This window comes from Panthera tigris, chromosome A1 (assembly GCF_018350195.1).
Source record: "Panthera tigris isolate Pti1 chromosome A1, P.tigris_Pti1_mat1.1, whole genome shotgun sequence".
NCBI lineage: Eukaryota > Metazoa > Chordata > Mammalia > Carnivora > Felidae > Panthera > Panthera tigris.
In genome coordinates this window covers 236914394-236985671 of record NC_056660.1, presented here as the reverse complement: position 1 = coordinate 236985671, position 71278 = coordinate 236914394, and the positions used below count along the sequence as shown (strand labels likewise).

Sequence of the window (71278 nt, the reverse complement as noted above, 5' to 3'; positions counted from 1 at the left end):
ATTCACGGATTTTGTTTCCAGTTCAGGACAATCGGACTTTATCCTTGGCCAAAATTCTGTCAATCTTCATTTTAATAAGATGCCACCTGAGGACTTCTCTGTGAAGCCTTGTTCCGTTGAGTATGTAAGTTTTGTGGAAGTTCACTGTACAGTCGTTTAAGGTGATCATCGCTGAAACGAGGAAGAGAGCCCTGGTTGCATGTTGCAGATTAGAGCCAACGGCAGCTGCGAGGGACCCCCCGGGAAGCAGACGAGGTTCCGGAACGAGGTATGTGCCACGCAGACTCTGTGCCACCAAGGTGAGTGAAGAGTGAGCCCTCTGCATAGCCACACCTTTTATTTCTTGTCCCTGACCGTGGCTTTCCGCTGCGGCAGGAGGGATTGTCAACCAAGCCCAAACTCTGGTGGCCGCGGTCCCTCTGGAAGGCACCGGCTTGATGTCCCAGAGTGACTCCAGGGGGACATCACGCCAGCCCTCAGAGGTGTCTTCTCATGTGCGGGAGCCCCAGGCTCATCGCCAGTGCGGGGGTAACTATTGGGTTACAGAATGTGCCATGTAGAGACAGGGACATGAGTGGAAGAGAGGTCTGCTGGTGTTAAGGAAGACAAACCAATTAAACACATTGCAGGGAGGGGCGCCTGGGTGGCTCAGTCGGTTGAGCGTCCGATTTCGGCTCAGGTCATGATCCCTCGGTTTGCGAGCCCGAGCCCCGCGTCGGGCTCTGTGCTGACGGCTCGGAGCCTGCTTAGGATTCCATGTCTCCCTCTCTCTCTGCCCCTCCCCCGCTCATATTCTGCCTCTCTCTCAAAAATAAATAAACATTAAAAAAAATTTTTTAAACGCATTCCAGGGAAAATGAAAATCTTTGTTACGTTTAAGTCGTTAGACCCCTTACAGCCCTCAGATCCATTTTTACTGCATTACATAAAACGTACAGGTGATTTGTTGTATCTGTTGATGTGATTTTGGTAAATTAAAGAAAACTGTTCTAGCAACAGTTAAAAATTAACGAGTGCAATTTCAATATAAAATTTGAGATATCAAATTCTGTGCTGAGCTTCAGCTCTACCAGTATTTCAGAATATTATAAAAAATCCATGTGATATATTATAGGAAAAACAGGAAGTTGTTGGGTTTTCTGTAATTAATGTTTTTAATGCGATGAAACAGAAATAGAAATCTCTCAGTTTAGAAAATAAATAGGGGGAGACGTGGAAAACATTCGACTCCCTGCATATAGATGTAGCCACACGGAACCTTTCCTAGTAAGTTTTGGCTGCGAAGGGCTTTCCCGACACTTCTTGCAGAGTCCGCGACAGTCCGGGCGGGAAAGTCCGTGCACAGTGTGCGATTCGGACGCGGTGAGGACCAAGGGGCCGAGCCTGACCCCCGGCTCCTGCGGGAATGCCGCGGACACGCTCCCTAACACCTGCAGAGGTCCCCTCGCCTGTGAGCGGAGAGCACAACTTTCACCTCCCGTCCATGGTCCTCGACGCTCAGTTTAATTTGAACTTCCACGACGCACGCCTCCTCCGTGTGGCTCGCTGCACGCCACCGGGGCAGTTGTGATCAACGAACCACCCCGCGGTCGCCGGCATCGTGTTTTCTTTCCCACTCTGTGTCCTTCTGAGTCTTGGGTGATGGAGTCAGCTTCTGCTTCACTCTGTGGGGAACCCCGACCCTCCCGTCTTTGTCATTGTCATCATCTCCGTCGTGAGTGGACAAGGCACTGTGCTTCCTGCCCTCGGTCACTCCTGAATAGAATCTGTCACCAGAGCCTTCTTTCGCCTTGTCCCCTGAGGCCACCTTCATGAAGCAGGACCTTCTCTGCCACTTAGCCCGGGGGCAGGTGCCACACGGGTCTGTGGTCTCTTATGGCCCTGTGAGATGGTAACAAGATTTCTGGGGAAAAGTTCATTATTAATGATATTCCTATGCTAAAAGTCACTAAAAAATTTTGTGCCAAAACGGCAAACATACATATATGATGGTTTTTGTAAATATTCAGTAATTTGTTTTAAGCAGTTGCTAGTGACCTTCCAGATGAGAAACCATCTGGGCAGGAACCCACAGGGTCAGGACAGTAACAATTTGATGACGTGGGTGGGGGATATTTTTACAAATCTTCCTAGATCATATTGTTTGAGGGGAAAAAGCCGTAGGCAACTCAATTTTCATATAGCCAACCTACAGATAACTTGAATTCTGATCATTATAGGTTAAAATCCTAGAATATATATTGCGAGCAAGATCTGGACTGTTTTTAATGTTTATTTATTTATTTTGAGAGAGAGAGAAGGTGCTTTTGGAGGAGAGGCAGAGGGAGAGGGAGAGAGAGAATCCCAAGCAGGCTTCATGCTGTCAGCACAGAGCCCAATTCGGGGCTTGAACTCACCAACTATGAGATCATGACGTGAGCCCAAACCAAGAGTCGGACGCTTAACCGACCGCACCTGCCAGGCGCCCCAAGCCTGGATTTTTCTATAGGGACCGACACACAAAAACCAAGTTGTCCGTTGGTGTGACTGCAGTCTGCTCAGGACCTTGTTGGTGGGGGACGCTCGTACAGCTGAGGTGATGAAGTCATCTGGGTGAGTACGTTTTCGTCCTTGTTGCCATATAAAAACGAAGAGGGAGTGAAAAGAAGGGCTAGTATCCGTGATCGGACCCTGGGCACATCGGCCGTCTGGGTGGGGCTCCGGCTGCGCCCCTACCTTGGGCGGACCCGGGCGCGTGGCTACCTGGTTACCCCTCGTGTGGCTAACTGCCACCCAAGAGCGGAACTTACCAAGCGGCTCCGTATAAAAATGTTCCTATTATGATCCCGTGTGTCGGGATCGCCTTGCTGACGGCAGCCGGCACCCAGCCGCCGTGGCAAATGGGAGTGGCTGGCCGAGGCGGGCACCACGTACTTTTTCCTTTCCCCTTCACCTCCCCAATGTGGGCGTACACGGACTTGGCGTGGACCGTGTCGTGAGCCGCGCTTAGGGTTCTGATGTGCAACGGTCACGGGTCTTCGCCGCCAGCGAGGCGGTGCACGTGGCTGGACGGGCCACGGGGCAGACGCGCGGCCTACGCGGAGGGGCAGCGGAAGTCTGAGGACGGTGCTTTCTCTGCTGCTCCGCGTGGCAGCCCAGTCGTTCCACACAGACACCCCCACACCCCATTGACGCCATCAGTTTTCCTCGATGCTCTGAGTTTTCCTCCGCAGCCACGAACTAGGAATGTTGTGGGCTGTGTTAGTGACACCCAGCAGCGAGGCAGTGGGCACGTTTGCGACGTCCTTACCCGTGTCCTTGGGTATCTTCCCCTGAACGTACGGCACCCGGCTCTCAGCTGCTCCCGCCCTGCTGGGGGCTGGTCACCTGCCACGGTCGGTTCTGGACTCTCTCTTTTGCACCAAACCCTTGGGTGTTTTCCAGCTGTCGGTAGAGAAAAGTCCTTCTATAAAGAGGTGTTTTTATAGAAAACAACCTGGCCAATTTGTACGATTAGAGAGAGTGGTCGATGTTTTAATAAAATGATGAATGCTTTGATAAGATAATGAATATTTTAATAAAATAACAGTTTTATTGAAATTGTCAAAAACCAAACGGTGCACATTGAATAAAACAAGGCAGAAAGATGAGTTGATTAGAAACCTTTGCTCTACCGGCCTGGAAGCCCAGGGCTGTGGGAGCCACGAGCTCTGAGTTGCTCACAGACTGAGGGGCTTTTAGGGGACACATGGGGAAGTTATTTTTCCAGCTGGTTGGTTGCCTACTGGTCTTCTCTCCTCCTTGGATTGCAGTAGCTGAGTCACGGGAGCATGAAGCCCAGAGATGGCACTTGGGGACTAGCTGGTGCCCTCTGCCCATGTGTGAGAGCAGCTGTGAGAGCAGCTGTGACTTCCTGTAAGGTGAGGTTACTTCCTTCCTGCACCTGTGTTGACTGTCTCCATCTTGTCGCTGACATAAGGGACTCCATTTTAGTTTTGTTTTTATAAAATATGTACATTAATTTAAACTATTCTAACACAGCATTGTGGTTACGGATTGAAGCGTGTCCCTCACCATGAAAAAAAGAGATGTTGCTCCTTCTGTGGAAGGTTTCTGACGAGGATGGCACTTGCTCAGCGTGGAGTCGGCGAGTCGTTGTCGGTGTGGGTGTGACGGTCACTGCAGTGACTTACATGGTCATATATATGTAGGCTGCTATTAGCTCAATTGTATGACTTATGCTGTTATAACACAGTGACGTTTTCTATGAACATTTAAGTCACTGGACATTGACTCAGCCTCCAGCCCCTCTCTACCTCCACAGAGGTGGGGGTGGGGCCTGAAAGTTCAGCCCTGTAGTCCCATGGCTGGCTCTCCTGGGGACCAGCCCACATCCTGACATGGGGTCCCAAAGCCACCCCATTAACATAACAAAACACATAATTAAAAGTATATGTTCTGACCACAGTGAAATTTACCTAGAACTCAGCAACAAAAGAATGTCTAGAATATCTCCAAGTATTTGGAAATTAGATAACAAAACTCCTAGATAATCCATGGGTCAGAAAAGAAACCAATTAGAAATTAGAAGGAATTAGAAATTAACAAAAACAAAAACACAGCTTGGCACCATTTCCAAGGTGCATCTACAGCTGTGCTTACAGGAAATTTTGTAGCACTAAATTCCTAAATTGTTAGAAAAGAAGAAAAGTTCCAAATCAGTGATGCCAGGTTCCGCTTTAGAAAACAAGAGCAAATGAAACCCAAAGCAAGAGAAGAAAAGAAAGAGACACACCCCCAAGATACTGCCGTTTCTTTCCAGAGCACCACAATAAGGCGAGTCAGGTGAGTTTTTTTGTTTTCTAGTGCACATAAAAGTTGTGTTCACACTACCTTGAATCTATTAAGTGTGTAATAGCATCATGTCTAGAAAATGTACACACCCTAAATAAAAAATACTTTATTGCTAAAAAATGCTAACCATCATCCGATCTTTCAGCGAGTTGTAATCAGTGATCACAGATCACCAGGACAAATAGAAAAATAAAAAGTTTGAAATATCGAGAGAATTACAAAAATGTGACACGGAGACAGAAAGTGAGCAAATACTGTCGGAAATGATGCTGATGGACTTGGCTGATGGGGGTCACTGCAAACCTTCAGTTTGTAAAAAACACGGTCTGTGTGAAGTGCCATATGCAAAACGCAATTAAGCGGGGTGTGCCTGTAACAAGCATCAGGGCGGAAATCAACACATTGGAGAAGGCAGAAAATGTTAGAGAAAGCCATGAAACTCAAAGCTGGTTCTTTGAGAAGATCAGTAAGACTGATTAACCTCAAGTCCACTCGGGGGAAGGAGGGAGAGAGAGAAAATACAAGCACCGATATCAGAAATGATAGAAATAGCATCACGGCAGGTTTTAGTGATATTCAAATTATAACAAGGAAATAGTTTGAATAAATTTTACGCCAATAAATGTAGTGATCTTTTTAAAGTGCTAAAAATTATTTATTTGTTTATTATTTATTTATTTGTTATTTATTAAGAGAGAGCAGGCGAGTGAGTGGGGAGCAGAGAGGGAGGAGAGAGGGAATTCTGCACTGACAGTGCAGAGCCTGATGCGGGGCTTGAACTCACAAACCGTGAGATCATGACCTGAGCCGAAATCCAGAGCTGGACACTTAATGGACGGAGCCATCCGGGCACCCCTGCCAATAAATTTAAAGATGCGGCTAAAATGGACATACTCCCTGAAAGACGGCAAGACCAGAACTCACTCAAGAAGAAATAGATCTCCTGAATAGCCTTATACACATTAAATACACTGAACCTGCAGTAAAAACCTTCCCACAAAGGCTGCAGGCCCAGAGGGCGTCCCTGCTACCGAACACTCAGAGAAGCGGCCGCTGTGGCCAGCGTCACACTCCGAGCCCGAGTCCGTCCCCGTGAGGCTGGGGAGGATGTCCTTTCTGAGCGTTTCCACTCAGCCCTGTGCTGGAGGCTCCAAGCGGGAGAAGACACTGCTCAAGGAAACCACGGAAGACGTCCAGACCGGAAAGGAGCAGAATCGTCCTGATCCCCGATGGCACACCTAGGACCGCCCCCTCCGGCTGCAGAGGGTCCGGGGCACGCCGTGTGGCCCCTCGGTGTCTACACCCCCAGGTGGCTCTCGCAGTTTTCACTTGGGTGTCGTGGATTTCCTCGCGAACGGTCAAATCTCGAAATGAGAGCTGGCACTCTGCCTTTATGGCAAGTTTCCCTCTGACTCCCTCCCTGTTTCTTCCTCAGTTTGCGGCCGGGTCAGAATTCTGAGCAGAGGGCAAGCCTATCGAGAGCCTCCCCAGGCGTTCGGCCCGGGTCTGCCCGTGTCCGTCACATCTCCACTCGGTAACACGGTGTCGGTCTGTATCACCACAGGGAGGTATGCGCAGGACAGAGTCCGCGGGGAGCTGGATGCCGCCACAGCCCCACTGCGTCCCTGGCGGCCCTCATTCTGGGGCTGAGAATGCAAACCCTGGACTCTGCCCCTTCCCCCCTCCCCGGTGGGTTCTCTCGGTTTGCAGGCTCCGACTCCCCCGTGGGTTCCCCCTGCCCGAGGTGATCCGCGAGCCTCCACGCTTGAACTCACTAACACGACACCGTCTATAGCTCCCCCTCGGTGCCTGCCTTATTGCCGTGGCTGGGTCCCAGCCTTCGTGGACTCGTGGAGGGGTGGCGGCGTGGGGTCTGACGGTACAGACAACGCGCACTGGCCGCGTCGTCACTCCTCGCCGTGTCCTCTCTAGGCTTCCCGTGAGCGTGTGCGTGTCTGCACGTGTACTGAGGGTGAACGCGGTGTGTCTGTTTGATCGAGTTGGTGCCACGGCCCCGGGCTCAGTGAGTTCAGCTCCTTCCTGTGGCCCGTAGATGTTCTATTTTGTCAGCATCTGGCAATGGTTAAAACTAATTTCTATGCTCTGTTGGGCGACTGTTTTTTATCTACCGGGCCAAGCTTGCCAGATTTATATTAAAATCCTCCTTGTTTTAGATACTTGTCTGCTGATGCCTAAAGTTGTGTAAAAGGTTCCCCTAGATACTGTGGGTCTGTCCATTTCTCCTTGTATTTATAACAGCCTTTGCAATATTTCTTGGTATATATCTCTGTTCTTGCAGGAGTACAAATTCAAGGCTGGTGAGACCTTTCCCTTTATAGAATACCCATCTTTTCCCGTTGTCTGTGTCTATCGTACTTCAACTCCCCCCGATAGTCACAGAGGCCCCTCTTCTTATCTGCATGGGCCTTGTTGATTTTTCCCGTATCTTTATTTTACATTTTTTATTTTGTCTTTTAATTTTTGGAATTAAATCAGGTCGTCCTGCTGGGGCACCGCATGTCCTCTGAGGGAAGGCTGGGAGCTGGGTCACTTGGGGGTGGAGGTCGGGTTACCGCCCCTTGTTCCTGAGCACATGATGTGGGGCTCTGGGCAGCAGTGGGCGTTGGTCCCTCAGCAGTGCCAGATGCTGGCTTCCCGGCAACTCAGCAGAGACTTGGGGAGTCCAGCAGCACAGCTGTTTTTTTTTAAATGTTTTTATTTATTTTCGAGAGAGAGAGAGACAGACAGAACACCAGTGGGGAAGAGGAAGAGAGAGAGGGAGACACAAAATCCGAAGCAGGCTCCAGGTGCTGAGCTGTCAGCCCAGAGCCCGATGCAGGGCTAGAACTCACGAACCGTGAGATCATGACCTGAGCCAAAGTCAGATGCTTAATGGACTGAGCCACCCAGGTGCCCCTATCTTTTTTTTTTTTTTTTTTTTAATTGTAAAGCAGGTAACTTTTCGTCCACTTGAAATATGCGGCTGAGGACCGGGGCGTGGGGGCAAATTAGGGAAGACTGATGTTCTGACAAACCGGAGTGTTACTTAATGACTGCATGACTTTTTAAAAACCCATTTTAGGGGCGCCTGGGTGGCTCAGTCGGTTAAGCGTCCGACTTCGGCTCAGGTCATGATCTCACGGTCCGTGGGTTCAAGCCCCGCGTCGGGCTCTGTGCTGACAGCTCGGAGCCTGGAGCCTGTTTCAGATTCTGTGTCTCCCTCTCTCTGACCCTCCCCCATTCATGCTCTGTCTCTCTCTGTCTCAAAAATAAATAAACGTTAAAAAAAATCCATTTTAAAATCCATTAGAACGTCTAGAACTTGAGCAAACTTTTTGGGTTTCCAGCGGAGGAAATTTAAATATCTTCTCGGCAGAGGTTCAAGGTCTTGGACAAGTGAGTAATTTCCCAACAATAAAGAAATGCTTTGTGTGTTTTGAACATCGGTTCTCATCATTTAAGTAATGACAGGAAACTATTTTATTGCTGTAGAGCGACCGTAAGCAGGAGCCTGAAGGAACGCTCAGAACGTATTACATTATGTTAATTGTCCGCATTATCTTTTGATACTCGGCACACCAAATGGGCTAACGACTGCACTGTAAATAAATGGGCAGCGTTTAAGGCAGTATTAATTGAAACGCATTCATGCAATTACAAATCCCGCTGTCAGGCCGACGGCCTCCGATGCCCACTCTTCCTGAAAGGGTTTGTATGGCGGCGGCAGGATATCTGAGCCCTTTCCTCGCTCTTTTCTAATGAATCTGCCCACAGAAGCTGCTGTCCTCGGTGGTGCCCAGGCATCTGTCCCACTCACCAGGCACCGGATGCCGGGACACAGCGAGGGTGGCAGGTGGTCCGGCCCCGCACACCTGGGTGATCGTTGCGGGGGCCGCACACACGCACACACGGGACCCTTGCTTCTCCGTTCACCCGTCTCGTTGGCGTGGCATTTGTGTTTTCCGAAGCCGTGACCTAAAACCACTGCGCAGCTTCTCGGGGTTAGCCCCGCTCACCCAGCCCGGGGAGCGGCATCCCGGAGTGGCCAGTGGGAAGATGGTGCTTTACAATTGGGATGCGCTCTGTCAGCGCACGGTGGGCGTCTCACCGTGGCTCGTGGGCCTCTTCACCGGAGCCTGGAAGTGAGCCTGGTGCATGGTCGTCGCTGGGCTGGCCCACGAGTGGCTGAGCTGAGACCAGGAGCCCATCCCTGGAGCCCCAGCGAGCGGCCTGTGGTTCCCTCAAGTATGAGGTCTTCCCTTGTGGTCTGCCCCACGATGCGCCCCCTGCATGACCCTCTGAGAGGGGCCTGGCGGTGGAGACACTCAGAAGTGGGTGGCCCCTCGAGGCCTCCGGCTTTCTCTGAGTGCACAGGTTCGTGGGGAAACCCTGCTTCGTGGGGAGGGTGGGACACTGTTCCAGGAACGCCCATCCCTGGGCACGCACGGCTTTCTCTCAAGACAAAGGAGGCCCAAGTAACGAACGGCGGGTGCGTGTCCTGTGGGTACGCTGTTCCCACCTTGTCCTGTTGTTCAGGACTGTCCTCCCGGCCTCTGGAGCAGCGGTCCTCAAACGCCCCACGACTGCTCCGTCAGGCCTTGGCCTGACAATCTGACTTCTGGAGGCGCGGCTGGGCCCGCCGCCTGGCCTTCCTGGAGAGGCCATCTGTGTGGGTCATCGCACGGGGGGACGACACGCCGGCAGCAGAAGGACGTGCCGACCAAGGTGGGAGCACCTCCGGGGTTGGCTGCGCACCTGCGAGGGAACAAAGGGAAGGTGGTTTGATTTTCAGGGGAAGGAGTTCCACAGGGAAAACAGGGACTTATGTAGCCACAATATCAGTTCTAAAAATGCAATTTCCGGATTAATAACAAAGATGCTGTTGTAGCTTGCTGACTCCTTTAGGACGTGTGCCTGTGACCCACACAGCATATTGTGCCCCGCGGCTCCCGGCTGAGTCGTGACTCGACGCTCCTCCCCCTTGAATGCGTGATGTCGATTAAAACAAGGCGCTGCTGGTCCAGCCCCATGGAAGCGAGAAGCACCCGGCGGCCTGGCCTCTGCTTAAAGGTCAGGGCTCGAATCTTTAACACTTGTGTGTGTGTCTACACTGCTTTGTGACGGAGAAAACTCACAAAAGGATAGTTTCTTACGTGAAACCCAACACCCAAGCGATTTTGACTTATTTTTTCCTACTTAGGTAAAGTTTTTACACCCAGGGACGGTCTGGACACACAACAGAATGTATCAAACACACACACACACAAACACATTATGTACATACCTGGGTATGCTTGCACACACACTAAAATATTTATTAACACGTGAGGCAGGGCGTATGTCTTAGGGTATTTCTCCGTTTGTATCTTATCAGCTACCTTTCGGAAGACTGGGGAGAAAGAGCAGGTTAAGTTAAAGCAGAGACGATCAATTGACTAAGAAGCAATCACACTGCAGAGGCGGGAGGTAAGCCCGCAGAGTCAGGAAACGCGGGAGACGCCACACGAGTGTCTCCGCAGTGGCCCGCCCGCCGTGTGGGGCACGGGAGGAAAGCGCTGCGTTTTAAGGGTCGAAAATCAGACACGTGAGGCAAAATGAGATTTAAGACGCGGGGCCAGGCCCTTAGGAGGACGAGGCACGTATGGCTCGCCTCGGGAGAGGGCTGTTGAAATCTAAACGCAAGATCCACATTTCCAAACTGCTAAGATTTGTGTGGGGCTCCGTGGACAGAGACTGAGCCCCTATTTTTAAGAAAGGACAAAATGCGGACAAATATTCGTCCCGACCGTGGTCCGTTGTTGTGCTGGACAAGGTAGGCGTCGTTTTCTCACGTCCTGGGTCGGGTGTGGCGCACGGATCAATAAATGGCACTTGTCTGGAAACCCACATGTTGTGAATTGACCCTGATTTGCTTAAGGGAAACGCCAAACGGGTTCCGGATTTCACGGTGAACTGCAGCAAATCTCCCAAAACGCTGCTCCCCAGGCGGGTCGTTGCGTCCGGGCTCCTGTCTCCACTGGCCTGGGGCTCCGGGGGGTGGGGGGTGGGCACACAAGTGGAGAGAGCCACTGTGCTGGGGCCGGCACAGCCTCTCCGCCAGGCTCTCGGGGGCGTCCGAGAGCTGCCAGGCACGAGCAGAGAGGAGGGGGCCGTGCAGAGCGCCCGTGACACTGCATCGGCTTTCTCCCCAAGAATGATGTCATCCTGGACCCCACATGACACACGCGTCTGTCCCGTGTCCCAGACTGAGCCCCGAACACGCAAGGGGAGGGAGTTCCAATCCACGGTGGGCAGTTCTGCAGTCCTGGTCAGCGGCCACGGGCAATGGTCACGAGAGGTCACGGTGAAGGTCGTGGGCGAAGGTCAGAGGCCGCTGTCAAGGGCAGTGATTGTGGGTGATGGTCGCTGTGTTCATGGACGCCCAGCAGTGGCTCAGTCGTGCAAACATCTCAGAGGGAGCTCTGAGGGAGGACTGGGCGAGCCAAGGGGCTTGAAGGGGGCGGAGTTCAGTCAAGACGGGGCAGGAGGGACCCGTGGGCACCGGGAGCAGAGGGCAGTTCAAGGGTCAGTGAGTTACATCCAGACGAAAACCTGCACGTAGATTCAAAACTTCGTGGTTTCAGTGAAGAAGTTCAGGGACACAGACCTGGGGCTGCTTTCTGGCAGGAAGTTCCGGGAAATGGAAGGTAAATAAACCCCCACGTGTGTCAGGGAGAGCCTGACCAGGTGCAGCAGGGCCAGTGGGAGGGGCCCGCAGGGACAGGATGGGACGGGGTTGGGGGGAGTTCCTCGGGGACGGGATGGGGGGCCACAGGGACGGGACGGGGTGGGGGGAGTTCTGCGGGGATGGGATGGGGGCCACAGGGACGGGACAGGAGGGCAGGATTCCGCGGGGACGGGATCCAGAGGGCGGCCCGCGGGGGCGGGACGGGACGGGGTTGGGGGGGTTCTGCAGGGACGGGTTGGGGGGGCCGCGGGGACGGGACAGGGGGAGGGCGAGGGGACGGGACAGGGTGGGGGGAGTTCCGCGGGGACGGGATGGGGGACCACAGGGACGGGACGGGGGGGGCGGGATTCTGCGGGGACGGGATCCAGGGGGTGGCCCGCGGGGGCGGGACGGGACGGGGTTGGGGGGGGTCTGCAGGGACGGGTTGGGGGGGCCGCGGGGACCGTACGGGGTGGGGGGGGGTTCCACAGGGACGGGATGGGGGGGCCACAGGGACGGGACGGGGGGGGCGGGATTCCGCGGGGACGGGATCCAGGGGGCGGCCCGTGGGGGCGGGACGGGGCAGGGGGTTGACTGTGGGGGCGGCCTCCCTCTCCACAGGAGAAGCGCAAGTTTCAAGGCTCATCTGGTGCCCAGCTCTCTAGGAACCGTGAAAATAAAGTCAGGACGCTGAACGTAAATGCTTAACACGCCATCCTCCATCCTGTGATTTCCTTGTAAGCATGAGACCTGGCAGTCAGGGGTGGTGAGTCACCAGCCTCAGGGGAACATACCCGGGTCCCCTCCCGGAAGACCCTCGGAGCAAGACAGCCACCCCCTGCCCTTCAGGAGCCACGTCAAGAAAATCATAGGCTTATATTTCAATAGTTTGAGATATTTTGGTGAGGGATTGAATCAGAGGGTCCAACAAAAGTGCATCCTCTGTGGTTTCCCAAACTTACTCGATCTGTGCGTCCCTCCCGGCAGCCTGAGGGACAACGCCACGCGGGCAGGCGGGAGCTCCGAGGGGACGATGACACAGGGTGTGCGTGAATCGGAAGGTGGACGTTGCTGGACCAGAAATGAGACACGTGCCGGGAGGCCGGGAGCCTAAGAGGCTCCATCCGGAGGAGCAGAGATCATACTAACAGGTAAACAGCGGGACACGAATTTCTCCAAAGCAGTATTTGCGAATTCTGCGATTTACTCAGGGAGTTGTTTTACTTTGAAGATGGTGTCCAGGCGGGATCCAGGCTTCACCATTGACCTCGCGGCCCGCGGCCCAGCGGGTGTTTTCACGTCCCTGAGCCTTGACCTGCTGTGACCCGGCTGGGGCGGGGCAGCTCACCGGTGCTGGCTGTCCTCGGGGACTTTGGGTAGAAAGAAAGGAGCACACGCAGTAATGGCAGATGACGGGTCACAGAGGACCCGGGAGCCTGGGGCAGGTCCAGCTGTCCGTTCAGTGCCCTGGGTGGATGTCCCCGCAGGCCAGCCTCACACCGGGATCTAAACCCACAGGACACGTGCAGACGCTGTCCTGGCACCAGCCTCCCCAGGCCAGCCACACCCCACTGGTGCCACACTTCTGGAGGCCACGGGCTCGGCCACCAGTCATGCAACAATCACCCCTCCACACCGACAATCACTAGATGCCTGATGTCCCCTGTGCCCTGAGAGCCCAGCCTGCCCAGGCTTCACCCGCAGGGTCACTCCAGGGAGCACCAGGACAGCGGGGCTGTGAGTCTCAGCCCTCCCGTGGTCTGAAGGCTGTGGCGAGGCCGTGTGGGTGCTGCTGCCTGTGACCCCTGTGCCGCATGAGCCCTCATTCTTGGGACAGAGTGTGGATTAGGGAACGGGGTGGGCCAGCTTCTCCATGGAGAAGGGACAGCAGGACAAGAATCAAACTTGATGAGATTATTTTTCGGGAGGAAATACAAAATTTAGAAAAAACTTAAAGAGGGTTCAGAGAAGACAGCTGGGGTTGGGCCAAGAGAGGTGTGAGGTGGGCCCGGGAAGCTGGATGAGCTCGAAGGACGTGTGGGGCTGGTGGTGCCTGGGGTGGTTGCCCACGAGGGAGACGCCACGGAGAGACGAGGCCACGAGCCGTGGCGGAGCAGGGAACAGGCACCGGGACCCCAGAGGCACAGGAAAGCCAATGTGAGCAGGGCGGTGCCAGCCTGCGTCCAGAGCACGGGGTGCACACTCAGACGCACGCGGGGCACACTGGGCTCACCGTTAGTGTGCGTGCGGGCGGCCAGCGCGGCCTCACACATCCCGCCGCGCAGGCCTGTCGTGGCTCTGAGCTCTGGTCTCCACGTCGCCAGGTCGGGCAGCTGGGTGGAGGCCCGTCCTGCACGGGTGTGTCCTCTGTCCTCCTGTATGTCCGCAACCACGAGGGAACCCGGCCCCTCTGGGAGGACAGGCAGGCGGGGCGGGGGCGGGGGCGGGAGTGGAGGCCGCTGGGGACGCTGAAGAAGGCCAAGTATTTTGCGGTCGCACCTCGGGGCTCCCCGCCCCCGAGCCGTCGGCCCTGAGCTGCCTTCCCTGTGAGGACCATCACCACGGTGGCACCTCAAGTACGGCTGCCTGAGGCCCGGAGGCGCCTGGAGGCAGAGCCGGGCCGCTGTCTCCATGGCAGCGCAGCCCTGGGCGAGCACGGCGGGGGGCAGGGCCACCGTGGGCCCCTGTGGGAGGAGGGGCCGCCTCAGGGGAGGCCCGGGGGTGCGCCCCGTCCAGGGCCATGCAGCCTCTGCGCGCGTTAGCTGCTGCTGCGAATCGGCCGCCCCGGCTCGCCGTCTGGTGCGCACTTCCCGCCTCCGCGGTTGGATTTGGGGAGCCCCGGGCGGCCGACTGGGGGCTGGTCCTCTGCCCCGAGGTGTGTCCCACCCTCCCGCCTGCTCTCCTGGACTTGCTCACGGGGTGGGGAGCCTGTGACTTGCTCCTTTCTGATGGCCAACGCAGGTCACAGGGCCAGCGGGGCTCGAAAGTGGGGGGGACAAAACGCACCTTTCAGCGAGGCGGGAGCTGTGAAGTCACATGGCCCAGCACGTGGACACCAGTGGCCAGTTTGCAGCTACTCTAACCCACCTTCTGCCCCAGCCCAGTGTTCCCTTCCAGGGGGCGGTCCACGCAATGTGAAAATGGGACCACGTGGTGCAGGGGCCCCGGGTGGTGAGGCGGTGGGGGCTTTAGCCTGAGACAACCGTTTTCTGCCTGGTGCTCCAGCCCCTCCCAGCCCCTTCTGCCCCCGGGGTCACCGTACCCGAAGGGGAGGCAGAGGGAGGACCCCGCCAGGAATGGTCGCGCCTCCCACCGTCCTACGCGTGCGTGGGAGCCTCAGGACACCCGTCTCTGTGACGGCTCACACATCAGTCGGAGGAAATCTAATGGGGACACATTACTGAGGTAGAATTCACATGCAGTAAATACCCCCGTTTGGGGCTATAATTGGGTGCTGCACTCCCCGCAGAACCGCCACCAGTCAAGATGGGGAAGGGGTCTGTCCCCCCAAAGGTGCCTTGAACCCCTACCCAGCCAGCTGCACCCCTGCCCCGGGCCTCCAGCCCTGGGTCGTCACTGCGGTTCGGTTCGTGGAACTTCCGTTTTGAGAGATGTTATTGACTTGTTCTTTCCCCCATTTTCTTTAATTTGACCTTTCTCCGTTTTAGTCCCAGGTATTTGTTATTGTTGCAAAAATCTTTAAGGCAATAATGCAAGGAAAAGTCAATTTTCAGCTTTTTACTTCCAAGATAGGAATAGCACGTTGGATTCTACGGCAAGACAAACATCTCAGGAAACAGGGGTTACCACGAGGAAAGAGGGCTTTTCCCAAATTCCAGACGCCCGTCCTCACAGGGGAGAACAGACAGGCGGGCCTCGCTCGGTCCCAGGGATCATCCGCCACGGGAAGAGGTGACAGAGGCCAGGACGCTGGATAGGGCCGATGCTGGTGACAAACACTGCCCACCGCGACCGTTAGCCTCTGTCAGTGTGTGTGTGAGTGTGTGCACGCAGGTGTGTGCTTGTGTGTGAGTGCACATGCAGGCATGTGTGTGAGTGTGTGCCCCTGCAAGTGTGTGTGTGTGTGTGTGTGTGTGTGTTTCTGTATGGATATGGGGGCGAGGACCGAGGGCATGGGTGTCCTGAGCACCCTGGGTCCTGGGGACCCTATCAGGGGCTCTGGAGGGGAGGCAAGGCTCCGGGAGGAAAGAAGGAGTCACAGGGTCCTGGGTGAGCCGGGGCGGGGAGGCCACAGAACAACGTGGGCAGATGACAGAACAAGCCCGCCACATGGGCTGGGCTGACGTGGGGCACACAGGACGAGGTCATAATTACTCCCACTCAGTGGAAACCAGTGTGGCCCCAGAGAGCCGTGTGGACTGGAGCCACCCTCCAAGGTCATGAGGGCGTCCCCCGGGAACAGGCACCAGCCGGGAGGAAGTGGGGGAGGGGCACCCGGGGTGGAGCGTGTGGGCTTTGAAATAATTGGTGCGCATCGCTCTTCGGGATCCTGACCGGGGACAGTCACGGAAGGACAGACACGTGCCCACCTACACGAGGTTCCTAAAATGGTCAAAGCCACAGAGCGGTGATTTGCAGGGCAGGGCAGGGGTGAGTGGGGGGGGCGGCTGCCAGTTGGGGCCTGCGTTCCTGTTACTCAAGGAGATTCCGTTCGAGACACCGGCCATTCAAGGCTGTGTCTGTACTTAGCGATACTGCTCGTGCCCTTAGAATCTGTTCAGATGCTCGGTCTCTGGGAAGCGTTTTCACCCCAGTGAAATATATGCATATGGACCAGAGGCAGGTTCAGAATCGGCTGGATTTGCCCCAAGCTCTCCTCCTGGCGTGATGACCGAGCGTGTCCTCTCCACCAGGAGCCTGGCGCCTGGAGGGCTGGAAGGGTCTGTGCCCGTTCCGAGGGGGTGCCGGTGGGAGGTGGCACAGGGACTCCAGGGGAGCCGGCCCGGCCCCGGTCTGGTTTCGGCGGAGCAGGTGCCTTTGGTTCTGGGAGGGACCTGTTTCCCAGAACCTCAGTGACTCTCGCAGACTCCGTTGCCGAAGCACCGGGTGCCTGGAGCGCAGGAGATCCTTCCAGCTGTAGGATCGCCCTCCAAGGAGCCGAGAAGTGTGGGCACCTCGGGTACCCCGGGGCCGGGCGGCAGGGGACGGATGGCCTACAGGCTTCAGAGGAGGCAGGCGGGGGCGCGGCAGGCGGAGTGGGAGACACTCGCAGAGCAGTTTTCCCAGACACGGGAGAGAAATCTAAAATTGGAGCGTGACGGTAAGTTAGGATTCTTTCCATACGCCTCCAGCCATCCAGTGACGGCTTCCCGCGAGGACAGCCCCTCTCCTGGAGCCAGGCCTGGGATGTCTCAGGGCCAGGACCGGGGACGGGACGCACAGCCCCCGCTCGGCCCCTCGGCTTCCGGACAGCTGTCACTGCTGGACTGTGAGTTGGGTGAGGACGAGAGAGTGTCATGATTTCCCATCTCCCCGCGTGGATGGGCTGCCCTCTGGACTCCGCGTCACCACGAACGGCCGGGCTCTGTCCCGCCCGGGGTCTGCGTCTCAGGCTGGCGTCTCCCGGCTGCGTGAGGAGCACACACAGTCACAGAATGCGGGCTTCCGGGAAGGAGAAGGAGGAGCATGGGATCTTCTCCGCATGGATGGAAAAGTCCTGTGGAAAAAGTCACACAAAACTCTGTAGAGCCACCAGAGACAAAGCATGGCCTAGACCCTCGATATTCCTTTACCGTTTATTATTTTTTTTAAATTTTTTTAAAATTTTTATTTATTTTTGAGACAGAGAGACAGAGCATGAACGGGGGAGGGTCAGAGAGAGGGAGACACAGAATCTGAAACAGCTCCAGGCTCTGAGTGGTCAGCACAGAGCCTGACGCGGGGCTCGAACTCACGGACCGCGAGATCATGACCTGAGCCGAAGTCGGACGCTCAACCGACAGAGCCACCCAGGCGCCCCTTCCTTTACCGTTTAAAAAGTGTATTTTCGCGTCCTGACTGCTTCTTGACTGCCAGCCATGCCAGCACAGAATTAGGAGACCCCTGTGGAGAAATGCCAGCGAGGGCGGGCAGTCCTAGGCCCTCAAACTCATGCGTCCCTGCCTCCTTGGGAGTCGACAGCCCGTGGTGACCCGGAGTCCCACGAATGCTCTACAAACCGTTCCGAGAACGAATTCCACGTTAACACACATCTATTTCATTATTTATGTAGCAAATTATCTTCCTCCACAGCAAGCAGAGAACTTGCCCAATAGGCCACCACTGTGTCTTCCTGAATTTCTCTTTTTTTGGAGGGCAGAGGGAGTTGGGCGCACAATGGACTGAGGACCGCAGCCACCATCAGTCCTGAGGGCCCGTCTCCTTTGCATGCGACTGCCTGCCCCGTTGACCTGCTTTCGCGAGATCCTGCACTTGGCTCTGCTTTGTGCCTGCTTCCAGCCGCCCTCAGGGACCCAGGAGACCCCCCCCCTCCATTGCCCTGGGCAGGGGGCGTATTGACCACCTTCCAAGCATCAGGCAAATGATGAAAACCCAAGCCTGATGGGCCTTATGAACCTCTTGAGAGAACTTTCTGGTGCAGAATGTTTATTATTTGGGAAATGCATGTTTTTAAATTTTTTTTCAATGTTTATTTATTTTTGAGAGAGAGAGAGACAGAGCATGAGTGGGGGAGGGACATAAAAAGAGAGAGAGGGAGACAGAATCTGCAGCAGGCTCCAGGCTCTGAGCGGTCAGCACAGAGCCTGACGCGGGGCTTGAACTCATGAACTGTGATGCCAGGTCATGACCTGAGCCGAAGTCGGACGTTTAACCGACTGAGCCATGCGGGTGCCCTGGGAAAATGCATGGTCTTAAAGCTGTGTTGCTGAGTGGCAGGGAATGATGGTGGAAGTTTGCGTGTGGGTGGGAGGGAAATGCTTTGTTCTGTCTTCAGCAGCCACAGGGTGCAGCGAAGGAAACGACCCCCCCCCCCCCACCGGGGGTGCCTGGGGCTGCTGCGAGCATGGCTTGTAAGACAGATGCACTTGCCAAGGGCCCTTTCTGTGGTTCAATAACCATCTTCCTTGTTCCCATGGAAGCTAATTTACATAAAGGTGGCATCAGCTTAGACTAATGGCTTGGCCACTAGCTCACCTGCCAGCTCCAGGCTTCTTTGGAAGGATGCGAGTTTCGTCTTCAGTTTGGTTTGTGACTCAGGCTGTTGTCGTAGGAAAAAATGAAAGCCAGTAAGCCTTCCATTGTGTACATATTCTGTAATTTTATTTTATTTTTTAAATGTTTTATTTCTGAGAGAGAGAGCGTGAGTTGGGGAGGGGCAGGGAGAGAGGGGGGCAGAGGATCTGAAGCAGGCTCTGTGCTGACAGCAGTGAGCCCAGTGTGGGGCTTGAGTTCACAAACTGTGAGCTGGTGGCCTGAGCCAAAGTTGGGCACTCAACTGACTGGGCCACCCAAGTGCCCCAATATTCTGTAATTCCTTTGAAAACCTCCTCCAGCTCTATGGGCGTAGGAGTGTATGAATACATTAATACCTGGAAGGTGCCCCTCTCGTCGAAGAGTTTATTTAGGGCCCTTTTTGTGTGCATAGATTATTTCAAGAAAACCAGGATGAGTTATATTTCTAATGTTAAAATTGCAACAGAAAGTGATGTTTTCACTTCTTGAGGCCATCCTGGTACTGCTTAACGATGGTCAGCTCCAGGACATTCAACGTTATCTCCAGTTCCTAAGACAAATTCTCGACATTGGATCTGGTGACTTGGGTGGTGGACCTGGTGCAGGGGGGGTGGTTGGGACAGGCAGCCTTATCCAGCTCGACAGAGTGTTGTCAAGTGCCTGCTCTGAGCAGCTTCTTGGCCAGGTGCTGGGGATGCAGAGATCCTCATGCTTCCAGAACTAACAGTCTGCCTGGAGGAAGATGGCGGCAGGTCATCAGGAAGAGGCTGCAAGGAGCATGTGCACACCTCAGTGAGGCTGGGCGCGCACGCTCACGGGCGGCCGTGTGTCTCAGCCATCGTGTCAATGGTCATTCTGCACTCTGTCCAGTCTGCAGGTTCCCACTGCTGTTGCCACTGGGACTCCTGTTCAGGGTCTGCTTTAGCATCTCTGGAGAGGAGGGGTGGGAACGATGGGCTCTGGGACCAGGTCCTGGTGACAACGACATCATCCATCAATGATTCATTTTATGTGCACTTGGCTGGGCCATGGGCCCAGCTTTGGGTCAAACATTGTTCTGGGAACAGAATAGAGAGCCCAGAAATAAATCCACATATTTTCGCAAATCAGTTCATTTACCACCAAGGAGCCAAGAATACGCAATGGAGAAAGGATGGTCCCTCCCATGAATGCTGCTGGAAAAACCAGACAGCCACATGCAAAAGAATGAACCTGGGCCACTGTCTCACACCGCACACAAAACCAACTCAAAGTAGATAAAAGAGTTGAGTGTGAGACCTGGATCCATACAAGTCCTAGAAGAAAACACAGGTGGTAAGCTCCCTGACATAGGTCTTGATGCTGGTTTTCAACAATCTGACACCAAAAGTGAAAGAAACACAAGCAAAAATAAACTATCGGGACTACAGAGTTCCTGCGCAGCGAAGGAAACCACCAACAAAATGAAAATACAGCTTACTAAATGGGAGAAAGTAATTGCAAATCATATCTGTTCAGGACTAGTATCTAAAATACATAAAGAACAGATACAACTTAATAGCAAAAAAAAAAAATCCAATTAAAACTGGGCAGAAGACATGAACAGACATTTCTCCAAAGAAGACATCCAGATGGACAGTAGACACATGAAAACATGCTCAACATCACTCATCATCAGGGAAATGCAAATCAAAGCCACGATGAGATACCACCTCTCACCTGTCAGAATGGCTAAAATTAACAACTCAGGAAACAACAGATGTTGGTGAGGATGGGGAGAAAGGGGAGCCCTCTTGCACTGTTGCTGGGAATGCAAACTGGTGCGGCCACTCTGGAAAATAGTATGGAGGGTCCTCAAAAGGTGAAAAATAGACCTACCCTATGATTCGACGATTATTATTAAAGGGCATTTTCCCTCCCCCAAAACACTAATTCTAAGAGATATATGCACCCTTATGTTTATTGCAGCATTGTTTATTATAGCCAAGAAATGGAAACAACTTCAGTGTCTCTTGATGGACGAATGGATTAAAATTTGGGATATTATACATATCTCAGCCATAAATAAGAATGAAAGCCTGCGATTTGTGACAACATGGACGGACCTCGAGCATTACGCTAAGTGACCTAAGTCAGACAGAGAAAGGCAGATACCATGTCATCTGTGTTGTAGGTGGCCGTGGGCGGCCGAGCTGGGTGGTGGGGAAACTCAGCAGCACCGCGCAGCCTCCCCCCGGGCCTGCCGTCCCGTCTTCTTCAGGCTCGAGCTGGGCCGGGTGCCCTCAGCAAGTGCCCTGGGGCTCTGGGAGGGCACAGGAGCTGGCAGTGCCATCGGCCATGCTGACCCACTCAGAGGAGGTGACTCCTGACGCGTCTCAGCCCGGCAAGCCCTGTGGCCGCGAGGAGGAGAGTCGAGAAGAAACCAGATTGATGCCGGTCTCTCTGGCTCTGCTCCGGAACGCTCGAGATTTGCGTTGTGTTCACTGGCTTCTGCATCAGCACAGCCTGATCAGGCTTCTTCCCGCGGGGCTTTGCAAGCCGGGCCGGCGACGGGGCTGCGGCTGAAGGGGAAGCCTGTCAACAGTGCCCAGCGTGGTGCCCCGTGCACCGGCCGGCAAGGACAGAGGGCGGGACCCTCACCAGAGCCGCCCCATGCTGCCACTGACCTGCCACAGACGTGCCCAGATGATGCGCCCCTGGAACCCTGATTGAAACAGGACAGGACAAACCAGGCACAGTTTTTTTTTTTCTTCAATATATGAAATTTATTGTCAAATTGGTTTCCATACAACACCCGGTGCTCATCCCAAAAGGACCAGGCACACTTTTAATGTGAGACAAGAGCAGGTAGTTTCCAGAAATTGTTACGGGTTGAACGGTCTCCCAAAAGGCATGTTGAATCCTAACCCCAGGACCTCGGCACATGACGTCACCTGAAAACAAGGTCATTGCAGACATAATTCGTTGAGGCTTTGATCTGAGATAACGGTGACTGTGTAAGGGAAGGACCAGAGGCACAGAGACACAGGCACCGAGGAGGGCGCGAGGCAGCCAGGTGGGACAGTGGGACCATTGTCCGCAGCCCTGCAGCCCTGGGACGCCCAGAGTCTCAGGGGAGCACAGTCCTGTGGCCGGTGGACCAGGCTCCCGGCCTCCAGAACGTGAGAGAATCAATTTCTGTGTCCTAAGCCGCCCAGTGTGCCATGCGGTCCCACGTCAGCCCCGGGACCAGGCAGGAGTCGGGACGCTTTCAGCACCGACTATAGTCATCCCTGAAAACGTAACGCCCTGAGAGAAACACTTGGTGACAGAAAAACGCTTGCGCCACAGAAAATTAAAAAAATAAATCAGAGTGCAAACAGCAGATACTATACGATCTTATTTTTGAAAAACAAAATGCATAATTCTGTTCACAGAAAAAGAAAGTTTGGGAAACATACTCCAATGTTAACTGCGATGTTCTTGCTCGTGATAAGACTGGGGTTGATCTTTCTTTTCTCTTTGCTTTACTTTCTAGAACATTCACATTGTCCATGCATCATCTTGATAGTAACGCCACATTTCTTGTGTGCAAATGACAAGCACAAAGCTATGTGCAACGCTCGTGGAAGACGAAGGTTTACTGTCCCTAAACTGCATGAATCGACTCGGGGACGCAGCCTTCTGCCGAAAAGCCGGCCTTGCCCCTGCACGAGAGAGAGAAAAGGCACACACCGCAAAACGCGCAGTGCGTCCCCAGTACGAGGGTGGAAGTGAAACAATTTCCTCCCAGGAAAGTGTAAGGGAAGCAATAAGGCTCAGAGCGTGATGGACCCCGGCGGGAGGGCGCCTCGCGTCGGGCTCCTGGCGGGACGCCTCAGACCGGGGCTTGGCGCACAGACGCTTGCTCCCCATCGTTCTGGAGGCTGCACGTGGGGATCCAGACGCCGCTGCTCGGGGTTGTGGACACTGCGCCCTCAGCGGACCCTCACACGGCGGGGACACAGAAGGAGGAAGCCGGATCCTGCTTGTCTCTTCGCCAGGGCACTGACCCCTGGGGGCTCCACCTCCAGGACCTAAGTGCCTAGCAAAGCCCCACCCCCTAATGCCATCCGATTGGGGGTTGGGATTCCCAGGTGGGAGTTTGGGGGGACACCCCACTCGGCCCACGGCAGGGGGGGCATGGGCCGTGAAGGTTCTCGGGATGGCCTTTCGGGGAGATGTGTGCTGGAGCTCTGAGTGAGGTTCCATTGATCCGCCAGCCACTCCTGCCGGTCTTTCCTGAGAAAGTGATTCTAGACACGAATGGTATTTCGAGAAGATGGCTGCCACGGGCCAAACCCGCAGCCACCGAACATTCCGTCCAGGACTTGGCAAGTCTCCGTGCAACCGGTTGCAAGGAGTGGGGGCCATTTTTAACAGACGTAACCTGAGACAGGCTTGATGTGGGTAAGTGGGAGCGTTGCCCCCCAGCTAACAGTAGGTATTACGTGATGGCTAAACGTCCTTTGTCCTAAAGGGACTTGGGCAGCCGTGGTCTGAGGGTGCGGGTCCCAGAGCGGACGTGGACGGTGCCTCGGTCTCCCTCTCTGTAACGTGGGGCTGACAGCAGCCTACTTCTCGGGGGCTGTGAGGAGGGGATGCCCACACAAGTGTTTACCAAACACAAAAGGAGAAGGAAAAGAAGTCTGGGTGGAAACACGTCAAATTTGCCAGTGCTCCTGTTGGAGTAAGTGTGCTGGTTGGGGTTCTCCAGGAGGATCAATCAGTATAAAGAGATTTATTTTGAGGACTCCGCTCGCATAACTAAGGAGGCTGAAGTCCCCACGATCTGCTTTCCGAGGGCCGGAAGCCCAGGGAGCCCACTGTGCGGGTCCAGGTCGAGTCTGAGGACAGGGGCCCCCCGGCCCAACTCGCAGGCAGAAGTGACGGGGGGATTCCTCCTTTACTCTGTCCCGGCCCTCGAGGATGGGGAGATGTGTACTCCCTGAGCCCCGGGGTTCGAGTCCGAATCTCACCTGGGCACGCCCACAAGTACTATTCAGCTGGGTGTCTGGGCGCCTCGTGACCCGGTCAGGTTGACACACAAAATTTACCATTGCAAGACTGCGAGGTCATTTTTGCTTCTGTCTTCCAAAATGTTAATGAGCTTACAGGTTTTTCGTTTTGTGGAAATGGAAAAAAACCATCCAACCTATGACATCCAACCTTCTAAAGGAAGGTCCGCGGAAATCGCAATGTCCACGCGATGTTTGCTTCGATGTCACGTGTGTCAAATAGCATGAAAAACCCAACAAAATGTAGGAAATGAAAACGGATAGCAGAAACTCGTCAGACACATGAAATGGCAACCGGTATATACAGTGATCCCAGAAGACCCCTGTTAGTAGTAAAACACTACAGTGAAACGGTAGAGGAACAGTCTTTCATCCAACAGCCGGAAGCATGGAGGTAAGGTTAGAGGTGAAGTCTGTAAACAAAGGAATTCCTTTAAAAAATAATCTTATTAAGAATCAATCTTCCTCTGTGTTTTTTTCAGCTCCCTTAAATGCCCCCAAAAACAAATCAATGGCTCGGCACCCAGTCGATGGCACTCCCCAGGGCTGGCTGATTTGTGAACAGACCGGAAGCCTTCTCACACGCGCCTGTATTTGAGTCATTTAAAAATGCGTTTCACGGCCGCCTCCCCTGGCGGGGATGAGCTGCCCGCACTCCTGTGCGGACGGCCAGCGGGCGTGCCCCAGCGGATCAGGAGAGATGTCACCGGCCGGGCGTCGTGAGCGCTACGGCTTTACAGCTTTAAATCTCAGTTCCAATTCTGCTGGCTGCTGAGACGGACCTATTTGCTCCCACGTTTTGAGTGCCTCCGTTTTCCCTCCTGTGTAACGGGGGTATTAATGGCCTCAGTCCCAGCCCTGTCGCTGGGCCCCCACGAGCCAGGATAACGTCTGAATTCAGGACTTTGGCCTTACAGGGCAGGTACCGAGCAGAGTATGGCAGGCTGTTTCATGCCAGTCAACTTAATCGGCTTTTTCACGAGAGGCCGATTTGTCCGAATGCATCTTGAGTGCCAGCCAGGGGCCATGAGGTTCTTCTGCTTTTGTAAGCCTCAAAGGAAGCCTTTCCGGAGGAATCTTGGAAACACGGTCCCACATCCGCAGAACCGGGGGCAAACCAGGGGCCCCCCCCGACGAGCACCGGCATTTGGAAAGAACCATCTCTAGAAACGGTTATGAAACATCAAGACGTAATTCTCTTAGTGAACGTTCTGCCTTCTGACTGTTGCCTGGATATCCCTGTGCAGGGAAGGAGCTGGATCTGGGCCACCCGGACCGTGGACACCTGCTGCACATCTGTGGCCGCTCCCTTCCCTCCGCTTTGGGGCCGAGCGCTAGTCTTCCCAGTGGAGGGACCCTGCGTGCGCACAGCCTCTCTGCACCGAGCCGGCCCGTGTGTCGGGATGCCTCCCGGGAGGGCACAGAGGGCGGATGACAGACCGACCCGAGGTGCCCCTCCATCAGTGCAGGCACGAGTCTGCCTTCTGTCTGGAGACACGAATAGAGTCTGCTTTTTGAGGCAGGAGCCACGGAGAGCGCGTCTGCGGCCAGTTTTCCGGGTGACGGAGGCTGAAGGTCAGGACTCTCGTGGAAACTGATGGCCAAATGTGGGACGGAGACGGGAGGAGGTAAGTGGTGCACTTGTCGCTATAACGGGCCCGACAGTTGGTTACTGAAGTCACGGGCGGTGGCATCTCACTGCCGAGTTGCGGAACACCGGTCACTCGGTCTGTCCGTCTCTGGCCGGGACCCGGGCCTCCAGAGGTTAGTGGAGGACGGGAGAGGGGTTCTGGAGCCCCGCGACCGGCCCTTCCGGGGGTCTGGCTCTCGGAGGATGTGGCCGGGCTGGCATCGGAGAATGGGGACCCTTGGGTGGCGTGGACTCGACTCTTGTTATGTTCTCAGACTCACACCCTCTGGTCTTCACTTCTCTGACACGGACCCAGTCGACCTCCTCCGTGACTCCGGAACCGGGCCAGCCCCACTCTCCCTCCCGCACTGGCTCCTCTCACACTCCTGCAGCCCACTGTGGGGTGATTAGGGACCAGCCCAGGCCCCTGTGCGCGGGCTTCGCACTCACTGTTGAGGAGGCTCCGGGTACTTAAGGGAGCCCAGGGAGCCTGGAGCTCGGTGCCTCTGGCCATTTTGGGGGTCAGCAGGAGGCTCCCTCTCCTGGGCCCACCCCAGACAGGACCCTCTCCCCCGGGGTGCACGCTGGGCACTCGCGGGGAGCCCCCACTTGACTCAGGGCCGCGGTCAGTCTGGCCAAAGCCGCCTCGGGGGTGAGGGCGGGGAGGCTGAGCCGTGCCGCTCAAGCTTTCCAGAGGCAACCAGCCATGCCAAGAGCAGACGCAGCTCGGCCAGCAGCGTGTGGGAGACATTCTTTGGTTAATCCTGGAATTTTCTGCATCTCCCATCCGAAGAGCTTGGTTGTGTGTAGGCTGTCGGTTTGTATCACAAAGTGCGACCCAAACCGACGCTGGCATTGGGCACGTAGGCTGAAGGGCTCCGTGAAGAAGAAGAGAAAAGGACAGTTCCTCCCTGGTTCCCACACCCTGACTGGGCGGGCAGGTACTCGGGGCAGGCTCTCTCCAGTTCAAGCAGTTATGAAAGAACCTACCAGAACGTCTGCATGGCTGAGGCACTGTTGGGTTCACCCCCCTCCCCCCAGAAAGCCTTTTGCTAATACGTTACTGAATTCAGTTCCTGGGGACACACCTGAGTTGTTGGTGACACGTGCCTGCACCCGCCAGGCTAGCGTCTTCCTTTCCCCCTCCTGCTCGGTGCTTCCCCGTCTTCCTGCGGTTGTTGGCAGCTGCAGAGAACACATGTCCCCAGAGACCTCCTTGAAAGAAATCAGGTTTTTGAAGGCATAATTCTAAGCGCTGGTTTGTCTACACAGTTTGTCTACACAGTTTGTCTGCACTGTGTCCACACAGTTGTTTCTCCTAATCCGAGTCTCTTACCGTTCAGACGTCACCAATACGGGTGACGACAACAAATTGTCACCCAAGGGTGTCCCTGTGCACAGGCGGCTGAGTTGTGTTTCGGGCGTTGTACGTGCCGTCGTGGGGCGACACCCAGTCCCGCCAGAGCCTGGCGCCCGTGGTGGGGACACGCCTCTAAGCGGCACTTGGCATATTTGCCGTGACTTCTTAGTCCGCCATTGCCTCCCATCTCCTGGCCAAAGCTGACTCGCTTCCTTGGAGAATCTCCCCTGTCGGCGATAGGAGGGCTACGCCCACTGGCCCTTGTGTTTCGTCCCTAGGAACCTGGTGGGTTGGCCTCAGGGTCACACGCCCAGCCGGTCGATCAGGTTGTCTTTTACTTGGGTTTTTCCACGGTGACGTGAGGTCCGCACATTTTTCTCTTGCCTACTTAAGTGGCCCTTCTGGGTTACACGGTGAGACGGCGTAAGTCCAGACAAGAGCGGCCTGTTGTCCGCTATGCGGAGAAAGCTCCCTGGTGCTGGCTCAGGGGACCGAGGCACACAGGGGGCCCGTGACTGGGCCCGAGAGGGAGAAGAGGGCTCGGCCAGGGGCGGCGGCCGCCGGGCAGAGGGGGGCCTGGGCGCTGCTCCGCCCCCGCGTTGGTGTGGGAGCGAAGGCACCCCTTTGGGCGCCAGTTACGTCCGCGTGAGCTCCAGCTGGGTTTCCACCTGCCGGAACGGAAGGTCTGAGTGGGCTCGCCTCGGGGTGGGGGGCCCGCGCGTCCCGGGCCCCCGCCCAGTGTTGCCCCAGCATCAGCGGTTGTGAGGACGCTGGGGGGCGCCGGCCCCATCGCTGGGGGGCCTGCTGCGGGCTCCTTGCTGCCCTTGCCGGTGCACTTCCGTCCGGAGAGCAGGTGTGCTTGGCCCTCAACTTCCAGACCAGCCGGCGCTCCCGCTGCAGAAAACATGGCTGGACTTCCTACCGTGTTCAGCACTTTCTCTCCCTGCCTGGAAGTTCTCAGACTCATCTGAACACGTCCAGGGCGGGAAATTGTCCCCCAGGGGCGGGACTTAAACGTTGGCTACAGAAAAGAAACATTCCTGGCTGATGGAAAGCAACTTGTGTGCGTTTCTAAAACGGACTAAAGTTTGACTGGAAGGGAGAACAGACTGAGGGTCGCTGGAGGGAGGTGGGTGGGGGGTGGGCTCGCCGGGGGATGGGCACTGGGTGTCGAAGGCAAGGGATGAATCACTGAAACCTACTCCTGAAACATACCGCCCAGTAGGTCAACCAAGGAGAATTGAAATTAACAAAACAAAAGGACTGAAATGTCTTTCTGAGGAGCTTGCAGATTCTAACGCACAGAAAGGACGGGGCTCGACTGCGCAGGGAGCGGTCAGCCTCCCCTGTCGTCAGGTAAGGACCCGGCACCGCGGTCTGGCTGGGACGGACGAGAGCCACCCACTTCCCAGAGGAAACCCAAACAGCCTGGGATTGCAGAGCCAGCAGAAAGCACGGTTGTCCACCTCCCCCGGACAGCATGACCCCTGGAATTTTCTTTCTAACAAGGCAATTGAATGGTAGCGTGCTACACGCCATTGTTCATGGTAACTGTAGTATTCGTGCTTCACATTTATGGAGTGTTTTCCTCTTTTTGAGCCGTTTTTATGAGAGCCCACTAGAGCACGCTAATCGTGTGATGGAGGGCCGCAAATGCATCGTATTTTACAAAATGTTCCTGTTTTATAAAGTGAGAAAACTTAGAAGTTTACTTTGCAAACAGTGCAATAGAAGACGGGGAAATTATTAATTATTTTAAGGCCATTGTGTAGAGGAACTGCTTAAATCTACATAAAAATAGACCTCAATGGAGAATCCTAGTAATTTCATAAAAAACTCTTGCAAGCATATGGAAATTAAAAGTGGGGTTGGATTAATGGTTGTAGAGTTACACGCTCTGGGGCTTTTAATCTTGATTTTGTTTTTTCCTCTGTGTAATTACACTGAAACATGAAGATAAAATACACTAATTTTGGGTGTGATTATCCACCTCAAAGGAAGCAAATACAGTAGCTTTCAGAGTGTATTTTTATACTTTCCACAGTGATTTTTATTACGGAAAGGTTTCCAACGCTCTGCCCTCAACTGCTCAGAGGGCACTTCTGACCCTGAAACTGTTCAGAAACAGAATTACTCAGGACAGATGACATCGTACTCGTGAAATATGTATGTTTAAAACACGACATTTCTGAGTCAGTTCAACCCCCACATACTTCTTTATAGGCGCTTTTCATAAAAAATAAGAGTTTTAAAAACCGACTCTAAGTTGGACCTTGCATTAATAACACGTCTGTCGGCAGAGGTGCCCTGGAGCCCACGGCCGCATCGGAAATCGATCGTGTAATCGCTTTCTCGGGGTTGGACACGCGGTGAGCTATTGACGTTTAAGACAGGTGGCAGCGGAATCCGGCTGAACTTGATAAATCGGTGCCAGAGGAAGAGGGCAGCGTGGCTGGCGCTGGCTGGGGTGCAGGGGCAGGGCGCGGGGCCGGCAAGGTCAGGGCCCCAGAGCGCACGCGGAGCGCCACATTCGGGGGGGCCCCCAGAGGATACGCGGAGAGTCCCACGGGGGTCCACAGAGTGCTTGAGGAGCACCCCACTGGGTCCGCCGAGAGTGCACGTGGAGAGTCTCACAGCAGAAAGCACAGTTGTCCACCTCCCCCGGACAGCATGACCCCTGGAATTTTCTTTCTAACAAGGCAATTGAATGGTAGCGTGCTACACGCCATTGTTCATGGTAACTGTAGTATTCGTGCTTCACATTTATGGAGCCACGGGCCACGGAGAGCACAGTGAGAAGAGCTTTTGTGGGGGGAGCTTCTGGTGCCGATTTTCTAGGACCCTTTCCTAGTAGATCGTTTTGCTTGCTTTCTGCTGGCAGCCTCCACATAGGAAGCCGGTGTGGGATTCTCTGTCCAGAAGCGCGTGGGTCCCCAGCCCCGGAGCCGTCGCAGGGTTTCTGTCGCCCCGGGACAAGCCCTCACAGGGACGCTGGCCCCTCCGGAGGCTGGCCCAGCCATGACCCCAGCTTCTGACGGCACATGGGGCCCAGGCCTGGCTGCCGTTCACACGCTATCTGAAAACCAGTAATCCCTGAAAGATGTGGCAAAGCCCTCCTGCCCCCGTGCGTGTGGGTCACGTCTGTGGGCTGTGGCTCCTTCTGTGCTGCTCGAGGCCCGGTCAGCGGGAGGCCTGGCCTCAACCGTCCCCCAGTCCATGTGTCAGGGGAGCCGGAACCATTTCCTCCTGAAAGCAATTCAGCTCAACGGTTCTTTTTCTGTCACCAAGACAGTCTGTCTCCTTCGGATTGATTCAGTCTGAGTGGAGTTATAAGTTGTGCAGCTTCGTGTTTTGTTTTGCTTTCTTTCCTTCCCTTGTGTTACAGGTCCGTTGCCTTCAGCTTGCGGATAATCAGAAGATGTTTGCCTTCAGCTTGCGGATAATCAGAAGATGGTCGCCTTCAGCTTGCGGATAATCAGAAGATGGTCGCCTTCAGCTTGCGGATAATCAGAAGATGGTCGCCTTCAGCTTGCGGATAATCAGAAGATGGTCGCCTTTAGCTTGCGGATAATCAGAAGATGGTCGCCTTCAGCTTGCGGATAATCAGAAGATGGTCGCCTTTAGCTTGCGGATAATCAGAAGATGGTCGCCTTCAGCTTGCGGATAATCAGAAGATGGTCGCCTTTAGCTTGCGGATAATCAGAAGATGGTCTCCTTCAGCTTGCGGATAATCAGAAGATGGTCGCCTTCAGCTTGCGGATAATCAGAAGATGGTCGCCTTCAGCTTGCGGATAATCAGAAGATTGTTACACATATAACCCTCGTACGGGCCTCTGCCAAGTGCAGCGAGAAGCGCAGAGAAGCCCTTTTCCCAGAGATGGTTTGATTGAGTGGAAAACGGAGCCTGTAACAGTGTTGGAGGCGCGCACTTTGGGGGGGTTTTCCTTTATGTCGAGAACAAGCACGTGTTCACAGCGTCCCCGATGACACTCCCCCAACAGGCCTTGTTCCCGTCCCTGATTTGGACTGGCTCATCTCGGAGGCTCGGTTGCTCTGCAGGGAGGGCGCCTGGGAACGCTCGGGGGCGCTCGGCAGGCCGTCCTCCCAGGGCAGCAAGGGTCCTGTGGTCCCATGTTGAGCGTGAAGTGGGTGGAGCCCCGCAGGGCCAACTGGTGGGGGGGTGGGGAGCTTTCCCCAGGGGGCGGGGAGCTGCCCCCATTCCCGGGCCGCAGGGTGGACAGGCTCCCGCCCGCCAAGCAGGGCCCACAGAGCCGGGACGGGGTGGGCCAGGCCCAGGCAGCTCCTGCTTTGCCCTGAGAGGGGACGCGGGGTCGTGGGGACCCCCACCAGTGTTCCCACCTCCACAAGAAACTGCCTGCCCACAGCAGAAGGGGCCCCTGAGCCTGTCAGACCGACTGCCCCCGCAGCGTAAGAGGACGTCCGGGCGGGATTGCATCTGGGGCGAGGCAGGGTCATTGGGCTGCAAGCCGACCACTGGGCCGGAATGCCCCCGGGGGCATCGGGTTGGGCAGTGAGAGCAGGGACGGGGAGGGTACGCAGGGAGACCCCACAGCAGCCTGCCGGAGGAAGGAGGAAGCCGGGGAATGGGGAGGGGGGGCCGTTGTCCTGGGACCTGGGTCACGGAGGACACTCAGCCTGTAAATAGAGAGAAAATGGAGCAAACAGACCACAAGCTGCACGAAAGGTGGCAGAACGCCTTACCAGTGCAGCCCGGGGCCGGGAGCCCCGTCCGGCCTGGGCTGTGTCCTGCTGCCCGGCCTGCAGACTGCTGGTCCCTACCTGTGGCGCCTGCCTGCCCTCCCTCCCCTTCACCCGGAAACGACGCTTCTCACGCAGGCCCTGGACTCTGCATCCTTCCCAGAAGCGCCCTGCGCCTGCTGCCTGCCGAGGGCTCGTTTCCCAGCAAGGGCGCTCGTCAGGTGGGGCCAGGGGAAATGGAGTCCTGGCGACCACACTCGCAGGCCGGGTGCCTGTTGGCACTTCCGTAGCCGTTGGACGCCTCTCTGGGACACACTCCTGGACTCTGGGGGCGTCAGACGCTGCTGAGCTCCACACAGGAACTGCAGGGGGCCGTGGGGACAGGCTCACTTCTGCCTGGATGTTCCCAACCGCCTAGAATTCTCTCTGGGCCAATTATTTGTCGAACGAATGGACACTTATGAACAAAGTTCTTTTGATGGCCTGCAAAATCCTACGGAAGCTGCCAGTCAGGGGCCGCAGGACCGTCTGCACTCACGTGGGCCCACACGACCGATTCCACACAGGGGAGCCGGGAGCAGGCCCCACAGGCCGCCTCCAGGCTCCGTGTGCTGCCCCCGTGGCTCCCCATCCTCCCTTCCCCGGGACCCGGGGCTGAGGCCCAGGCACCCTGGCGGAGCCCCTGCCAGTCTGGGGTGTATGTGGCCCGGGCCTCCATTCTGCAGCCCCGAACTGCTCCGTAGGTGAGTGGAAGTAAGCGTCTGTCATACCAGATTCCTGGCCGTTTGAAAGTTTCCTGTCAGAGTGGTTGTTACCTTGGCTTACATACGGGTAAGCGATGCCATCATTCTATAATCCGCCGCCACCGCTAAGTTAATAAAATCACTCTCTTTACTTTCCAAATCACTTCAGAAAATGATAGCAAACTGAAAATTCTGTATAAAAAGAGAAGCATTGAATAAGCGTTGGGAGCAGAATTTCAAGTATGGTGAACCTCTTTGAATGCACCAAATCCCAGAGCGGGTCAAATACAAAGGGTTTAGCAGAGGCAAAGCTGAAACAGAGCAAAAGAGAAGTCTTTTTTTAAAAAAAATCTAAATGTTTTGATTTATTTTTGAGAGACAGAGAGAGACAGAGCGTGAGCAGGGGAGGGGCAGAGAGGGAGGGAGACACAGAATCCGAGGCAGGTTCCAGGCTCCGAGCTGTCGGCACAGAGCCCGACGTGGGGGCTCGAACCCGTGACCTGAGCCGAAGTCGGACACTTAACCGACCGAGCCCCCAGGTGCCCCTAAAAGAGAATGCTGAGCACCAACTTGAGCAACAGGAAAGGGCAACCGTGACATCTGTGCATTCAAGGCAGAGGCTCTCACTTGGTCCGCTCACCAGTGATGGGCACGTGGCTTGTTTCCACCCTTTGGTTTTTGGGAACGGTGTTCCGGACCTTTGGAGCAGCGGCCTCGTGTGGTCATTTGTCCTCACGTCCCTTGAGTGAATACCCAGCGGTGGAGTCGCCGGGTCCCCTGGTCAATTTGACCCTCTACTTTTAAAGAAGCTGGCGGTGCGGGTGTCCCATTTTCCCGTGCCGCTGGAGATGCTCGTCACCGTCCACCCTCCTGGTTGTAGCCGTTCTACGGAGTGCAAGGTGGTGTCTCACCGTGGTGTTGACTTGCGTTTCCCTGGTGACTAGTGGTGTTGCTCACCTTCTCTGTGAGCTTCACGAACCATTCATATATCTTTGCTTTGGTGAAATCTCTATTTGATTGACTTTTTGTCTTGTTATTCCATCGTAACGGTTCTCCATATACCCTGATCCAAGTCCCTCATTGGACACACGGCTCCCCTCAGCCGTGGGATGACTTTTCATTCCCCCGATAGCATCTTTCACTGGGTTTCATTTCCCTGAGTCCGGCTTATCGATATTTTCTTTTATGGATCATGATTCTGGTGTCAGATCTAAGAACTCCGCCTAATACCCTATGTTTCCTCCCAAACGTTTCACAGTTTCACGTCTTGTATGTAGGTCTATGACCTGTTGGGAGTCAGTTCTTATATGCGTACGAGGTAGGGGTTTAAGTTCGTCTTGTTGCGTGTGGACGACCGGCAGTCTCAAACCATCTGTTAAGACTGCTTCCACTCCATTGATTGTCTCAGTGCCATCGGTGACAATAAATTAACCGTGAACGTAAGGGTTTGCTTCTGGACTCCTGCTTCTATTCCACTGATCTGCACAGTCACCTCTATGCAAGTCCCACAGTATTTTGATGACTTTCGATTTATAGTAAGTTTTGAAATTGAGGCATAGAAGTCTTCTGACTTGGCTTTGGCCATTCTGGATCCTTTGCATTTCCATATAAAATTCAGGATCAGCGTGTCCATTTCTGCGTAAACAGTCAGCTGGGGTTTTATGGGAACTGCAGACCTCCAGGTCGGTGTGGGGAGAAATGCCTTCCTAGCAGGGCTGAGTTGTCTAATCCACGGCCATGGAGTGCTTCCCCACGTTTTAAAGCTCGTCAGATTCTCTCGGCAATATTTTGTTATTTTCTCTATGCAAACCTGCCACTCCTTTTGTTGAATTTCTCCTGAGTATTTATTCTTTTTGACGGGCTCACGAAAGGAGCTATTTTCTTACATTTATTATTGGTGGGTTCATGATGGGCGTATGGAAATACTATTGATTTTCTATCTTGATTGAGGATCCTGCCGCAATTCTGATCCTATTTATTAGTTCTAGCAGAACTTTTTGGTGAACCTTTGAGAATTTCACACAAATGGCATTATGTCATCTGTGAATAAAGGCATGTTTTCTTTTTCCTTTCCTGTATGAATGTCTTTATTTCCTTTTCTTGCCCGATTTCATTGGCTAGGACGTCTGATACAATACTGAATGGAAATGGTGGGAGTGGACATCCTTGGGTTGCTTCCCATCATACAGAGAAAAGTATTCAGTCTTTCGCCATTGAATTCAGGTTAGTGGCCCATAAATTTTTTGCGGGAGTCCTTTTTTAGGTTGAGTGAATTTCCTTTCATGTCTAATATGTTGATTACTTTTATCGTGAATAGGTGTTGAATTTTGTGAAATGTGTTTCTGCATCTATTAAGATGATGATACATTCTCCCCTTCTTCATGCTATTAATAGAGTTTGTTAAATTAATTTACTTTGAATATGAAACCACTTGGTATTTCTGGGTAAATTCCACTTGCTCCTAGTGTGTAATCCTTTCTATATTGATGAGTTCAGTGTGCTAATATTTTATTGGGAATCGCTGAGTCTATATTCTTGGGAGATACTGGTCTGTAGCTTTCTTTCCTTGTAATGTCTTTATCTGGCTTTGGTTGTAGGATCATGCCTGTCTCATAGGATGGGCTGAGAGTTTCTCCCCCATCTTCTATTCTCTGGAAGAATTTGTAAAGATTGGTATTATTTCTTCATTAGTGGTTTGAGACCATTACTGAGTAAGCCATCTAAGTGGGGACTTCCTTTATGTGAAGACTTTTAAGATTATCTTTTAAGAGCAGTTTTAGGTTTATAGCAAAATTAAGAAAAAGTTAGAGATGTCTCACGTACCCTCTGACCCCACTCACACACAGCCTCCTCCACTATCCACGTCCCCGTCCAGAGTGGTTGATTTGTTACAGTCAATGAGCCTGCATAGACACATCGCTGGCATCCCAAGTCCATAGTTTACCTTCAACCGTGATGCTGTACCTTAACCTTGATGATGTTTGAATGAACGCATAATGACATGTTTTCACCACAACAGTGCCATACTCTCCCATACACCATACGTATTCACTGCCCTAAACATCCTCTGTGGGCTACACATTCATCCACTTCCCATCCCCTGGCAACCACTAGGTTGTTTTTTTTTCTCTCCATAGTTTTGCCTCTTCAACTTGGAATCATATAGTAGGCAATGTTTTCGGGTTGATTTCTTTCACTGAGTAATATGCATCTAAGGTTTGTCCATGTGGTTGTTGGATCCTATGGTAGGAATATGTTTGGTTTTGTGAGAAACTGCCATGCTCTCAGAGTTGCAGTCCCACCAGCCGTGAAAGAGTTTCTGTCGTTCCACATCCTCACCGCCATTGGTGTTGTCAGAGTTTCAGATTTTGATCATTTAATGGGTGTGTATGGCATCTTAATTGCTTTAAGTCATGTTTCCCAGATGATATTAAATGTGGAGCGACTTTTCGTATGCTAATTAGCCACCTGTAAATATCTTCCTTGCTTAGGTGTCTCTTAGTGTCTTCAGCCCATTTCTAAATCAAGTTGTTTGTTTTCTTGTTGTTGAGTTTTACGAGTTCTTTGTATATTTTGGATGACGGTCCTTTATCCAATGTGTCTTTTGCCAATATTTTCTCCCAGGCTGACTTCTATTACTCTCTGCCATTATCTTTCAGAGAGCAGAAGGTTTTTATTTCAGTGAGGTCCAGCTTATCCGTTCTTTCTTTCGTGGATCGTATCTTTGGTGTTTCATCTAAAGAGTCATCTCCACTTCCAAGGTTTATGATCCATGTTGAGTTAAGCTTTGTATAACGTCAATGTCTACGTTCGGTTTTTTGCTTGTGGACATCCCGGTTTTCCAGCGCGTGTCGAAAACACGAGTTTTGCTCCACTGCATTGTCTTTGCTCTTTGTCAAGGATCAGTCGACTCTATTTGAGTGGGTCTATTTGGGTCTCTCTGTGCTGTTCCAGGGATCCGCTTGTCTCCTTTCATCAATACTGTATTGTCTCGACTGCTATAGATTTATAGTGAGTCCTCACAGTAGGATAGTGCCGTCCTCCAGCTTTGTTTTTCTCCGTCAATATTGTGTCGACTATTTTAAGGCTTAAGAGAAAATTACTATTAAATTCCTAATCAATATCTTTATTTGTAATATGTTTATTCGTATTTTCCCTTTCTTTTTTTTTTTTAAATTTTTTTAAATGTTTATTTATTTTTGAGACAGAGAGAGACAGAGCATGAACAGGGGAGGGTCAGAGAGAGAGGGAGACACAGAATCCGAAACAGGCTCCAGGCTCTGAGCTGTCAGCACAGAGCCTGACGCGGGGCTCGAACTCACGGACCGCGAGATCGTGACCTGAGCCGAAGTCGACCGCTTAACCGACTGAGCCACCCAGGCGCCCCAAGAATCTCTCTTTGTTGGTGACTCATTATCATTATATTTGTTTTTAATTCTTTCAGTATGATTTCCTCAATTCTTTGAGCATATTTACAATAGCTGCTTCGAGGTCTTTGTCTGCCAGTTTCAACGTTTGGGTCCTCTCAGAGAGTTCCCTCTCACCCCATGTGTGGATCACATGCTCCAGTTTTCTTCCATGTCTTGTAGTGGGTAGTAAAACTTGATTATTTTAGGTGACATATTGTGGCAACTCTGGGTTATGATTCCCCCTCTCTGGGGTTTGTTGTTTTTGCTGGTTCTGTTTGTTTAGTGACTTAGACTAATTCTGCAAGTTATGTTATCCCTGAAGTTTGTTACTTCTTATATCTTTGTTCCGTTTTTAAAAGCTCTTGTTTTTGTATTTAAGCCTGGTTTCACAGGGGTCACTTCTGGCTGCTGTAGCCTGGTAGTCAGACAAGGATTGATAAGAAGTTGTTCCCAAATACCTTGAGCTAATGAAGTTTCCATCCTTCCCCGGTGAATCTGTGCGTGGGTTGGGTTGTGCATTTCAACGCTGGGCAATTAGAGGACTTGCTACAATGTTCGTCTTCTGTTTCTGTTGTTGTTGTTGTTGTTGTTGTTGTTTGGGTGGCTTGCTTGGTTTTGCTGCAGAGATGGCTTTTCTGTTCAACACTGCACATCACTCCAAATGAAGCCAGCTCCTCCACGGCCGAGGTGCTGGTTTCCACGGCCCACCCAGCGTGGGGAAAACCGTGAGCCACCAGCCCCTGGAAACTGGGGGTATGCGGGGTTGAGGAAGCCCTAGACAAACACCATACACCCCAGTGGCATTTGATGTTCAGCAGTGTTTCTTGAATACATGTTTCTCATTTCCGGTATGCTTTTATTTGATTTCTAGAGTCCCAGAGAATATTGCCCTGGACAACATTGTCCACTGTGTCATTGCTTTTGGGGGAGATTTGAGTAGTGTCTCACTCCACTCCGCATCCATCTAGGATAAAATTTAAGATAAAAAATATGTGTTAGTATTTCCTGGTTGATATCAGCACCACAGCAGAGCACTGGGGAGAAATATTGCATTATTGCTTGTTCCGAGCCATCTTATGACTTCTCGATATTATTTCTCTGGAAAAAATTCCAGTTTTATCCAAGACTAATTCTGGAAATGCAGTGTCATGTTTTAAAGTACCGGGACGTAGAAGAAGCACAGTTTGGAAGTCCTCAGGTGTCACCGTTGTTTCTTGCAGAAGGTGGCATTATTAGAAGTGTTGCCCTGGAAACAAGACATCAGGCAGAAGTTCCTATCACCTATCTTCAGCATTCTCAAGACGTGTGCTAAGAATTCCACGGCGTTATTTCAAATCGGGATGACCTCAGTGTTGCCCAGGCTGTTCCCAGCTAGAAGAGCTGCTCCCGTGTGTTATGTGACAGCTGCGTTTGCCCACAGGTAATACACTTGTGTCATTTAATCATCCGCATGCTGATGCAGAATTCATTGCCACGTTCAAAGTTAGGTACAAATGCATTCTTCAGACCTACAGGTGGAGGGTGGAAAGAGATGAATCGATTGTTTATTTCATCAAGGTACGAGCTGAAGTCCTTAGATTTCTCAGGAGAACCTTCCAGCTCAGCTTACTCAGCAGTCAGGCCCTGGCCCTCTGTCCACTGACACAGAGAGTTGTGAGAAAAAGCGATTTAATTAAATTAATTAATTAATTTATTTTTAAATTTCATTTTAGAGAGGGAGAGAGAGTGCAAGCAGGGGAGAGGGCAGAGGGAGAGAAAGAGAATCTCAAGCAGGTTCCATGTTCAGAGAGGAGCCGGATGTGGGGGTCCATCTAGGGAACCTGGGATCATGACCTGAGCCAAAATCAAGAGTCAGATGCTCGACTGGCTGAGCCATCCAGACGCCCAGAAAAAGCTATTTTAAAACAGGAGCTTTGTCAGGGCACCTGGGTGGCTCTGTCGGTTAAGTGTCTGACTTTGGTTCGGGTCATGATCTCACTGTTCCCGAGTTCGAGCCCCGCATGGGGCTCTGTGCTGACAGCTCACAGCCTGGAGCCTGATTCGGATTCTGTGTCTCCCTCTCTCTCTGCCCCTCCCCCACTCATGTGCACGCGCGCGCTCTCTCTCTCTCTCTCTCAAAAAATAAATAAACATTAAAAATCTTTGATCATGACCTGAGCTGAAGTCGGACGCTCAACCGACTGAGTCACCCAGGGGCCCCAATATTAAAAAAATTTTAAAACAGAAGCTTTGTAAAGTGTGATTCCCCTTGCTGATTTTACGTCTGAATTCAAAGATTGTGGAGAATCAACTTTGGCATGGTTAATACTCAGCAATGCATAGTTTATACTTACAGAGTTTATACATAGTTTAATACTTAGAAATAGAAAACAAGTGCTAATGTTTTCATTTCACTTTAATCCTCTTACTCTATTTTTATGTTTTCCTTATTCCAGAAACATTTCCTCAGTATAGAAAATTCTGAAATTATAAATGAGCAAAGACGAAACTTAAAATCAACGCTAGCATCACTCCCAGAGGTACTTCCTGGGAATGCGTCAGTGACTTTCTGTAAGGCACTATGACATGGCGGTCAAAGCATTTCTTCTGTCATTCGGATTTGTCTGGAACTTGATTTACAACGTTATGTTCTCTCCTAAGACTCCATTACAATCTCCTCTTGCTTGTCTGTTTTGTTTACTGTCTGTTCTATCTCAATAACACTTGGGTCCATAACACTTTTTGGGACTTTTGAACATGTTTGAGACTCGACACCCGAAGTGGGGAGCTTCTGGGTGGAAAGACAGTAAAATCGATGATTCCGATGGGCGTTGTCTGTTGCCTTCTTGAGAGGCTGCCCCCCATCTGCTATCTGTTAGTTTGTAGCAGTGTGGTTATGGTTAACTCTCTAGCTTTAAAATAAACTCTACTTCTCAAAAACATTTTGGATTCACGGGATAATTGTGAAGTTGGCACAGACAGCCCCCATGTATCTTGCACTCAGCTTCTCCTATTACCAACGTTTTCTATTAGAATGTTTATTCTGTTGCGTGTGGTGAACTAACACTGACACATTATTATTAACTACAGTCCATATTTCATTCAGATTTCCTTAGTTTTTACATCACCTCCCTTTGCCGCTCTGGAAACCCATCCAGCATCGCAGAGCATACGTACGGACCATGTCTTGTGTCATGAAGGATGAAATAAAGTTTCGCCAACAGGTCGGAAGCTTAGGGCAAGTTTTAGGAAAAGGTCATAGACGTATGTTCAGAAAACTGTTGTTATATATGACGTCGGGGGTAGGCGGACGGGAGACTGAGCACACACGCTCCGTCTGGTTTCCAGGGTCTGTGTGCCGTACGACCATCCCGCTGGCCTCTCTTCGGAGGCTGGCTGCTTCGGAATCTCCCTGCCCAGGGCCTCGAGTGCCGGGGACGTTCAGCTCTCACTGCACAGCCTGGGGAGGACTGGCGAGTGGTGTGACAGGGTGCAGTGTGTGACACGTGCAGACCCGGAGTCATGGCGTGGGACAGCAGCCTTGCTGGGCAGGTGGCTGCCGGGTGGCCCCAGGGGAGCCGCCTCGCCTCTCTGAGGCTCATCCCCTTTTCCAGAAGAGGCAGGTGTCCGTCAGGCACCGTGCTCCTTGAGCCCTACGTTCCGTCCTCATTCTCACGTGGACCCAGACTCTTGGACACAGGCCACGTTCGCTGGTGATTTTACAGCTTTCCAAATGAGCAAACACGTTGACAACTCGTGTGTGCGTTTTCTGCTGCTTCCCTGTGGCCGGCCGTCCTCGTGGGAGTCGTGTCTCCTCCCCAGCTCTAGCTTTGGGGATCGACACTCTTTGCCACGCGACAACAAGGGAAATGGAATTACCGATCTCTAGGAATGACTCTTGGCAAACCGGCTGTGGACTCTACCTCATCCCCGATGTTCGTCCAGGTAATAGCGAATGGCCGTGCTATGATTTGTCCTCAGGAGTTACCAGGCGCCGATGTTAAGTGACCACTGAAGATCTAACTGGGTTGTCACTGTTCGCTCAAACGGAAAAAAAAGTTTTGCCCTGTCCCTTAGCAAACATCTTGGATTTTATCCGCCATGAGGATTTTCCAAAGATACTACTTAGAAGTTGTGTGGTGACAGAAACTAACTCCTACAGGATTCTTGAATCAGAGCCTAAGATGTTAATAAAAAATAAGCAGGAAATGTTTGTCCTGTTGCTAAGATACAGCTCGTTTCTCCTCCCATCTGCTGACTGCTGAGGGTTGTCTGCGTGTCTCGACAGACAATCCCAGGCTCACTTTCTTACCTCTGGGAGGGGAAAGGAGATGTAACAATGATGTTTAGGGAGGCCGTGGGAGGTTTTCAGTCCCTGCAAGTGCTAGGAAGAACGCACGCGCTTACACAGCAGAAGTGTGCGGTACCCTCCTTAGTCTCTCTCCCACTTGGCTTGCATCACGTCGTTGGAAATGGCTTTTACTCTGTTGAAACTGTCTCCCAAACAATGGCCGGGCCACACGTGCCTATGAACGTGCGGTTTCCTGGGGGCCTTTTCTCCCAACGTGCCTGGGACCTTCCGGTTTTCCGCACAGGGTCATCCCTCCCGTCGACCTGCCGTCCTGCCTCCCTTGCACACTCGTGACTCCGTTAGCTTCTTGTTCCCAGCTTCCAGCACAGCGTGTGGCACGTGGTGAGACCCTGCTGTTCTCTTATGGCCGCGAGCTGCAATGGCACACATTATCGTGGCACACGTTACCGTACCAGACGTGTAGGCCCACTCTGGGAGACCAGCAGACCGTCTAGTCCTCCCGCAGTCCCGAATTGTCACCTCCGTTTTGCACAGGGGCGGTGGGGGCTTTGCAAGGGTTCTGCCCGAGTCCATCACTAGCGCGAGCTGGACTGGGTTTGGTGGAGCCGCCGAGTGTGGGACGTCGTGCTCCCCTCCCCCTTGGCTGCAGGTTGGTTGCTTCTGCTCCTCTTAGATGTCGGGGTCTTCACTCACATGCTCCAAAAGCAAGCCATCCCTCCCTCAGGGCTCCCACAGTGGCTCTGCCACATCTTTCCCTCGGGTGACCATCATTTGCATCTGGCTCAGGGTTCTCCTCCACCGCACCATCCTCTGTCCTGGACCAGGTCAGCATCCACATGGCCTGGCCTTGCCGAACTGTACATCCGAGAGTTACTGTCTCACGACTCGAAGACGGCCCTTGATCTTGGTGGACACGCCCATTCCCCAACCCGCTTCCATGTTTCTTATCCGGCTGAGACTCCATGTTCCAGGGGCCAGCAACGTCCTGGTCCGGTGTCACATTCCCACATGTGGTTCGTTTTCATCCCAACCTTGACAAAGCCTGGCACTGGCCAGACCCTACTACTTTTTTTTTTTTTTAATTTGGAATTGGAATTTCTTTGATCACTGACCACTTAGTGCTGTCCTTCTCATACAGCCCGCTGAGATCAGCACTTCCGGAGGAAGGTTCCAAAAGTTATGGCGCGCACTGAGAAAAATCAGATTGTAAAGTGCTCTGAAAAAAAAAAAGGATTCAAGGAGGTAATATAGGAAATGGAGATAATGAATTCTATTGGCAATGGAATGAGTTGAGACTGGCATAATTAGAATAACTTCAAGAGTTCAACAGGAGAAACACTGCACCTGGAGGTGTTCTCCCAGTGCCAGAGGCTTACCCCGGTGTCTCTCCAGGCTGGTAGTGACATTGGAGATGCTCAGTGAGCATTTAGTCATGGCGCTGCTCCTTTAAGCTAAGCCCCCTAGAAAAGGGATCTAGGTCAGAAGCCGGTGCTCGGGAAGAGTCTCACGGCAGGATGGCTGGGCCTGCTTACACATCCAAGGAGCCCTGGCTGCAAATAGGCCTCCTCATCCCCAGCGTCCCCATCTGTGCTCATGACCGCTTGTCACCCACCCTCGACTCTGCTACTCCCAACCTCCTGTTCTCAGAGCCTCCTCCCAACAGCACCCAGCTTTGGTCTCATCTCCCAATGTTGGAGATAACAGAGACCGCCAGAGATCAAGTGCCACCCTCCGTTTGGTTTTTGTTCCTGTAGAGAAGCTGTACGTTTCCCCACAGAAGTATTCTTTCCACCTGGTTTCAGGTCCCACTCTCTCTAATTCATGAGACTTGCCCTGTGGATTATACCCTTTGGCTCTCGAACATGCCTCCTGTCACCATCCTTGGTATCTTTGCAATTATGATCAGGCTTTTCCCATGGTGGTGGTGTTGAGGGCCCCTCCTTGGACCACACTGTTTTCCTATCCCGTCGCCCTCGCTTTCACAGACAATTTCTAAAAGATAAGCATGCGCGTCCTTCCATGTACTTATTTCACATTTACTTCTCCAACGAGCTACATGTTTTTCACTTTTAGCATTTTAAATTAGTTCTTAACATTCAGTTGTCCTTGATTTATGGTGGCCCTTTATACATTTCCTGTTTGCTCTTTTTTTTTTTTTTTAAATGTTAAACATACTAATCCTAAAGTTCTCTTTAGAGTGTTTTATGATTTCTATTTCCTCGGGAGTGAATTTTTCCAGTTGCTGACTTTGTTTTAATGGTGCTTCTTAGCATGTTTACAATCTTGTTTTCCAGAATGTCCCTCTTGTTCTACCCCTCCGTGAAAATTTATTTTGTGATTGGTTTCCTCTTTTTCCACAAAACCCACAGGTCAAACCCTATGTTTCAAGTGCACTTTCTCTTGCTCCCAAGTCCCCTAATTTAAACAGATTTCCTGCCACACACCCAGCACAGAGCAGTGACACTGAGTGAAGGATGCCGTGATGGACCCCTCCCCCCCCCCCCCCCCCCCGCTCTGAAAGGGGAGAAGGAGGTGCGGGGAGCCACTGGAGACACTTTTTCTGAATCCTTCCAGGCACTTGTCGTCACTTCTGCCGTGAGTTCCCAGTCCCGCCCAGGCCCTTGTCAGTCAAGTGTGTTAATTCATTTAAAAACTCCGGGGGGGGGGGGGGGGTTTATGTATCAATTTATAATCCATTCCATTAGACCAAGGCACTTTCACTAATCTATTCAAGATAAACCCTCCTCTGCTTTGGCTGCCTGTGAGGCGGCACAGAGTAATGTCCTGCCGGGTCTTTGAAGCACTACTGTCCCTAGGGCTATTTTTGTTTGTTTGATGGAGAGGGTGTGTGATATCTTACCTTGAATCATTCTGATACACGTTTGAAGGGTCTCAGAGCTACGCCTTGAATTCCCTGAGGCTCTGTTTTCCTGGCACTTTGACCTTTGCCCCAAGGCCAGCTCTGCATTGTGAGCCATTTGCTGGCTGAAAAGACTATCCTGGTCCCTTTACGTTTCATGCTCATTCTGCTAAAAAGCTAAGTCCACTGTCTCCACTCCATCTCTCCTCCAGCCCCGTCTTCACAGGCAGCAAGGAGGTGGGAGGTACTTCCAGTATTGGCCCTCAAGATGTCTTTAGTGACTGTCAGGTACGTTTTCTACAAGCCTGTGCCCCACATAACAGGGGCTCCTTTTCTCTGGCTTCTGGCCCCACCCTCCTCTCTGTCCTCGAGGCCTTCCGACAGTCTCGTCAGGGCCGTTCAACTTCTGTCTGCACCTCGTCTCAAAACCAATGCCATGTTCTCAGGTTTTGTTCTCATCTCACCTCCTAGGGCCACATTCTGTCCCGGGTCTCTAATACTGTGCAGCAAAACGCCAACATTTAGTGCATACAGAGTGACTACCGGTCGTTATGGCCACAGGGTCTGTTGGGCCAGGAGTTCTGGAAGGGCTCATCTTGGTGATTCTCGCTCCGGGCTGCTCACATGCTGTGGGCAGGTGCAGGCTGGGCTGCAGGCGTCTGAAAGCTCAGCCGGGCTGGGTCTCCAAGGTGGCCGGCGATACCGCCTGCTGTCCGGGACCCCTCGGTGACGGCTGCTGCATGTGGCTTGGGCTGCTCTCAGCACGGCGGCTGAGTTCCAAGAGCAGAGGCAGGAACGAGTGAGTGAGTCTAGACACCGCGGCCACAGCCGCAGCCTTTCCTCACCTGGCCCTGGGGGTCACGTGGCCGTTACCTCTGCAGTTACTCCTTGTCGTGGTGAGAGCCTGGGGCCAGCCCTACGTGGAGAGGAGAAGGAGGAGATCGGGGCTCTTGACAGAGTTTATGGCCATCCTTAATCCATCTGTCCTAGCACGGCTCAGCTCCGCCATCCCTTCCTTGGCAAGTTGTGTCTGACCTCCCCGGGAAGGTGGAATCTACCGTGATGTCCCAGAGTCCTGTGCACTCCTGAGCCACGGATGAGCACAGGTCTAACTTTACATGCATTTGTGTGATTGACGACTCCGTCCGTGTTCCTACTAGACCAACTTCTTGAGGGCCACAACCTTCACTTTCCCCTAACATTTGTGGCCTCAGCTCCCAGCATGGTGCTCAGCAAACGTTAGACATGTAAGAAGCATTTGTTGAAGAATGGATAGATATGCTTGGAAATATGTAGGAAAAGTCTGAAAACGTTCCTTCCGTCCCACTATTCTTGACCCCTGTCTCTGTAATCACTTTCTGTTTTGAGTGATCGCTGACCCACGTCTCAGCCATCTCTGCCCTTCTGGTGCCCAGCGCTGTGCCTAAAACCTTCAATAGACGCTGGCTGGACAGATACTTTAAAAAGTGGCTGCATAATGTTATACCTCCGTACACGGTTTAATTTGTAGAGCATTCTCTAAAAAACAGCGGTCTTTCTTCCTACTACTTGTGCTTGGTTTCCCTCTTTGCCTTGGGGTAAATTAAAATCTTCACTCATCTTTTCTGGGGGTTCAAAGGCCCCAAGTCACGGTGTCCAAAGAGTCCACTATTCGTGTGCAGCCTGCTCCCTACTCACCTGTCATGTGCCTAACACACGTGTCCACAGAGTCCAGAGTAGACCTGATGTTCTACTGTCTACGTTTTTTAAAATGTTTATTTATTTTTGAGAAGGCACAAATAGGGGAGGGGCAGAAGGGGGGGGGGACAGAGGATCCCAAGTGGGCTTTGCTCTAACAGCAGTGAGTCCCGTGTGGGGTTTGAACTCACAAACCATGAGATCATGACCTGAGCCGAACTTGGACGCTCAACTGACTGAGCCACCCAGGGGCTCCTAGTCTGTCTCCATTTCTGTATCCGCTTACTGGGTACAGCACTATGTTGCTGCACTGAGGGTCCCAGCGTTTGAAAATTTCCACTTTGAACTCCCATTATTGAATCTCAGTTAGCAGTCTCTTAAAAGACTCTATTGTGATTACTTCTCTTGCTGGAGTGACTTCTTTTTCTTGGCACTAGAATGTTATCTTTGCATAGTCACTTTTACTAAGGTTCCCACTAACCCGTAGGAGATTTCTTTACTCCTCATATTAAAGACCTTGGGCTATCGACTGAAATTTGTGTCTGTTCTCCCCACCCTGTCCTAGGAAACACGCAATTTCAATGTCACCTGCTGCTGGGCTGTTTCACAGAGACTTGTGCCACGTCTTCCGTTGCCAGATTTTGACCCATTGCTTGGTCAGAAGGGCAGGACAGCGCTGTCCCCTTCACTTGTTTGGAGGGTGGGGGAGGTGCTGTTAAGAATGCTACGATGCACATTAATTATTGGTGACACTTAAAACCTGCTGTCACCTGTAGGTCCCAGTTAAGTCACTGAACTTGGACCCCATATGGAGGTTCTATTAGTAAGAAATAATGCTCCCTCTTCCCTACCCTACCCTACCTCATTCCAGCGCTGAACTTAGGCTAGCTTTCTCATAACCTAATTTTGTATCCTAATAGTTGACATATAATGTATATTATATATTATGCTTTTATTTACATACAATATAGAATATAAATATTCTGCTAACAGCCCTACTTATTGTACATATAATCTGGAATATAGACAATCCCTAGTTTTTTTTAACCTATGTATCTATAAGTAGCATATATAAAATTATACGTGAAATTATATATTAACATAATTAATATTATACTAATATAGTATTATATATATAATATATATACTGACAACAGTGGAATTTCTCCCGCTTTTCTGCACTCCTCACATTTATACAGCCAAGGTATCTCCGGATACATTTTTGAGTCATAAATGAGGTGCATTTTCACATTAAAGAGCTAGATGTCTTTAGCTCATGCACACAAAGTTGTATACACCAAAAATATACCAATAAACATGAACCGCTGGAGAAGATTTGCTGACCACGGTGAGCGATAAGATCCCTGCTCTATTCAGTGACAGGAAGGGAAAGACACGTGTCACACGGAGGGCAAGGGGAAGTAAGAAGGACCCAGCATTTGCCCTCAGACTGAAAGGTGTGCCTTGGCATTCCCGATGTGTACATTTAAAACGTCCACCTTCTACTTCTATTAATAGGATGTCACTAGCTGGAACTGGGGGCTCCTTTCACGCTTTTGTGGTGCACACATTTCATGATAAAATACGAACGGGGCGCAACTGGGCGCTGGGAAACCCCACCTTGCCTCCACACCCCCGGCCTGAGGTGGAGACGGCAAACACCCACGTTGCTCCGAGCTTTGGGTGGGTCCCCCTCTCCTCTTAACAGGAACGGGCGGGGGGTGGGGGGCGCTGACCTGGGAGCAGAGCCACGCCTCGCGTCCCCCTTCTAGGTGTTCAGGATGCCAGGCTAAGACCAGGAGACACAGGGGAGACCAAATGCCCCGTGCCTTCAAACGGGTGTCTTGTGGGACACAAACCCAGTACCTGAAGAAAGGGTTACAGCTGACAAAATTGGTTACCAACACCGTTGTTCGTCAGTCCGAACTCCAAGCAGTTCGTGGTCTCCGTGACCGACCTGAGTAGTTCACACAAGCACGTCGCAGCTGGCACGTTTGCAAAAAGATACATTCGTTAAAAAGATTGAAAATCCACGTGCACAGGGAAGACGGAGGCACACGGGTGCCATTTGTAAGTGCTTTCCTCCCCGTGACGATAACGCACGCTGGTCAACTTGAACGTGAAGAGAACACCAGCGAATCTAATCGAAACATTAAATGACAGCGAGACTAAGTTTAGAAGAGTTGCGATATTAAAAACAGGGGACGTACCCCGCGTCCCGCTCCCAGAGCAGCGCGGCCCCGGCCCCGCCCGCCCGGTGCACCCCCCTCCCTGGAGCTGCGCCCCTGCCAGCTTGGGCCCCCCTCCCGGGCCAGCGCCCACCCAGCCCCCGGCTCCCCGGGCCAGCCCCCTCCTCGCCCGGCGCGTGCAGTGCGGGCGCGGCGCCAACAGGTGGCACAAACGCATTTGGCTCGCGCCGCGCGCCGCTCCTCGCCCGGCCGGTCCGGAACCCCGGGCCCTCGGCCCCCCGGACTTCCGGCCGGGCGGGCACACTCCCTTTGACTCTGGAGGGGTCCGGGTCGGGGTCCGAGTCCGGGGTGGGGGTCCGGGGCTGGATCCGGGGACGGGGCGGGGCGGGCCGCGGCGGCCCAGCGCGGCTCCGGGAGGCACGCCCTCTGCTGGCCACCCGCGGACTCGCCGGACTCCGTGGGCGCCGCTCCCTGCCTTGGGCCGAGCGGGGCTGGGGCCGGGCAGGTGCGGGGCTGGGCAGGGTCAGGCCGCGGGTGGGAAGGGTCGATCGCCGACTGGTGTTGGTCTGGACAGTCGCTCTGTAGGTCTGGGCGGGCGCCGTGCCCCAGGAATTCCCCGTGGGAGCCCCGCCACCCACCAGGGGTCCGGAATTAGAGGCTCCTCCTTGTTCTTGTTACTAATTATTCCAGGACTCAGTTCAACCACTGGCCCGGTCTTGCTGGTAGTACAGGGAGCACCGAGAACACAGTGTTCCAGGAAAGCCCCCCACCTGCCCCTCCCCAGCCCTTCTTTCTGGAAGCCTCCTGTCTGTGCCAGCGTGTGCAGGAGGGAAGGCAGGCCTGTCACTTCGGAGGTTCCAACTCACTGGAGAGGAGCCTCGCTTGAACCTGTTTTTAATGTGTCAAATCACAAAGTCACTTCCCGGCAATAAGGTGTGAAGGGGTTACAGCCTCCCTCGGGTCCTCCAGGCAGACGTGCGGCTGGAGTGACAGGTTTGTTTCCGCCACAGCAGGCAGCCCGCGGTCGGCCCGGCTCCCCCGTCTTTATCACCGTTAGCAGCGCGTCCTGTGCGGAGGGCGGTTCTCCGCGTCCCCTCCTCTGCCCGGGCCTCAGAGCCTGGCGTTGCGAGGGGCGTCCTCCGGCCCTTCAGATGCCCCGGAGTCACGCCCACCACCCCCCGCCCGGCAGGTTGTAGCTGGTCCCGTGGTGACAGAGCAGGACCTAAATGCAGACCTGGTTCATTTGCTGGCTCTTACAGTCAGGAACAGATTTGTCCCTTGGTGCCACCGATGAGGAAATGGAGGCTTCCAGCGAGTGACTCATTGGTTTATCTGCAGCTGAGCGGAGCCGCAGTGTGGGCACAGTCACGGCACATCCCGGGCACATCAGCAGGCCGCATATCCTCCCGGGCGAAGAAGGGAGGGGTGAGCCCTCATTAGCCTCTTGCTGGGGGCACGGGACCCAGGGCGCTTCAGTTCTGTCCTGTAGTCAGAAATGAGCTCCCGTCATTTCCGGTGGACTCGCCTGGCGGTGACTCCCCAGGGCCACCCTCGGTTCCCCGTCCGCCCCATCTCACCGGCTTCCAAGCCCCACCGGGGTCTGGGTCCAGGTCCGGGAGGGGGGCCGCTCTGAGGGGAGTACAGGGCTCACGGCCCCCGATGCCAAGGCAGAGGCAGAGGTCGTCACTTTAGGGTGAAAGATCTATTCTGGGCATCTATTAAACCTTCGGAGACTAAAAAGTTATCCTTGATTCTGTCTGCACCAAAACTGTAGGTGTTTTTTATGTTTTAACCCCAGATTACTGGATTTGGAGAAGAAAAAATGAGTGAGTAGAATTTAAAGAGGGTAGAGACAGGGAATTTGAATTTCATCACTGCATCTAAACCCCAGGCTTTTGACAGACAAGGACGGAATGTGGTTTTTGTGGGACCGTGGCTCAAGGCTCCAAATGTCCTCATGGCTGAGTATCTGGTGAGGGGTGATCGGCACCTGGGTTTGTCTGAGGGGGTGAATTTATGAGCTTGACATTTTAAGAAGTCAAAACCGGTGGAACATATCTAAAACCGTATTGCCTTCTGGTGGCGGTCCATTCAGGCTGAAGTCTGACTTTGAAGTAGCATTGACCTTTTAAACGTCTCCGGAAAATGCGTACGAGGCCTGGGGAAAGCACCGAGTCCAGTCTTTTCCCTCTTCAATTGAGACCATTTCAAAAATGTTATGCAAGGACCAGAACATTAATTCCAATTATTTTCCTAGAGGTGGGTAAGAAAAACACGAAAACCAAGTGGAAGAGATAGAAACAGTCTAATCGGGAAAAGAAATCCAGAATGCCCAGTATACTTTTGAAAAATGTCCAGCCTCATGGTGAGAAAAGGCATACAGATTAATAAAATTTAAAAAAATTAAAAAGACCATTTTTCACCCTTTGCGTTGACACTGAGCTTCGTGCTAGTGGCCAGTGTTGGTGACGGTGCCGGGAAACTGGTCCCGTGGCTGGGTGGGTGGGGGGTGCAGAAGTCGGCTGAGCCCCACCAGAGAGCCTTTTGGGAGCTCTTATCCAGAGCTCCCATTTTGTTTCATTGCTTTGACCTTGTGATTCCCCTGATGGAAAAAGAAAAACAAAAATCCCAAGGACACCAGAAAGTCAGAAAAACATTGATGTAAGTCTAACCTCAGGGGACCTCCTAGAAAGCAAGGGGAAATACTAGAAAAGACCCACCCCCGTGAGGTCCGGGCGATGCTGAATCAGCTCAGGCCAGTGTGCCAGATGATGGGGCACCCCGGCGCACGGAAGCCGCGTTTTAGCAGCTGTTCAAAGACGCAGAGATAATCCATTGTTTTGATGTTAAGTGAGAAAAGCAAGATAGTAAATTGTATGAACAGGACACTGAAAAAATCCACGAAAACCATATATACACACACACGTGTATTTATTTACATATAACCCACATTTACATATGGTTTTTGTAAACTTACGTGCTCCTTGTCTATGTTAAATCCATCTATCCACGTTTTCGAAGGCTGAGGAGGAAACTAAGACCACACAGTAAGTGCAGGGGTAGGGATACCTTGGTGAGGAGGCTTAACGGTCCGTTTAGAGAGGTTTATTATTTGACGTGTTCCCAAGTTGCTCAAGATCCGTTTTGCTTTCGTGATGACAAAATATAATCCACGTGTCTCACCGAAGAGCAGTCTGCCCACTGCCCACCTGCCCCGACGGGGTTCGTAGCAAACGGCGTGTTTGTCCTTGCCGCAGATGAAGCGTCCTACGCGTTGCGCGCCTTCCCCTTCTCCCCGACGCAGCTCTCCCGGCACCGCCCAAGGCCCCCGAAGGGCTCCTGTCCAGACGGCCACCTTTCCCGGGCGCACTCGGGCCGTGACGCGAAGGTCCCCGCCAGCTGACACGGTTCAGAGCGTACCGCTGCCAGCCCAGGAGCACCCGGAAACCGGCCGGATCGATCACAGAGCCGCCGACCCTGGCAACATTTCGGAGAGTGCCGACTTCAGGAGGGGGACGCGGGAGCGGGGGGCTGGGGGCCGGCCACAGCTTGCCCGCCTGTGTTGAAGTGTCGGCCGAGGGGTCACCTTTGGAGGGAAGAAGACACGTGAATGTTTTCAGCCGACTTGCCAGAGCGGCCCTGTTTTAACACACGTCGGGGGGCGTGCGTCTGCCCAGTGGGGATCTCCTGCACGGGTGTGCAAATGCAGACCGCGCACCGAGGCTTCTGAGCCCTGAAGGAAAAGCGGCAGCCAGAGACGTACGGTCCTTCCTCCCCCCCCCCCGGCTGAGGAACCCCTGACCACGTCCGTCTCCATTCAGGGGCTTCTGCCTGTGGAGAAGGAAGGGAAGGTGGCGGCAGGAGGGCTGACCCAGCTGGGTCTTTGCGGACGCCCATCCACATCGCCATCGCCTGTGCTGTTGCACCTGGGACTTGGGGACGGCGTCTGTGCCTTGAGCTGCCCTGTGGGGATCGAACGGGAGAAAGTTCACAAGGATGGAGCCCAGAGCCTGGGCCCTCCTCCAGGTCCTGGGCACACCCCACGCTCCCCCCCATCCCCTGGGCCCTGGTCTGTTGTCATCGGCTCACATTCCAGTCTCCCTGGTGGCCTATAAGCTCCAGGACGGCAGCGTTCACGTCCTGTCTGACTATCACCAGGGACTCCCATTTGCCGATGACCCTGGGAGAGAAGGGGGTCCGATCTGTCTGACTTGCTCTGGGATTTACTGAGTCTGCAGGTGTCTGGAACCATCCCAGGCACAGGAGGAGACCCCCTTCTGTCTGCTGCAAGCTCCACATATGAGTACACGAATGGATGAGTCTGTCTTCCCGGGCAACAACTGCTGGCTTTCCCCCCAGGATTCTACAGGAAACTGAAACATGAAAACCAAGCGTGGGGCTTGGAAGGAGAATTGAGACACAATGAAAGAAAGATTGAAATGTGTGTGTGAACGTTTAACCATGCCTCTTGTTCACTAGATAGTGACTCATCAGACTTCCCTGGGTCAGTTCTGGGTCCTTCCATGAGTCAACCTGCTTCCCACCGGAGGGATCAGCAGCCATGCTCTGAAACGACACTGCCCAGGGGCACCTGGGGAGCTCAGTCAGTTAAACGTCCGACTCTTGACTTCGGCTCTGGTCGTAATCTCGAGGTTCACGGGTTCGAGCCCTGCATCGGGCTCCATGCTGGCAGTGTGGAGCCTGCTTGGGATTCTCTCTCTCTCCTTCTCTCATCCCCTCCTCTGCACTCTCTCTGTCTCTCGAAATAAATAAAAAATAAAATAAAAAATATTAAAATAAAATTAAAGTAAAATAATAATAAAATAAAATGATAAAGTAAAAATAAATAAAATAATAATATAATATAAAATTATAATAAAAATAAAAAAATCAAATAAAAATAATCAAAATTAAAACAAATAATAAACGAGACTGCACCGCCCAGGCTCAGGCCTGCCTCAGCTACGTAGAGACATGCGGTATTTAATGGCTCTGAGCCTCAACCGGGAAACATGATGTTAAGGTAGGAACGTCCTTCTGAGACATGTGGGCTGGTATCTGGAGTTAACGGAATGCAGCTGAGGGGAAGAATTATAATAACAAACACCTTAAACATTTCATTTCCATTTTAAACCAATGTTTGGCACTGACCTGCCAATGTTCCAGTGTGCAGTTCAGGCTTTTTCTCTGAGCACAACTTTACTGACTGGAGTGGAGCAGATTTTTCTCCCCTCTTTTATACATCTGCATAGTATACGATTTCAGTTTAGAGGCTGGGTTTCCTCCAACTGGGTCAAGAACATAAAGACACTTGCACAACAACTTGAGTGAAGTATCCTTCTGGATTCCTAAGCCATTGTTCCAATCTTTTAGGGCTACTTTATCCAATATTAATTTCATGGTAATTGTTGGAAGTCACTCTTCTTGCTAGCAAATATTGCCCTGCGTTTAAATTGGCTTTCACAGGGGCGCCTGGGTGGCTCAGTCGGTTGAGCGTCCGACTTCGGCTCAGGTCGTGATCTCGCGGTCTGTGAGTTCGAGCCCCGCGTCGGTCTCTGTGCTGACCGCTTGGAGCCTGGAGCCTTCTTTGGATTCTATGTTTCCTTCTCTCTCTGCCCCTCCCCTGCTCATGCTCTGTCTCTCTCTCTCTCTGTCAAAAATAAATAAACATTGAAAAAAATTTTAAATTGTTTTTCACATTCACCAGATTGCATAGCAGTTAATTACTTTACATATTTATGATAGAAATAGGATTGGCATGAACAAATTTTAGAAAAACTAAATATACCTTTTGGAAAGTGTCCAAGGAACGTGGTGGCAGACACAGACATGTACATGACAAACAGCGTTTCAACTGAGACACAGTCCTGCGTGGGGTTGCAGAGGATGTGTGGCTGGATCTGAGATCCGGGGATGAGGAAATGAGCCAAGAGGGCATTATGGCTGAATTGTGTTTTCCCCAAATGTATGTTGAAGTTTTAATCCCTAGCGACTCAGAATGTGACCTTCTTTGAAAATAGGGTCTTCACAGAGGTACTCAAGTTAAGATGAAGTCACTAGGGTGAGCCAGAATCCAATACGAGTGATGTTCTTATAAGAAGGGGACATTTCGACATGGACACACACACACACACACACACACACACACAGAAGGGACAATGTGAAGAGACACAGGTAGAATGCCTTGTGAGGGTGGAAAGTTGGAGGGGCCAGGTGCACCTGGGACACCAGGCATGCCACAGATTGTCAGCAGACAACCAGAGGCTGGGAGAGACCTGGAATGGACTCTCCCTCATGGCCTCAGAAGGACCCATCCCTGCAGATGTTCCCACATAAGACTTCTGCTCCAGGACTGGGAGGGAATACATTTCTGTCCTTTTCAGCTGCCCGCTTTCACTGGTTCTTCTTCAGTCCTCTAGGCTCAATTCCTGGACCTCTTCTCTTTGTCTGTATTCTTCCTCTCTCAAAGATCTCATTTGGTCTTGTGGCTTAAACAACATCTAGAGACCAACAACCCAGACAGTCATGCCTCCAGGTCGGACCTCACTCTGAAACAAGACTTGTATCAAACAAACCGCCTATTTGGCACCCTTGCTTGGAGGTTTGTTTGTTTGTTTGTTTTTTTCTCTTGCTTGGAGTTCTTATAAACATCTCAAGGAACATGACCAGCTCTCAGTAGATTTCTTCCCCAAAACCACTCTTTCAAAAATAATTAAGACAAGTATCAGGAAGATAATTAGAGCCAGAACTCAAATGTGTGGAGTTGGTGCCTCGTAGAATAGCTATCTTAACTCTGGCACTTTGGACTTTCCTAATGTAATGACTGGTTCACAACTAACTCAGCCTAATGTGAAGTCTGTTGGTTGGTGAGCCCCACCTGTGTGCATCATAATCCAGGCAGTAGGACAGCCTGGCTCTGGGGAAGAGGAACAACTTAGGGAACACAAGAACACATTGACAATAGCTCTAATAGTCTCAGAGGAAATGATAGGAGATATTGCATTTTTAAAATAATCAAGAAGCAAGGAACTTATGCTAGAATACAGTGAGCATGAACTTACTTCTAAGAGAATGTTGTTTTCCATCTAGAATTATATACCTGCAGAGGCAGCCACCCTTGTGCCCTCATATACCCCTTTGCCATGAACTTCCCTGAGCAGATTGATGCTTCCTGGTATGACACTTGCAAATCTTTGCCAAAGGGCTTTCTCTGGTTGAAGAAGCCAACCTTCAGGTTGGAAGCTCTAGGCAGTTAACACTCTTGGGAGAAGCCCTCTTATAGTGCCTGATGGTTGTTGTTGTTGTTAATTACTCTGATTGAGATAGCTTGGAGGCCATACCTATCAAACAGTCTCCCAGAGGTGCTCACTTGCTCACAGTGGTAACCTACACACGAAGGCAGAGGATGCTGGTTTGTTTTTTCTTCTTTTCCTCGCTTTCCTACCTTCCTACCAGAACTTCCTGGGAGTACTTCCCCCAAAAAGTGCTTGCATCTAATGCCTTGTCTCAGGCTCCCAAATCTTAGATATAAATCAAACTAACTATGAGAATAGTATAAATAAAGTGTAAATGTGTAAGCATTCATTGCTTATGTCCCAAGCACCAATCTTTTGTAAGGATATTACTCGAGGAGGTACTCCAAAACAAGAATGTGGAAATCAAAAAGACAATCAAAAAGATATGGACTGGGGAGAACAGTGGGTACCACTCAGGACACTGAGAAATTTAAGTCCCGGGATGACAGGCCTAGAGAAAAATAAGCCCCAGAGAACAGAGGTCTCTAGGAGGGAAGTCCCTGGGGGAGAAAAAAAAATCATGATGGTGGGAGAGTTCATTGATTTCATACGCCCTTAAAATATTATTTTTTAAGGACAAAGCAAAATCAATTGATTCAGAAAAGCAAGGCAATTAGAAACTCCAGAGAAACCAAAAAGCTATAAAAGGAAGGGAATACAATGAAAACATATGATTCCACTTTGCAGTTAATAATGTACAAAGTCCGTAATGTAAACATGGTTCAGTGATCTCCCAGGCTTTGGAATCAATCAAACAGAAATCAGAAAATATTTAATTATGATATTATGGAATAAAATGCCAATGGCATCAAGGTTGACCATATAAAAGTAAAATATAAAGAGGATTTTGGAGGTGGGAAGGAGGGATGATGGATACATGGAAACGTGAAGCTGTTACAATCTTGTATTCCGAGGTAAGGAAATATTTTCTCCATATTTAATGGAACAAGAAGTAGAATTCTAATGATGTGATCTCATGTGAAAAAGTAATTAACACGGGAGCTGAAAATAGTCAGAGGCAGAGAGGGAGAGGCAGGGTGAGGAGCTAAAATTCTATCTCCCAGAGTGGGAAGTCAATAAATAATACCAAAAATGGATATTGCAACAAATATGCTATAAACATGTTATTAAGATATATGGAGGTAAAAATAGACAGAGGAACTAATAATAGAAATAATTAGAAGTGACCTTTTTAGGGGATGCGTGGTTGAGCTGTGCAGAGGGAGATGTGTTGCTGTTTTACAATTTGATTTAAAAGTCAACATATTTTAATGTTGTTTTTATAATAATTCACAGAATTTGGTAATTTAATAACCTACAAGGTATCTTTTTCCTGTTTTCACTATGCAGCTCATTTTAAAGGTAAATGTACATTGTTTTTAATTGCCTGTCAATCGGGTTCACTCCTGCCACTGACCTTCTCTTGTGATGGATAATTGAGAACTGGCTCTGTAAAGGGACAGAGAGCTTAAAATAACTGCTGTACAAGTGAATGGCACAGCATCATGACGGGATAACTAATTCCCAATACAGAACTCTTTCACAATGACATTTCCCCTCTGACACCTGCTTTTCAATGACAAGAAGGCATCTGAAAGGGGAGTACGTGGCTCATGGAGTGGTTGGTGACAAGTCCTGCCCCATCTGCTGTCACTGAAAGCCCCCCATCCTGGAGCCTGCCTGCCGTGTGGACCGTGCCTTTCCGCAGCCCAACTTTACATAATTAAACCTGACCAGAATTAGCCTCATTATAGCCCATCTCCTGATAACTTCTAAGCTACTCGGTTCCCGGGATCCTGTTGTAACAAGGAGGTCCTGTGCTATATTTGGCTTTTACGAATGAGGCACTTTTCCCACACTGCAGAAATAGGCAAATAAAAGGCACAGGCCTGAATCAATCCAAAAGTAGAGACTCGAAAAGGTAATTGAGAAAAGCCATGTGCTTTTTCATTTTGTGGAGTGGAGCTGGACGACGCCCGCTAGCACCTGCATAACTTTGTAACTGGAGTTAGCGCACCCTCCGAGGTAATTAATTGGGTGGAAACAACCATTTTTCACCACTGATTTGGAACATCACAGAATAGGTGCTGGTAATAACTTTGGGTTCCCCTAGGCTCCCACCCCAGTTTCCGAATGAGACATCAGGGGTCACAGAGTTAAGTCCATTGGACTTCCGACCCGTCCCCATGACCGTAGATGAAGTTGCTTGCGTTATGTCACTGCAGCTGCTTGGAACTTTATTATTTGTTTACAGATTGTGCTGTTAGGGACTCAGACCAGACGTAAGCAGTTTATGCTTTCAGCAGTGTTGTTCCAAGTAGCTGAGTAGCTGTATAACCACTGTAAATGCCAGGAACAAAGGATTTTTTCCCCCTCTGCAATATGGCATTTTGTATAAAAATGGGGAATAGAAAGTTGGATACTTTACAAGGTCAGAGAATGCCTTTTTTGGAGAGGCAGCACAGGAGTTGTGACATCCACAGAGCTGGAAGCCAGACAGACCCACCGCTGATGGGCACTCGGCTCGGGTGGGTGTCCCTCTGTGAATGTCACCCAGGAGCCTGAGCTCACAGCAAGGCTGTGAGGGTGGCATTAGGTGATTCTGGAAGACACCTCTCTGGTCCCTGCCCTTCACAGGAGCTCCAGAAGTGGCAGTTGAACATGGGAGACTTTGGTGCAAGCGTAAATGGAGTGAGAGTGCCATGCGATTGCCCGAACGTTTGCCCGGACCACGGCCGCCCCAGGGCAAGCTGAGCACAGCCACGGGCATGCTGGAACAGACACGGCACCTTGGATGACAAGGTCTCACTAGGTGCCCTGTTGAGAACCACCCCAGCGTCTAGACTCGCTGCAGAGTGGGTAATGTGCACACGAGGCCCCACAGTCGAGGACAGGTCAGGCTGTCCCAGAGCTGAGTCCGGGAGGACTAGAGCTGGACCCATCCTTGGTCCCTTCCCGCCATGGCGGCGAGGGCAGGGCAGGCTGCATCAGCCGCCACCTCGCACTCCCCAACCACTGGGATGGCAGGAAGGGGGCTTGGAGCATCTAGTCATAAGTCACCTCTGACTCGTGCAGATGACATGCAAACGGGCCAGGAAATAAAGGAACCCCCTCCTGGCCCTGTCTGGGACTCCCAGCCTGTCCCGGAAAAGGCTTTCTTTTCATCGTGTTACTGTTGAGAAGAATCATTTGCTTTTTTTAATGCAAGGAATACATGCCTATCATAGAAGATTGAGAAAACACCAACTTACTGAAACCAAGATGCTCTTAAGAAATATTAAGTGCTTGTGTTCTTCTGATCTCAGTAAGATTTCAGCATCAAGGCCATTGATGGAGGTGTCATGAAATAATTCGAGATTTCCTTCTTCCCCGATTCGGCCAAGCATGGAAATTCTGCGTTCCTTTTTTTTTTTTTTTTAAATGTTTTTATTTCTTTATTTTGAGAGAGAGAGAGAGAGAGAGAGAGAGAGAGACAGAGCGTGAGCAGAGGAGGGGCAGAGACAGAGGGAGACACAGACTCTGAAGCAGGCTCCAGGCTCTGAGCTGTCAGCACAGAGCCCGATGCAGGGGCTTGAAGTCACGAACCGTGAGATCATGACCTGAGCCAGAGTCGGACGCTTAACCGACTGAGCCACCCAGGCGCCCTGGAAATTCTGTGTTCCTTAAAAGCTTGAAATAATACAGCAGGGAAAACCCGACAACAATTCTTTATTTCTTTTTTTTTTTAAATAATAAAAGCACTTAAATATTTATGTTTTCTCTGAATTCAGCTTTTGCCGTATCCTGTTTGTTTTCTTGTGTCAGGCTCATTTTACTTTTTAAATCAGTCTTTAATTGGAGTCTTTATTTTCTCTTTGAATAGTGATTAGGATTTTATTCTTCAAATTGCATAATTGGTTTTATTTTAAACCCCTGTTATTTGTTTTTAATTTTCTTTTATTGTCTTTAAACTGTGGTATGAATGCATCAGCCAATAAAATCATTAATGATTCCTTTGAAAACTTGCATAGGATTATTTTCTACAAATGTTTGATTATTACTCTGAGCGACAGGGAAGTGTTTGTCTTCCAGAAGCAGTCTGCTCTATAGCTAATAATTTACGATTTATTTATTACATTTCACAGACCCTGTTGTTTTCCTCCACTTGATCTGAGGCTGAGAGATGTGTTCACCTCTGATAACTCTTGATGGACACTTAAATCTCTCCTTGTATTTCTAACAATTTCCTTACTATAACATCTAGCTAACTAAGATGTATGACAATGGTTTCTTCAGGGAGCACCACAGAGCTTCTCAGTTTAAAACAACACCTTGGGGCACCGGGTGGCTCAGTCGGTTAAGCGTCCGACTTCGGCTCAGGTCATGATCTCACGGTTCACGGTTTTGAGCCCCACGTCGGGCTCTGACAGCTCAGAGCCTGTAGCCTGCTTCGGATTCTGTGTGTCTTTCTCTGTGCCTCCTCTGCTCACACTCTGTCTATCTCTCAAAGTAAATAAACAAACATTAAAAAAAAAGACTCTAGTTATTGGATGCTTTTTGATCCTGCGTCTGGCTCTGGTGGCTGTTAGTGTTGATATCCACGTGCGGAGACTGGACCGCTGCCCCTGACCGTCCACGCCCTCCCTGCTATGGACTTGTTCCTGCCGTGCTCGCCAGCGCCCCCTGCTGCGGCTCCCGCAGGGTCAGCGGAGACCCCCTCACCCCCATGGTGAACTCTGGACAAGGGATGTTACAATCCCACAGAGCCGACTGATCCCAACCCACAGCCCGAAGCATAGACCCCGAATGAGAAGTATGGGCTGGTGATCTGAAACTGCTTAAAATTTCAGGTTGTTCGAACAGCTTTATGTCAAGAGAAGTCGAAGGCATGATGCCTTCAAGTGATTTCAAAGGCTTTTGCCGCAGACTGCCCAAATATCGAGGTACGTTTTCTTGTCGGGAAGGTGAATCCTCCCAGATTCAGAGCTTGTGTAAAAGAGCCCCAGACACCCTGGCTCTTCAGATGTGCTGAAAACCTGAAACGGTTTTTGTTTCTTTGTTTGTTTGTTTTCAACTCATTAGCTCTTTTATAAGTGACACTGGAGTCTGAGAAAATCAGATGGCCGACTTATGGAAGGACATCAACTTATGGAAGGACAACAGGACGACTCTGACTTCACGAGACACACACGTGGAGTAGCGATGGCCGCAGGGGACCCGAATCCACAGGGAAACTCAGGAACTTAAGTTGTAACTTTCCTGGTTGCGTGTTCAGGTATTAAATATTCCTTTAAGCCACGTAAATGTACCCATGTTCTCTGCACAGAAGCCACCCTCCAGTGGCGACGTATCTGTGCGCAGCCCTGCACAAGAGGCCGAGACTTGCTTCCGGGCCGCGGTGACAAATGCACGGGGGTGGCTCTGGGAAGGACGTGGCCGGTCCTGCAGCCGCCTGCTCGCTGTCTCTGCCGCGTCTGACACGTGCGCACAAGCCCCGGCCCGACGGTGACCGTGGTTCCTGGTGGCGAGGGTGGGTAGGGAACCGCAGTGGGGACACCGACTTCTCCCTTTCTACCCATATGTAGTTTGTTTTAAGTTTGAAAAACATTTTCACGAATTCCTCTAATTCGCTTTAGGTTTCACAAAACATTTCACACGTCAAAATAATTTGCCTCCACGGAGACGGCTTTCGGGTCGCCCTCCCCGTCTCCCCTGCTGGCCCGTCCGTCAAATGGCGTTCTACGTGCTCGGCCGTCTTTGGAAAGGAAAGACGCCCTGTTTACGTGCGCGGGCTGTGCAATTTGTCCCCCAGCTTGGGACGCTGTAAGGACAGAGCTGACGCACATGTCGGGGAGCAGGACGTGCGTCGCAGAAGACAGTAGACCAGCGGGGCTCGGGGGCCCTTGGTGGGCTCTGTGGGCCCTGGGCTGCCGGCCCCTGGGGAGGGCGTGAGTGTCAGTGGGCTCCTGACTTTATCAGCCACACGTTCCGGCAGATTGGGGGCGGTGGGCGGGAGAAGGGGTGGAACAGCTTTTCTGGCGTCCAGGACGAGGTACTTCACCATCCAGTAGGAGGTTAGAAGAAAGAGGTTGGGCAGAAATGTGACCCGAATGGTCGTCTTTTCTAGCGCATGTGCGTCCCCCGGGGAATTAAGTGCCAATGGCTCAGCGGCCTAAGATGAATGAACGAGCAAAGGGCGTGGTGGGGTCAGGACAAAGGTTTATCCTTCCAAACATGTGTCCGGTGAAATTCTACTTTAAATAAACCCAGCAGAAGGGCGCCTGCGTGACTCAGTTTGTTAATCGGCCGACTCTTGATTTCAGCTCAGATCGTGATCTCACGGTTCCTGGGTTTGAGCCCCATTTTGGGCTCTGCACTCACTGCGCGGAGCCCGCTTCGGATCCTCGTCTCCCTCTTTCTGGCCTTCTCCCGCTCATGCCCTCTCTCAAAAATAAACAAACATCAAAAACATTAAAGTTCCTCGAGCCCTGCGTCAGGCTCTGGGCTGATGGCTCGGAGCCTGGAGCCTATTTCCGATTCTGTGTCTCCCTCTCTCTCTGCCCCTCCCCCGTTCATGCTCTGTCTCTCTCTGTCCCCAAAATAAATAAAAAACGTTGAAAAAAAAATTAAAAAAAAAACAACAAAAAAACATTAAAGTTCCTAGTAGAGAATATTCGCGTTTTAATAGCTGCGTTTCTTTCCTCTCATCATTCATGGGTGATCAATTAGGGAAGGTTTCTTCTGCACCCGGTTTTTCTCCTGTCTTTCCCAATCTCCTCTGTCTCCCCCTTATTTTAAGCCGAGATGGAAGGACCCGGCGTGCCGGTCTGGGCACAACCCTCCCCGATGTGTGCCGCCGTGGGAAGGGCCGTGCTGTGCAGAATCTGCTGCCCCTCACCCCGTCGGGACACAGTCCACTGGTCCTCCCCTGTGCTCCCCACTCCTTGGGCGTCCTGCTGACACCCGTCTCCTCCCTGCGAGAGCCCACTTCCCTTAGGGAAAGTCGAGGCTCTGATGCCGTGCATGTTTGCCCACGTTTCAGTGTCACCAAGGCTTATGAAGCCACCTGTGCTCCTCTCTGGGGCTCTGGGGGCATCTGAGTTCCTGCTCATTTGAGGTATTGGCAGAATCTAGTCCCTGGGGCGGGGGCAGGACTGGGTCCCCCCTGTCCTTGCTGGCTGTCAAATGGGGACCGTTGCAACCCCCAGAGGCCCGCCCGCCGTCCGTGGCTCAGGACACTGGTCCGCAACTTTAGACGCTTTCCTACCGGGACTTCCTCCTTCCCTGTCAGCCTCCTTCTCTGACTGCCTCTCTGCTCTTGGAGACTCACGTGGCGGGGTTAGATGAAGCTGACCCAGAAGGCACAGGGTATTTGCACGATTTTAAGGTGAGCTGAGTAGCAACCTAAATTCACCTGCGGACTTCAGTCCCACGTGCCATGTAGCATAACACCCAAAGTCCGGGCACATGGACATCTTTGGGGCAGGTGCTATAATACGGGACCCTCAGGAGAATGATGGGGTCAATGAACACTGAATTCAGATCCAGAAAAGGGGCTCAGGAGACAGTGGACCAGCATCGTTTTGTACACGAGGTTGGCTTTCTGTTCCTGCTGTCTTCATGAAGGAAAGGCTGTGTGACCTTCAATACGTTGCTTCTTGAGTTTTCTCTGTTGTTCTTCTGTTTTCACTTTCGTTGGTTTCTACTGTTCGTGACTTCTTTCCTGCTTTTTCCTTTGGGCTTGTTCCACATTCCTGTCCCCAGACTGTTGAAGTGAGAGCTCACGTGCTGATCTGAGACGTTTCTCCTCTCCCGGTAGACGCGTTATCGCCGCAGATTGCCCTCTCGGCTGCAAGTGTTCTCCGTGAAGTTTGGTCATTTGCGTTTTTGTTTTTATTCAGTTCAATTTTTCAAAGACAGTTCTCTTGAGCAATTTATGGAAAACATGATGTAACACGACCAGTGAGGTTTAACCCAATAACGCGAGGTTGGTTTTCAGTTGAAAACCAATTCATATAATTCACCTTCTTAACAGAATAAAAGGGAATGGAAAATATGATCTTCTCGATGGATGCAGAAGTTTAGCACCTGTTTCCATTATAAACAGCCAGCAAGCAGGGAGCCTGGGGGGCTCAGTCGGCTAAGCATCCGACTTTGGCTCAGGTCATGATCTCGCAGTTCACGAGTTGGAGCCCCGCGTGGGGCTCTGTGCTGACAACTCAGAGCCTGGAGCCTGCTTCGGATTCTGTGTCTCCCTCTCTCTCTGCCCCTCCCCTGCTTGTGCTCTGTCTTTCTCTCATGCAATAAATAAACATTAAAAAAAAATTAAAAACAGCCAGCAAGCTAGGAAGAGAAGGAACTTCCTAGGTCTGACGAGGGGCATCTAGAACATAATCACACATCATAATTAAGGTGATTCTAGACGCGTTGCCACTCTTGAGCTGGAACGAGGCGGCAGCGTCTGCCCCCAGCACGGCTTTTACTACTTGATTCTAAGTGTGCAAGGACACAGCCATCGGCACGCGTGGCCTTAGCACAAGGATGGAAAAACGAAGCAGTCAACAGAATAGTGAGGCCAGAGGAAACACATTCAGAGCCGGCTTATTTCTTGACAAAGATGCTGAAGGAAGTCAGTGGCTTCGAGCTAAAGGGATATCTGCTTGGGTAAACATGAAACTTGAGGGGCACCTGGGAGGCTCAGTGGGGTGAGTGTCTGACTCTTGGTTTCGGCTCAGGTCATGATCTCACGGTTCATGGGTCTGAGCTCCACTTTGGGCTCTGCACTGACAGCACGGAGCCTGCTTGGGATTCTCTCTCTCCCTCTCTCTCTCTGCCCCTCCCCCACTCACATGCTCTCTCTCTCTCTCTCTCTCAAAGCAAACAACAACAAAAAATGAAACTTGAATTCTACTTCTCATCGTACTCAGTATTAATTGAGATTGAGCATAGATCTAAACTTAGAAGCTATATAATTTCCAGAAGTAATCTTAAGAGACTATCTTCATGACACGAATGTACACAAAAATTTAATAGAAAAGACACCAAAATGATAAACAGTCAGAAATTATGCAAAGTTACAGTACATCAAAATAAAAAAAAAACAAACCTAGCTCATCAAAACACATCGTGAACAGAATCAATCGGTAAGGCAGAACCTGGAGAAAATTCCTGCAGGATGTACATCTGATAAGAGGCCAGTATCTAACATGTAAGGAAGTTCCACAGCATGACAATAGAAAGCAAACAACCTAATAAAATCAACTGCTCGAAATGACACTTGAGGACCATCCGCTGGCCGACGGCCCCGCGCAGCGATGTTCATCATGACAGTTCATGAGGGGGCATCAAACTTGCAGCTTCTGGAGGAGGCTGGGTCATTTCTACTAAAACTCACCGAACCACCACCTGCGATTCAGCAACAACCACTAGGTATATGCGCCCACAAGAAGGAAACATTTATTTGGGCAAAGGACTCACACAGAGTTCGCAGCAGCTCGATTCATCACAGCCTCCGGCTGGAAACAACCCAGATGTTCACAAGGAGAACGGGGGACAGACCCCGATTGTGTGCATCCGTGCCGCAGAATCACAAATCGTCAGCGAGGGGACAAGCTGTTCCTCTAGCGGTGGCTTGGGCGAAGCTGACAGACACCGAGGGCACAGACACAAGTCCATTACACGAAGATCAGAGGAGTTGGCTTTGTGGAGGAGGAGGGGTGACTGTGGGGCACAGAAGGGAATTTTCGGAGATGCCGGGGATGGTCGATACTGTTATGGCTTCATGGGTGCGTGCAGCTGTCAGACTCCATCAGGCTATACACTTAGGGTTTGTGCATTTCCCTGTATGTAAATTGTAAGTAAAAACAAAGAAAGCCTGCAAATATTGAACTCTGGGCACAGCCTTGCTTTTATCACTTTTATGGGTTCACATACCTGAAACTATTTTTTGTGGGAATTCCAGGCCCCAGCAAATGAACAGCCATCTTGAGGATCACAGAGGCCAGTGTTTCTCTGTTGGGGAAAGGAGCCACAATTAACAAGAAGGAAAACACTGGAACGTTTCCTATGTTTTCAGACAGGAATTAGAGGCATCGTCAGTTGACTCATGATTTTGTTTTTACGGTTGGAGAAATGGAGATAGATATGTATTGATGTACCTGTTCCTGTGTCCGTCTTGTTTGTTTCCTGGCTTGGTCCGCTCAGAGGGTGTGAAGGTGGTGACCCATCTGTGGCACGAACGCTCCTGCCACCAGGTGCCAGGTCTCCATTTTCGATCACGTTTCTGCCCCGAAAAGAAACAGGGAGCTTGAAGAACAGACTGACCCAGGCAGAGGCCAGGAAAGTCCAGGGCACCTTGTTTTCCAGAAAGTACGAAATGGTCCCCAAATGACAAGGCCTCCTCCTCTCATGCATTACTTTGTGACAAATCACCCTAAAACTTAGTTGCCTAAAATGTCAACTGTTATTATGTCCCACATTCTGTGGGTCACTGGCTAGATTGGAAGGTTCTTATTTGGGGTCTTAGATGAGACAGCAATTATGTGCCCCCTGGGGTTCAAGGTGATTTGTTCCCAAGTTATACAAACACTTCCTTGGGTTTCATTCTTAGGCTGGCGGACTCACGGCCAGTAGACGGTGGCCGAAGCCACCGGACTCATCTCCATGCTCAAGGGGAAGGCCGGGGGAAGGGAAAGGCCCGGGAGCGGGGGCCTGTCCCTTTTCTAAGAAGCAGTGGGGCATCTGGAAAGCCCCAGCGGCATTCCTCCGCCATTGCTGAGCTAGAACTAGGATCACGGAAAAGTGTAGCTGCAAAGAAGTGTCGGGTCTTCGAAGTTTCCTCTTTAATGGGGCAGGGAAGGCAGAGGGAAGAGCCGTCGATGGAACCAACCAATTGCGCCTGCCTCACCAAAAGGAAGAAAAAGTTAGTAATATTAGTAATATTTGTGACAACATGGATGAACCTGGAGGACACGATGTGGAGCGAAACGAGCCAGACACAGAAAAACAAATACCGCATGATCCCACTTCTAGGAGGAATCAAAGCCAGTCAGACTTGGAAGCAAATCTCTACCGTGGTGTCTCTACTGTGATCTCTCTGCTGTAACCTCTCTACCATAATGTCTTTACAGTGATCTCTCTCGACTATAATTCAGTCTGTGACAGCAGGACGGAAGCTCTAATCTGAACGTGAAGCAGTCGAACAGTTGGAAGGATGCATGTGGATTCGTCTGGATGCCACTCACAGCCCTTCGTTCCCCCCGCTCAGCTTTGTTTTGGTGCCTGGCAAAGTGTAACAAGTTGGCGTTGAAAACTCTGGTTAGAACACATCGCGAATTAAAAACAAAGGAAAACTAAAAGCACGTGTAAGAAAACGTGTAGACTCCCGTCTCCCCATATGCGTTCTGGGGTCTCGCAGAGGGAAGCGTTTCTTGTCTCTGACCGTTACTGACTTTAATGCCGTTCCTCTGGCACACGCTTGGCTGTCGGACTGTCCGTACTCCTCCAGATACTCTGAGCGCTCTGGAAGGAGCCTTTCTGGAAAGGAGGAGAAGCCGCCTGTCCGCTCGTCCTGGGGCCGGGAGCGGGGGCAGCGGGGCGTCCGTCCGTCCGCTCTGGTTGTCCGTCCGTCGACGTGGGTACCGCACCGGCCTCATCCGGAAGCAGAGCAGCAGCACTGTGAGTGGCCCCTGGGCAGGCGTGAGCTCCCGCCCGCTCGGCCGGGGGCATCCTTCCCAGTCCCGTCTGGGGCACTCCGGGTAGGGGCGCGCACACGGACCCGGCCTCTGGGGAGCCTTGCGTGGCCTCCGAATGGCTGCCACCGCTGCGTTCGGCGCCGGTGTCTTTGGTCTGTCTTCTCTAGCACGTGGGGCAGGACCCTGCTTTGTGCGCCGCGGAGCACGTGTCTTGCCTGTCCGGACAAGGTTTTAACGGGCAAGTTGACAACATCAGCACCAGAGGACGTGTGCAGGCAGAGAAAGCCAACTGTGAACATAGTCATGACTTAAGGAGGACCACTTTCTTTTTTCATCCAGGTGGAAATCTTTTCCACTCGGACAGCTTATTTTTAATCATCGCGTTCTCCTTTTTCAAAAGGAAAATCTGTTGTCTGGTATTTGCAGTTTAATGAATTTTTCTGCTTATGCCAAGCAGCTGGGGGAGACGGGCCGACGCCTGCCGCCCAGCGCGGGGTCCTCACCGAGGCGGCCGGAGAAGGATTGTCGGACTCCCGGCCCGTCTCCAGCTAAGCCCAGAGACCGCCTAGACTGCCAGGTCTGTAAGAGATTCCAGGGCCCTGCTCAGGGGCAAGGGGGGGGTGGGTGGCCCTTGCTGGCCGGCCCTGCTCTGGATGACGTGGCTCAGCCAAGGCTGGGACTCCTTGCCGGGGCAGCGGGGGAGGGTCTCTGCACGCAGGTGGCTGCACACGTCGGCCTCGCGTTCTCTCCGTGGCGTCCACTAGGCTTCTGTCGGGAGCAGGTCTGTTCTCCCTCTTTGGTCTGGCAGCCCAGTTACCTCACACACATCCAGGTTCGGTAGACTTTGGAGACGAACACAGGCTCTTTCCAGACGAGTTTTAAAGGTTGTCCAGAGAGGGCTCATTTCTTCTTTCTTCTACTTTTCCCCCCCCTCTTCCTACAAAAGCACAACAGAATAATTCAGGGGAAAGAAAAAATAAAAGCACAAGAGAGGCTTCTGCACCTTGCCTTTGGTGACGGCTGTGCTGATACCCTGGCGTGGGGACACGGGCGGCAGAGTGAGGCTCCCGTGACCCTGGGCTGGCCCCTGGGAGGGGCTCCTCCCTCCTGAACTCAGTCCCCCAGCAGGGGACCCCCCCCCCCAGTGCCCCTTCCCAGGAAAGATTATTGCCCCAGATACAAAGCAAGATTTAACTATTGTGTCTGCTGGAAGCACATTGTTTTAAATATAAAGGCACTGATAAGTTGCGAACACACCCATAAAAAGATACACAAAGCATGAAAGCATTAACTTAAAAAAGTTTGTTTCATTTAATTTTTTTAAATGTTTATTTTTGAGAGAGAGTGAGACACAGCACGAGCAGGGAGGGGCAGAGAGAGGGAGACACAGAATCGCTCCAGGCTCCGAGCCGTCGGCACGGAGCGGGACGCGGGGCTCGAACTCACAGACCGCGAGATCATGACGCTTAAGACTGAGCCCCCAGGTGCCCCTGGAAATATGAATTTTAAGGTAGGTCATGTGGCGATAGTAACGCAACAAATTAAACTCCAGAACAAGGTAAGGACGAGGAGAGGGCGCCACATAGTAATAAAGGGGTCGGCCCACTAAGAGGACAGGACAGCCCTAAGCGTGTGCACACTCCAGGACAGAGGTCCGCAATACAGAAGCTCCAAAATGACGGCCTTGAGGGAGAAACAGACAAGCCCACATTTACTCGTGGGAATTCTGACCTTCTTTTCTCAGCGATTAGTGGACCACGTGGACAGGAAATCAATAGGGACGTGGACCACCCGAATAGGAGTATTAGCAGGCCCCACCCACCTGACACACGGGACCTTCCTCCTGGCCCCCGTGGGATATGTGTTGTGGCGGGGCGTTCGCCACGAGAGACCACACGCTGGGCCACGAAACGGGTCTCAGGAAGTGCGGGAGGATTAAGCCGCACAGAACGTGTGCTCTGACACGATGGACGTCAACTAGAGATTCTTACAACTCAAGAAGATGACGAAAACAGGACCCGGGAAAATGGGCACATATTTGCCAGAGCATTTTACAAAAGATGTGTGAATGGCCAACTGTGCACACAGGATAAGACCATCAGTCTTTGAGGAATGTAAATTGAAGCAGTAATGAGATGCCACCGGACATCCACTAAAGTGTCCAACGTGAAAGTCCCTGGAACACACATGGCCGTGAGGGCCCAGAACAGCCACCGTCCACGTGTCGCTGGTGTGGCCAGAGGTGATCCAACTGCTGTCAGAATGGATTAGTGGCTCCGTCCGTGGCTAAGAGTACTCTCACCAGATGGTGTAGTAATTCAATCGTACAGACGTCCCTAAAGGCGACCAAAATGCAGGTCCTCACAGAGCCTGTTGCATGAATCTTCCTAAAAACTTTAGTTGTGATAATCAAAACCCGGAAACAAGTCCGATGTTCGGGAGAGAAATAAACACAATGCGGTGGAGACGTGCAGTGAGATGCTACTTAGCAATAACTAGGAATGGACTGTGATACAGGCAGGGGAGTGGATTGATCTCAAAATTGTTACGTCGAGTGAAGCCGGCCACAGAAGGTCACGTACGCAAGTCCAGAAAACGCAGCGTTGTGTGCGGACCGTGATCGGTGGCGGCTTCCTTGGGCTGGGGGAGGGGAGCAGGCTGCGAGGGGCTCAAGGGAAGTTCGGGGTGGGGGGAGGGTTGTGTCCCTGCCACGTAGTGGGTGCACAAGTGTCACACCTAAAATCGGGGACATTTGTCGCATGCAAACTATGCCTCCATAAATTGTAACTCCGGTACAGTTTGAATTAGTAACGAGAACACGGGCTCTGGTGGTCCCTCCCCCCAGTGGTGCGGGGTGGGGGTGACCCAGCTCCAGCAGCAATGGGTCGGAGACCTCCTCTCGCGCTCATCGTGGGGAAGGGATTGTTTTCGTGCTGTTCTCTCTATACCTCGGAACTTGAAGAGGCCACGAAAGAATCTGCAACACGTTTCTTTCTATTTTCCTTCCCAGACACATCAAGTAATCAAAAGCCACCGACCACCTTGTTCTCACTTCTCTGTGAGCGAGTGACCCTTCCTCGGTTCTGAAGCCCTGAGCGGGGGGACCCCTGACTGAGGAAGGTATTCCCGTTAGGAGCGCTAATAGTGGCCAAGGCTGCAGACTTTCTCCAAGCACACGGCAGAAGGGACAGGGCCCGGGACCATCTCATGCTTCTATTTCTTTCTGTTGTTGGCACTGTCATCTTCAGGATGCAGTGGCCCAGACCCTGGATGCCAAGCGCTAAGGGTCTCGCTTTTTGGAACGAGGGGTCCACTTGTGGACAGTGGACCTGAGTTCAGGCTTTCCGTGGCAGGTGGGTGCCGTGGGCTCACCCCTGCCCTGACACGGGACGTGAGGAAGTGTGGCCGGGCCCCACACGAGACCGACTCCCGGGGCGCGGGCAGGTGGCTCAGGACGCGGGGTGTCGAGCCTGCTGTGGGACCTGGCTCAGCGTTGCTGACAAGGTGGTGCCTGACGTACCTGCCTGGCCCCTGCCCGTGTGTCACTGCCACAGCCAACGCAGGTGGCGGCCACGTTCCCAGGGGTCTGACTCGGTGGGTTTGCCTCAGTCCTCCTGGGGGTGCCGAGCCTGCGGCGGGTTCAGGGGCTGCTGCTCCGTGCCATGGATGGTTTTGGATGTGAGGACTCACCCCGTAACAGACCGTGGGGGAGTCCCAAACAATGACAGTGTACTTGGAATTTCCCAGCTGGCTAAACCGGGCACGGTGGACCCAGCCTCTCTCCCTTGTTTCTTCCAACCGCAGGGAGAATTTGTACTTCTGTCAATAAAGGAGTCAAACCCGGGTCTGGATGTGGCGAAGGCTGGAGACGTTGCCCTGAGCTCTTCTGTCTGCCCCTCGGGCACCCCCAGCTCCCCCAGCCCTCCGCATCCCCAGCGACCAGGTCTGCCCCCTGCCCAGCCCCCCGCGAGGGGCTCCTGGCGGCGGCTCCGTCCCGGGGGAGGAACAGAAACTCACCGAAGGGGCTGGACCAAGTCCCCGGAAGCCCATTCTGACGAAGGGTTTCTTTTTCTCCTTGGGATCTCGGCTCGTTAACGTTTCTGTGTTCCAACAACTTAAGAAACCCTCTCGGAAAAGTGATGCCGTGACCGTCCGTCTCAACAATAGACCATCTTTATTTTCTAGAACGTTTCCGTAGGCATCGTTGTCACCCCTGCCGCGGCACGGCTTTTGTGAACGTTTCCAGTTGTGGGGAACCCCCAGAACAGAGTCGTGGGGCCCCTGGACTCCAGGCCGGTGCGGCCAGGTGGTGCCCCCCGGGAAGGCCGGTGGGAGCCCGTGAGCACACTTCCCCGGGCAGGTGATATTATCGTCTCAGATCTCGTGGGTGACGGTACAGAGCCAGCCCCTCCAGCGGGGGGTCGACACTGCTCTCTGGTGCCCACGAAATGCTGCGGCCCTAGAAGAAAGCCTGAGTCGGATACGGGCAGACCGCACACCTCGCCCAAGTCCGCGCTCAGCATCAGCCGTAGCCGCCTGGCCCCCTCCACATGCGTACTTTGGGGAGTCCCGGAGGCTGCCTCCTGGCTGTTACCTGCCCATGATTGATGGCCTCCGTCTGGATGCCCTGGGGTCATCTTGTTAGGCCCCAAATCCGGAGCGGCCGCACCGCAGAGACGGGAGCT

General features: G+C 52.1%; 1 long non-coding RNA gene across 2 annotated transcripts; it reads left to right on the top strand.

Annotated features, from left to right (window-relative positions):
• The first annotated feature begins 37835 nt into the window (after positions 1-37835).
• LOC122231956 lies at positions 37836-60198 on the top strand. Of its 2 annotated transcripts, XR_006209273.1 has the most exons (3): positions 37836-38029; positions 59751-59843; positions 59983-60198. It is a non-coding gene; the product is annotated as an uncharacterized LOC122231956 (long non-coding RNA). The 2 variants fall into 2 exon arrangements; XR_006209274.1 differs by lacking the exons at positions 59751-59843; positions 59983-60198 and adding an exon at positions 39045-39530.
• The last annotated feature ends 11080 nt before the right edge of the window (positions 60199-71278 follow it).